Source organism: Orbicella franksi, chromosome 8, assembly GCF_964199315.1.
Source record: "Orbicella franksi chromosome 8, jaOrbFran1.1, whole genome shotgun sequence".
In the NCBI taxonomy this organism is placed as follows: Eukaryota; Metazoa; Cnidaria; class Anthozoa; order Scleractinia; family Merulinidae; genus Orbicella; species Orbicella franksi.
The window spans coordinates 22,499,148-22,571,236 of NC_138152.1; the positions used below are offsets into that span (position 1 = coordinate 22,499,148).

Here is a 72,089-nt window from a genome sequence, read left to right on the forward strand (position 1 = left end):
TAGGGGCTTGGAAAACAATCGGTTGCGAGACTTACCTGAGGATATTTTCCGCTACAATACCAGGCTGGGAGACCTGTGAGTAGATCTCTTCGTGTAACTCTAGATTACCGTAACTAAATTCCCAACTAGCCAATCAGAAGCTGTGTCTACTGTCTTGATATCCTGAGACATCAAGTCACTGACCTGATATGGCTACAATATCAGGTCATTAGGCAGAATTTGGGTACGGTAAATACCTAATCGTTCCTTTCTGGTACGCTTTGACGGCATATCAGGTTATTTTGGTCTCGCCATGGGTATTTCGGCTGGACTACCTCTTGCAAAAGTAGGAACCATGGTTCGGCCAAACTCACCTGGTATACCGCTGTTCGCAATTTAAGAAAATGAGTGAAAGAATAGTTTGGCAGGTAACAATTACGCCTGTTGAACGGCCACAGAACAAGGAACGGCGTGGAGTTCTGTATCCACTGCACTGGAAGATAAATTTAAACCTTTTTTTATGAACCACTAGATAGACGCGAGAATCCAAACTTTCTTTTCACTAGGGTGGACGTCAGCGACGTTTTCTTCCTTTTAAAGTTTCGGTCTTGATAATAAAAATACCACTCTTGTCTTCGAAGCAGTCTCCAATCGTTTTTCCAAGGTGTACTATCTATATATTTCTTTAATCTCTCGCATTCAATTTGGCGAAACTAAACTCTTTGGCTCTCTTAATTTTGTAATGTGTATTTTCTGTGAAGGTTGGACGTAAATTACGACGTAGAAAACTAGTAGAGCCCTACAATTCGAAGAAAAAAACTTGAATAAAGCAAGTGAAGACAAGAGAGAATCTACACTGCCTTCTTCGTTTCCAAAACCATTGAAATTACAAGCCTTTCCATAAACGTAGTCTAGTTCAGGGTCGCTGACGCCGTTTTGCTTGGAATACTCCATTTCGGCTGCTAAAATTAACAGCGCTTTTTAGTTAAGTTTTGGTACAAACAAAGTTTACCATGAGGATGTGCAGGTGTGAAACAGTAAATTTAAAGAAGAATTTTGTTTCAGTCGGGTGAGATCAACGTCCAGCGCTCTGATCTACTCTGATTGGTTAAGTGAGAGCAAAGTGTACAGAGCAAACTTAGTCATGCAAAGAAAACTTATGTGTGTAACAGAAACCGTAATGACACAACACTGTTCAATTGTCTTTCCTGTCAAAATTCGAAACATGTAAAGAACAGACGCAAAATATGCAATACTGATTGAGAAGCCCTTACGATTTCCTTCCATGCATACATTTCCTCTCAGGTCATGATTTGTTGTGGTTGAACTGGTCCTTTTAAGAGCTAAGAAAATTTCCTTTGGAATGTCACGGATAAACTCCAAATACCAAGGTCTCTGAATTCGCCGTCGAGCTGACAGCCTCCCGTAGATTAAATCCAACCATGTACAGGTCTCGTCTTTTAACTCTGCTCCTGTGTTGAGTGATGATGATTCACAGAAAATGGAAAAAGGATCTTTCTCTCGAGCACGTTGTTCGTAAAGACCTCTTAGTCTTTTTGCCTCTTGTTTAACAAAGAAATGCGAAGTTTTCCCCCAGGTCACTGCATTCTATGAAACAATTGACAGCTGACTCAATAGCTTCTCTGTTTTGTCGCTTACCTCGTCACTGGATTCTTGTAGCTCTTCTGTGTTAACACGAGTCATTTCTTCGAGAACATCTTCAAATGGCACAGAAGCCGCCGTTTTGAAATTTGTTTTCAATTTTTATGCGCGCGTCCGTTGATCCGAGATGCAATCACCCCGGCATTTTTGTTGGCGTGTGGGCCCAGGGTGATTGATTGGATACTGAATTTGACATTACATTCTTTGTACCTAATCAGCTGCATTTGATCTTGCAACTTTTATGCTCTCTTACAAGGACTTGTTATACCAACTGATCGCTAAAATTGAGTTTACTTGTTCAATTAGGTTGTCATATAGCGCACAACGAATCCGAAAATGTTAATTTTAGTGGCAGATCATATGAAGCAAAAGTGACCACATACCTTTCTTACGAAATACGCAGAAAAAGTGCAAAGTTGATTTGGACATCAAAGAATAGTATAAGAATTTGCAACAAGTTCGTCAAAATATCTCACACAAAGACAAATGTAAGCATAATAATGACAAAAACTTAGTTAAAATACCCTTTGAGGACATTGCTGATAGAGACGGACAAGACATATTTGATATGGACAAGTCATATATCCATTTATAATAAAGTTTCCATACAACGCGCGCTCTGATTGGCTGAAAGAGCGTGCTTTATCAGAGAACAGAGCACAGGTTGATGACGGTAACTTGGCTTTCAAATTTTTGCTTCGGAATTTTGACAAATTTGACCCAAATTAAACATCCCCTGTGATTCAGACATACGCAATGGAAACGAGCTATTTGTCTGTAGTAAATATGGCTCACAGAGACCATTCGGTTAGCAACAGTAGTGTTAAAACTGTACTAAAATAAGAAGTTTTGCTAGATTCCCGCCGACAAAACACGTAGCGAAATAAACAAATTCTCAACCTAAACAGTGCTTCGATAAAAGACATTATATTTGTTACGAAGGCAGAAATTATACTTAAGAAGTAAAACAACGACAGAAAACAACAACTAAACTGTCTCTATTTACGATGAGAAGCTTTATTTTTGTAAAAATGCTCAATTCCTCAAACAACACTTACATGTAGTGTAGTAATGCTCGTTCTCCGGTCATCGCAGCGAAGTGAACCGACGAGTGGTCAGTGCAAAGCTTGCTCTAATATTCTCTTCTGTGCTTGGAGTAGAACCAGTGGGAGCCGTTTAGTCTTTCTAACTCTTGCGCTAGTTCGGGCAATCTTGCTGCATGCGGCTACAAGCCGTAAATAACTGTAGCTCCGTTCAAATTCGACTCGGCATTTTGCATTTTCATCCGCAGGCTTTGAGCTCTCCGTTTCGTAATTTCCACTGGAAAGGTGCACGTTTTCATGGGCCACAATATGGCCGTATTCCTCTGGACTATAAACCTTCACCTGCCTTTAGATCCGTATTTAAAATTTAACTGAAAAGCGAACTTCGAAGGCATCGTTCTTCTCTCGAAAGGCGCTCAAACTACTCGAAACTGAAAGCTTAGCTGAAGGCCAGTTTGTGATTGACAGCTGTCGCTTCGTTAGCCAATCAAATTATTTGAACAATTCTAACAAGGATTCTGATTGGCTTATTTTAGCGTGCTTTATCAGAGAACAGTTCACGGCTGACGCCACTTTTGCTCGTTTGGAAAATAAAGTTTGGTTTGAAAAAATTCAGCCAAATTCGTGAGGAAATTATCGGATTCTTTATCATAAAACAAATAAAGAAGCCTCGACTGTGCTCTGTTCTGTTGTAAAGCACTTAGGAAGCGGTAGAGCACTCAAGAAGTAGGGAAAAACACTCGACTACGTCTCGTGTTTTCCCCTACACTTCTTTCGTGCTCTACCGCTTCCTAAGTGCTTTACAACAGAACAGAGCACAGTCGAGGCTTCTTTATTTGTTAAATAATTGACACATTAAACTGTTTCTTAATAGTTTCTTAGTAAGATCATCAATTTCGGCGATTGTCGCCTTTTAAAACGCTTGTTGTTTAAGATAAATTCGATGTTAAGTCAGCGCGGACACTTTGTGACTCTCTGCCCTAATCTCCTAAGTCTCAGGCTAAATATGAGTGATGTCACAAAGGAAAGAGATCCTGCAATTCCGGGATATCAGAATTTTCTAGATCGAGAAACAACATGGAAAGGATCTTGTAAGAGAGTTTTGTTTTCCCATTTTTATTTTTATTATTCTGGTTTTCTGTAAGGTTGTATCCTATATCAGGAAGGGAACCTCCTAGCACACACTCTTTAATTTCCCTTTTATCGTGCAATTGACACTGATTTTGATTATTTGTTGGTAGGCGCTTGGCCGACAATCAGTTGAAAGACTTACCTGAGGATATTTTCCGCTACAATACCGAGCTGCAAGACCTGTGAGTAGATCTCTTCGTGTAACTCTAGATTACCGTAACTAAATTCCCAACTAGCCAATCAGAAACTGTGTCTACAGTCTTGATATCCTGAGACATCAAGTCACTGACCTGATATGGCTACAATATCAGGTCATTTGGCCGAATTTGGGTACGGTAAATACCAAATCGTTCCTTTCTGGTACGCTTTGGCGGCATCTCAGGCTGGTTTTGTCTCGCCATGGGTATTTCGGCTGGACTACCTCTCGCAAAAGTAGGAACCATGGTTCGGCCAAACTCACCTGGTCTGCCGCTGCACGCAATTTAAGAAAGTAAGTAAAAGAATACTTTGGCAGGCAACAAGTCCGGCTGTTGAACGGCCACAGAGCAAGCAACGGCGTGGAGTTCTGTATCCACCGCACTCGAAGATAAATTTAAACCTTTTTTTATGAGCCACTAGATAGACGCGAGAATCCAAACTTTATTTTCAGAGAGAGCAAAGTGTACAGAGCAAACTTAGTCATGCAAAGAAAACTTATGTGTGTAACAGAAACCGTAATGACACAACACTGTTCAATTGTCTTTCCTGTCAAAATTCGAAACATGTAAAGAACAGACGGAAAATATGCAATACTGATTGAGAAGCCCTTACGATTTCCTTCCACGCATACATTTCCTCTCAGGTCACGATTTGTTGTGGTTGAACTGGTCCTTTTAAGAGCTAAGAAAATTTCCTTTGGAATGTCACGGATAAACTCCAAATACCAAGGTCTCTTAATTCGCCGTCGAGCTGACAGCCTCCCGTAGATTAAATCCAACCATGTACAGGTCTCGTCTTTTAACTCTGCTCCTGTGTTGAGTGATGATGATTCACAGAAAATGGAAAAAGAATCTTTCTCTCGAGCACGTTGTTCGTAAAGACCTCTTAGTCTTTTTGCCTCTTATTTAACAAAGAAATGCGAAGCTTTCCCCCAGGTCACTGCATTCTATGAAACAATTGACAGCTGACTCAATAGCTTCTCTGTTTTGTCGCTTACCTCGTCACTGGATTCTTGTAGCTCTTCTGTGTCAACACGAGTCATTTCTTCGAGAACATCTTCAAATGGCACAGAAGCCGCCGTTGTGAAATTTGTTTTCAATTTTTATGCGCGCGTCCGTTGATCCGAGATGCAATCACCCCGGCATTTCTGTTGGCGTGTGTGCCCAGGGTGATTGATTGGATACCGAAGTTGACATTACATTCTTTGTACCTAATCAGCTGCATTTTATTTTGCAACTTTTATGCTCTCTTACACCGACTTGTTATACCAACTGATCGCTAAAATTGAGTTTACTACACTAACTAGGTTATCATATAGGGTACAACGAATCCGAAAATGTTAATTTTAGTGGCAGGTCATATGAAGCAAAAGTGACCACATACCTTTCTTACGAAATGCGCAGAAAAAGTGCAAAGTTGATTTGGGCATCAAAGAGTAGTATAGGAATTTTTAACAAATTCGACACAAAATGTGACACAAACACATATGTACGCGTAATAATGACAAACACTTAGTTAAAATACCTTTTGAGGGCATTGCTGATGAAGACGGACAAGACATGGTTGATATGGACAAGTTATATATCCATATAATTGACACATTAATCTGTTTCTTAATAGTTTCTTAGTAAGATCATCAATTTCGGCGATTGTCCCTTTTTAAGAGCTCCTGCGTGGGAGCATTGAGAATCGTGCGACAGCGACTATTTTAGCACATTGCTCATATGTTGCATCAAGATACCGTTTGGTGAACTGTTTTCAAAAATCATAATTTTAAGTTTCAGCGCTTTTTTGTTTTCGAAAAAAATTCGAAAGTTTGAAAATGCGGTCAAAGTGCGTTTTCCGCCGAGTGGAATGCCCCAAATAACACGAAAAGACGAAGTGTTCGTAAAATCTTGAAATTCAATCAAGTACTGTTAAATTTTGCTCAGATATAGAATAGCTATTCCTCTTTACGGCTAAAGTTAAAAGATATGTCAAATGCTCTATTATTTTAAGTTTTCAAGCCATTCAAAAAACATTTCCGGCGACCGGTTAACGAGAGGCAAAATATTGGCTATTTTTCAATGGATAAAACCCTATCTGGTACCTAATTATTTCAGAATCCTACTCTACAGCTGAAAAGATTTGTCTTTAACTGTTCTTCTGCCAAATCTCAAGGTCGGACTCGAACTGGTTCCCTTTGAAAAAACCTGGAATCTACGAACAATGTTCAGCACATCTTTCAAAATATTTGTCTACATTTCGACGTAAAGAAAGACCGAAACCTCAATGTTCGCTGCTTTGTACATTTGAGTGACTGGATTATCGTTATTTCTGAGCAACTTACGAAATAAAACGCTAAAATATATATTTATCGTGTGATTATTACCTTGAGATTTCAAGATAAGTTGTTGTGGGAGACTATTTTAAAATGACATGGCGACTTGCTATGTAAATATTGCGGAAATGGTCGTCTTTTCTCGGATGTATTTTCAACTTTATGAATGCATTTGAGAACTGTACGGGTCCGCAAATAATCCCAGGACCGCAAATGATCCCCAAATTGGACCGCAAATGATCTCGGACCGGAAATGATCCCCGATAGGGACCGCAAATGATCCCGACTAAAAAATAGCGAATGGCATGGATGGTGGGATGGTGTGGATAGGCAATTGGCGTACGTGAATACGGTTGTTTTTATTAAAGCCATCTTACAATTAAAATCAAGAGAAAATGAGGCTTACAACTTGCTTTTTTTTCATATTTTCGACTTAATTTTGTTGCTAACTGCGATGTTATGAATATCACCACTCAACCATCAAAACGCGACTTGGATTGCATTTCTTTGCAATTCTCAGTAAAATTATGATCAGTGCAACATACGCTACATATCCTCCTTTGTTAAACACTGATATTTCGGTGTTATAGTTAAATCACATTTTATCAGCCACTAACGCCACTCGTCTAAAGTTTTAAACTAAAATCTAACCATAAAGCAACTATTAAGGAAGACGCTGTCACCTGAGTAGACCTACAAGCCTATCGCGTCATCACTCTGTGAAACACCTAGTGTATAGCACTGGAAATTTGAACAAATTTATTTTGTTATTTTTTCCTTGGTCGTATTTTGGCTTTAATTCCTCCGAAATGACTACTTGAGTATTCTAAGAAGCCAAAATTCCAAGCTATAGTTATGAAGTTCAGCTTCATGACCGAGCAAGGCCAAGGCTTGCTCTTAGTTTTGACAAGTTAGCTGTTTGATAGATGTTTGATAGTATCGCCACCGGGATTTCGAGAATGTTTACAAGTATGTGCTTTTCTAAGAATTCTAATTCAACAGGTCAGGCATAAGAGGCGGTATATTTATATCTGTTTACAATTAGCGTGCTTCGTTTGGAAACCAGAGCATTTTGAATTTCAGGGTTATGGAGGTTGCGTGACACAAGGCTACTATCGAGTTTGTTGAAAAATATGTACTTATCTCATGATTTTGAGCCTTGTTAGAGCATCAGGAGAAGTGCTTATGTAAATACTTGTTTGTTTAGTGCTGGTAATCAGTCGCCTTGAAACCCAAAGTAAGTTGTAGATGTTTACACTATATTCCGGCTGCCATATTGGTGTACCACGGATGAATACCAACGTGACGTTTTCTTACTGGGCTCTGTAAATTTCTGGGAAACATTTACTACGAATTTCTGAAGTTTGGGGAAACGCGCAGGCCTAAAACTTGGAGAAGTGTTATTTGGAGAAGTGTTATTATGGAGAATTTGTTATTTTTATTTTTTTTATTGCGTGACAGCGAGAACGATCTGAACCGTTCGAAGAACAAAACAGCAACTGTGGAATTTTTTTTTTTGTAAAATGATAAAACATGTGTTTTAGTTCATAATTTTTGTATATGTTCCCACCTTTCTCTGATATAAATCCATGCCATTCCTTATTTTTTGATCGGGATCATTTGCGGTCCAATATGAGGATCATTTGCGGTCCGGGATCATTTGTGGTTCAATTTGGGGATCATTTGCGGTCCGGGATCATTTGCGGACCCGTACAGAACTCTCCAAACAAGATTTGGTAAAAGATGACATCTCATCAGTGTCTAACAGCGCTTAGTTTACGCGCAATGGTGTAAACTTATTTGTTATTTCTCATTTTCCGACTGGACTGTAATTTGATCTAATTTCACCTTTTACCTACAACTTCCCGATCCCACGCAAACCACGCACAGTCATATACATATATTTCTAAAATAAACACAAAATAAGCACCAAAACCCGTTTTTCCATCTACTTGCTATCACTCCAGCTTTCAGCTAGCATTAAAGCATCCGTTGTAGGAACCAGATGTGTTTGAAATCTTCCCGAAAGGTCAGTTTATTTACAAAGTAACACAACAGCCAAGTCACGTGCACACCAAAGTGCGGTAAAATTATTGGCTACATTGAACTGGAAAACCAGGAACATATGAGACCAGTCCTGCTGTTGGCTTAGCTGTGCCATTTTGTGCCCCTAAGTGTTTGTATTTTTCACATGGCATTTTTCTGTAGCTACATTACGCTACAAGGTAGGTCCAGCGTTTGCGGACAATCGAGTGACTATCCAGCACACCATGAGTGCGTTAGCCTAAAGGACTGCACGAGAGATGTCAGCAGTCATTTGGCAAGCTTCAAACTAAGCGAGGATGAGGGTATTAATACAGAGATGAAGTTACTGTTGGCGAGAGCTGGTGAGTGGTGTCATTTATGCTATTTTTGAACCGGTAGTGCCCACATACAGATGAGATGTTTAGCTAAAAGTTGTCAATGTTTTAGGTGTGTTTAAAGGGGAAGAAGAGCACGAGTTGCTTAATATTTGTCCGCACCACAGAGCCGTTTGTGGTATCCGTTGGAGGACAGGAAAATCTGTCTGCACAGTCCCTGCAGAGATGGCCACCCACAAATCAGCGAAAGCTAAAGCTAAAGGAAGCTACCGAGTGAATAGCCACCAATCAGCAGTAATTTTCGAGGAAACCAAGATTCTCATTCCAGTTGGATCGCGTGAGTTGTTTTATTTTTATCAGTTGCATATAGCCTAAAATGTTTACCAGATCTCGTACAAGTAGTTATACAGATACATGTAACTGTTCCTATTTCGGAAACATGAGGGGTGAAACAGACTGGCCTGTGAAGTAATCGCAAAGGGAAATAAGGCAAGGTATCGCGCGAGAGAATGGAACAGTTATTTCTGTGGTCTTGAAGTCACTCTGATTTCGTAAGAGCTTTTTCGAGTTATTTTAATTGGCTGAGAAAATTCGCATTGTCCTCGAGCAGTATATTTTTCGGCAAGAAGTGAAAGGTTTATTGCTCCACTTTTTCAGCAATTTGCAAACAGTGTAAAGAGTTCGTGAGCAAACAGCTGTTGGAAAACAAGTCACTGCCGGACCAGAAGTCAGAAGCCTGTGGAACACCTTTGGCTGCGCCTGCGGCTGAACAAGCTGTACTACATGCTGAGTCATCTCAAGAACAATCCACGGTAAGAAGCTGACTAATTTTGCGCCGGGTGTTAATTTAATCATGCCAGCCCAAAACCCACCCCAACACCATCGCACACACTTCACAACATACACCCACATACCAAAAATAAAATAAATTCGCTTTTTAGTTACTATTGAAATTATTTTTACTTATAGCAGACATTGGTGGAAAAGGATCCCTCGGACAGGGATGTTTCATCTGAAGATCTGGCGGCACAATTATCAAGGCTTGCAATTGACGATGAGACTTTCCTTAGTCCAGATACAGATAGCATTGTTTCAAGCACGAGCGAGGAAACGCAAGCTGTGAATGCAACGTCGGTGGTGCCTCGAGAAAGGTTGAATGATTATTTACTCTCCGACGGTATCGCTCCGATAGTTCAACCCTGGTTTGAGTGGGAACAAGTCTCTGACAGAACCAAGCAACGATACGCCAAAAGAACGGCAGAGATCGTGTCCTCAGTCCTCCACACAATCAGCCCGAAAGACGCAGTTTCTCTTTGGCAGGCCACTGTCTCGTCTGCTGCCATGAAGAAGGCCCTTGGTCTAGAAGACTTATCGCAGCCGTCAAAAGACTACCTCGAGGCTTTGGCAGAGGCTTACGGCAAGGCAAATGGTTGGGACACGAGAAGACAGATTCTGTCCATCATGGCAGGTCTTGCCAGCTAAAAGGCCATCTCAGTGTTTATACCAGGCTTGTCGAGATATCACTACACCATAGCCAACCTTCATCGCCTGTAGTTTGGGTGCGGCGCTTGCATGACCTACCAACCATTAGTGAGAGTAAGAGTTGAGCGGCAGCAGTTGGACAATTTTCTGTCCTTCATTACGAGTCCTCATTTAGTCCAAGATCTGCCTTTTGGACAGAACATGCTGACGCTTTCCTCAGGAAAAACTATTGAAATACCGAACGTCATCCGTACGCTTATTCCACAGAGGATAGCGGGCCAGTACGAACAGTACTGCGATGAGACGGTATTCGAGCCCTTTAGCGAGCGCACCATGTTGCGGATACTAGCAGAGTGCAAAGCTTCAGTTCGCAAGTCTCTTCAATGGCTTGATTACTTTGCCGCAGAAGGTGCTCGCGCTTCTGAAGACCTTGAATCCTTAGTGCGCCAGCTTAGCGAACTCAGACTGGGAAAGGAATCAGATGCCATTGACACCCAATCCTTGAAGACTGCCAATTGTATCTTAAAGGCCATTTCAAGCTAATAGTTTTTTGAAAACTAACCTTAAAAAATTGTAGGACTGGGACAAAATCTGTCTCGCGGTGGATTGCTCAAAATTCACTTTGAATATGCCTTTTAAACATAGCTACTAATGTTTATTTCTTTTTCTAATTCATTCTACAGTAGTAATTCTGTAAAACGGCAGTAAAACGGTTATCTAGAAAAAGCAAAAATTAGTCCAAAGGCTCTCCCACCGAAAGATCAGGCTTTGATGAGGGAGAGGGGGATGGCGAGAGGAGTGGAGGGTGGGGGGTGGGAATGGCCAATTGATGGGAAAAGTGCCTTAGTCACCTTTTCCATTGATTTTTTAATGGTGTTTTATTTTAACCGCACACGATTTTTTTCCTTTATTCTCTTTGATCTAAGGCCAGCTGAATATGTACCTTATTAGTGTAGCGATCTTGGCAATACAGGTATGACGTGTAATGCATTTAAATGCATTCCTTGACAGGTTCACATTAGCACCAACTCTGAGGTAGCCAGTCACTGCAGTGTGTTTGCCCTTAGCGATTGTACCAACCCAGACCTTCGGCAACAATGCGATCACCGACACGAAGACGTATGCGAGCAGTGCGAAAACCTAAATTCTACGCTTGCCGCCATTTCAGAAGCCGTAGCTAATGCGCCGTTTCACACGGATGACGACAGAGACGAAGCTGTATATCTTACCAATCACGCCACGCTTGTCATCCAGTCATGGAAATGTCATTTGTTACGATTAGCACACCAAGACCAGGCTCGCCTGGATGTCATCGTTGCCCTCAACCAAGAAGCGGTTTTCATTGTAAACGACTGGGCAATGAAGTTCTTGCCGCAGAGGTACCGAGAGTCCCAAGCAGACTGGTGTTGCAAGCGTGGTATATCCTGGCACATATCAGTCGTATACCGACGGGTAGAAGGGGTCCTACAGTGGCAAGGGTTCATCCACGTCATCCAGTCATGTAGCCAGGGAAACTCTGCAGTCGTAGGCATCATGCACTACGTTCTGACCACACTTAAGCAGGAGCACCCGGAAATCAACACGGCCTTTTTTCGTCAGGATAACGCCGGGTGTTACCATTCTTCCCGCACAATCCTGGCGTGTCGACATATGGGAACACATTGCGGAATTCGGGTGGCACGCATTGATTTTAGCGATCCACAAGGGGGTAAAGGTGCGGCAGATCGATTGGCTGCGTCACGCAAATTCCATATCAGGGCATACATAAATGAAGGACACGACGTGTGTACTGCAAATGACATGACAATTGCATTGATTTCTCTTGGAGGATTAGAGGGAGTCCGAGTGGTTTCCATGGACACCATTGCCGAGACGCAAGACACGGCCCAGACAGTAGCAGGTATCACAAAGCTGAACAACTTTGAGTTTACTTGAACAGATACCGTTACTTGTTGGCGTGCATATGGTGTCGGTCCTGGTGATGTAATCAAACTGGATGTATCGTCTTTTAGGTCTTCTGGTGAGTAGTCAAATATTGTAGACATAATGTCACGATTTGCACTACGGACTGACAAACTCTCTTATTTTGCCGTTACTACGGTGTTCTTCACAATTCGACCTTAATTAGATACAATAACGAGTGCGGAAACCTCCCTGATTAATAGTGTTAGGTAGAGAGGGAACGAGGGATGGGTAATGCTTTTCAGTAGTACCTCTTCAACACCTGTTATTACCAATAACAATAACTGCATTGTTACTTGTTCCTAGATTGAAATATAACGTGGATGTGTGTCTCATCATGTTTCAGAACCTAGTCAGAGCGGACTAGTGGCAGCATTTTCCCGGGGAGACTTCAAACCTTTGGTCAACAAGTCGACCAAAGCGACAACTCCTGAAGCCACCGCGGAGGAAATGCAGAATATCAATCCAGAGGAGAGCAACAAAGTTGCTGGGGTTTATTCATGTCCCCAGGATGGGTGCGTGCGCATCTTTCAACAGGTATCGGCGCTTGGAAAGCACTTGTCCCTCGAGAAATGCACACGGTCCCCTGAGACATACTGTGATAGATCTAGCCAAAATGGGTTACAAGTCAGCCCTGGAGGAGGGCGTTGGCGTTTTACCAACCCTAAAAACCTCAACGCTTTCCCAGGATTACCCTATTACAGCTGCCAAGGAGGGATGGGCTCTAAGAGCTGTCAAAAAAAGCTTATCGGCTCAGCGATAAACAAAAGTCCTACCTTTTGGCTAAATTTCGTATCGGCCAAACAACAGGCCGAAAGCTCGATGCGGAGGTCGTTGCTCGTGAAATGCGCCGTGCTCGTGGTGCTGTCTGCGACTTTTCCAGTCATCAGAACTCCTTACAGCCTCGCAGATCGCTACTTACTTTTCACATCTTAATGCTGCCGCTCGCCAGCAAGACATGAATGAGTTAGATATCCAGGCATCAGAAGAGGAAACAAATTTCATTGGCGCCAGAGACTTGCCGGCCACATCAAGCCAGATCCAGCATCCCATTATGTATGACCAGTTCCATCTTTGCTCAATGGTGAAAGGTGATACCTTGAAGATGCTCAAGTTATCAATGCTGCAGCGTGTATGCGAGGGCCTGGGTCTAGATGTACCACAGCCTCTCGTGCGCAGGAGAGCTCCGTACATGGAACTACTAAAGGACATAACAAAACTGTTCTTGTCAACAGTGAACAAACCTTACGATCCAAGGACTGTACTGATGGCCTGTTTACAAGAAGGGAGGGTACCGTATCAATAGGGTTATCCTACCCCGAGTTAACAAGCAAAATCAAATTTTGATTTCAAGCTCTTAATCATCCAGACACCATTTTTTCCTTGATTTTAGAACGCGTTTGAAGGCAAGACTATAAACAATTCTGCTTAAGGATATTTTAGCGACAGTAGCAACAAACATATCGGAAACTTAAGCGCCAAACTAAATATAAACAATTTTGGTGATTAATTGTTGATCGTCAGTGTGTAGAACATATTTTGTTTCATGGAATTGAAATTACGTTGTTCAGATAGCTGAGTTGTACCTATCCGAGTCTTTACAAGGACAACATATAACCCAGGTGCAAGGGTAACATTCACGCTCAGCTAGGGTTTTGTCATCGTAGTGCATTCTGGCTGCCTCATAAGCACGCCGATACAAAACAACAAACTTTAGATTGCTAGAGAAGTCTTATTGTTAGGATAACTGTGGCATTAGGGTTACCCTTTCTTTTTGTTCACAGATCCCTACGACGCCGACCACTCCCCTCTCGCTTGTCGCCAAAAACAATGTGTGAAAAATGGGCAGCAAAAGTTTGGCCGCAATTTGTATTTTGCTTGTAAAATACTAAGAAAACCGTGACACCTGGAAATAAGCGAGGTTGTATTTGATTTTACAGTATTTGAGAATACTGCTAACTTAAGCTCACTTGTCTGCTAACTCGGCTTTTACATTGACAACAGATATAGTATCCCGCCTCCGCATGCGTGATTCAAAGGAGTGTTGCGTTACTCCGGGTCTCTCGCGTTTCAACAGCAAAACCACCGTTATAAAATGTCAGTTATCCTTGGTAATAAAGGTACTTGATTCGAGAAAAATATGGCTTGAGAGGCTGCATGCGGTGTTATTGGGGTAGGTTCGAGCTCTTGATATGTATTGCGTTCACTTTGGATCTGAATATAAGCTCCGCACGATGAGCCGAGTTGTTTTTAAGCATTAAGCGGGCGGAATTAATATTTGCTATAATATTGGGCGTAAAACTACAAGAGTCACAAGCGAAATTAACCTGTTCATCTCCTGAAAGTTGTCTTATAAAATCATAAATTATACGCTAATAAAGATCTAATGCTGTTGTTTTCGTTGCAACTTATTCAGGAACGTTTGCGGCAAGTATGTTTGTGTACTCTTGTCCCATGTGAAATCGACAGATTATCTCTTGACAACTGGTTTTCAAATTTTATCATTGTTTTAATTTTTTTCACTCGCAGGCTTTCAATGGTTTATAATGATTTATCTAACTTAAGGGATAGATTAGTCGTACTGTCAAGCCAGAAAATACAAGAGCTTATTTTTTTTTTTTTTGCTTAACCACTAAGTTCAGCGTCCATTTCGTGTTCAAATTATCTGGTCATCTGTGAGTTGTACATGACAAACAACTTCGTTTTGCACAGACGGAAGCGCGTTGAGTTCGAGCTTGAGATTTGGAAGGATAACAGCTAAAGAACAAAACGTTTAGCCTTTAGAGTTAAATTTCGAAAAAACAACATACCAGGAAGGGCTTTACCCACTCAAAATTAGCCAATATTTTACCTCCGGTTAAGCGGTCGTCGCACGCGTTTTTAGGATGGCTTGAAAATTCAGAATATTAAAGCATTTGACATATTTGTTACGTTACACTTAAAGAGGAATAGCTATTCTACACCTGAGTAGACTTTAACAGTAATTGATTAAATTTCAAGACTTAACGAATGCTTCGTCTTTCCGTGTTATTTGGGGCATTCCATTGGGCGGAAAACGCACTTTGACCTCATTTTCAAACTTTAGAATCTTTTTCGAAAATAAAAAAACGCTGAAACGTAAAATTATGATTTTTGAAAACAGTTCACCAAAGGGTATCTTGAGGCGAATTATGACCAATGTGTCAAAAAATTCGCTGTCGCAAGACTCTCAATGCTCTCAGGCAGGAGCTCTTAAAACGCTTGTTGTGTAAGATAAATTCCATGTTAAGTCAGCGCAGAAAAAGTGCAAAGTTGATTTGGACATCAAAGAATAGTATAAGAATTTGCAACAAATTCGTCAAAATATCTCACACAAAGACAAATGTAAGCCTAATAATGACAAAAACTTAGTTAAAATACCCTTTCAGGACATTGCTGATAGAGACGGACAAGACATGGTTGATATGGACAAGTTATATATCCATATAATTGACACATTAAACTGTTTCTTTATAGTTTCTTAGCAAGATCATCAATTTCGGCGATTGTCGCCTTTTAAAACGCTTGTTGTGTAAGATAAATTCGATGTTAAGTTATCGCGGACACTTTGTGACTCTCTGCCCTAATCTCCTTTGTCTCAGGCTAAATATGAGTGGTGTCCTAAATGAAAGAGATCCTGCAATTCCGGGATCTCAAAATTTTCTAGATCGAGAAACAACATGGAAAGGATCTTGTAAGCAAGTTTTGTTTTCCCATTTTTATTTTTATTACTCTTGTTTTCTGTAAGGTTGTATCCTATATCAGGAAGGGAACCTCCTAGCACACACTCTTTAATTTCCCTTTTATCGTGCAATTGACACTGATTGTGATTATTTGTTGGTAGGTACTTGCAAAACAATCAGTTGAAAGACTTACCTGAGGATATTTTCCGCTACAATACCAGGCTTTTGTACCTGTGAGTAGATCTCTTCGTGTAACTCTAGATTACCGTAACTAAATTCCCAACTAGCCAATCAGAAACTGTGTCTACTGTCTTGATATCCTGAGACATCAAGTCACTGACCTGATATGGCCACAATATCAGGTCATTAGGCCGAATTTGGGTACCGTAAATACCTAATCGTTCCTTTCTGGTACGCTTTGGCGGCATCTCAGGCTGGTTTTGTCTCGCCATGGGTATTTCGGCTGGACTACCTCTCGCAAAAGTACGAACCATGGTTCCGCCAAACTCACCTGGTATGCGGCTGAACGCAGTTTAAGGAAGTAAGTGAAAGAATAATTTGGCAGGTAGCAAGTCCGCCTGTTGAACGGCCACAGAACAAGCAACGGCGTGGAGTTCTGTAACCACTGCACTCGAAGATAAATTTAAACCCTTTTTATGAACCACTAGATAGACGCGAGAATCCAAACTTTATTTCCAAGGTCGAGGTCAGCGACGTGTTCTATCTTTTAAAGTTCCGGTCTTGATAATACAATTGCTGCTCTTGTCTTCCAAGCAGTCTCCAATCGTTTTCCCAAGGTGCACTTTATATATATATATATATATATATATATATAAAACGGTTATAAAATGCCTCAAGCCAACAAAGAATGCCACTGCGTCAGGAGGATCAATGAAGATTCACAGTCCAAGCCTCACCGCAAAAATGAATTTAAAAACGTTTGATAAAGCAAGGACGGACAACTTCTGACGGTAAAAAAAGTTAAAAAGTTAAAAATTTAATAGAAAAACGTTTCGGTCTTAGATCTTCATCAGTAGCAGAAGGTCTAAGACCGAAACGTTTTTCTATTAAATTTTTAACTTTTTCACTTTTTTTACCGTCAGAAGTTGTCCGTCCTTGCTTTATCAAACGTTTATATATATATATATATATATATATATATATATATATATATATATATATATATATATATATATATATGTTTTAATCTCTTGCTTTCAATTTGGCGAATCTAAACTCTTTGGCCCTCTTAATTCTTTAACGCGTATTTTCTGTGAAGGCTGGACATGAATTACGACGTAGAAAACTAGTACAGTCCTACAATACGAAGAAAAAAACTTGAACAAATCAAGTGAAGACAGGAGAGAATCTACACCGCTTTCTTCGTTTATACAACCATTGACATTACAAGCCTTTCGATAAACGTAGTCTAGTTCAGGGTCGCTGACGCCGTTTTGCTCCGAATAGTCAATTTCGGCTGCTAAAATCAACAGCGTTTTTTAGTTAAGTTTTGGTACAAACAAAGTTTACCATGAGGATATGCACGTGTAAAACAGTAAATTTAGGGAATAATTTTGCTTCAGTCGGGTGAGGTCAACGTCCTGCGCTCTGATCCACTCTGATTGGTTAAGTGAGAACAAAGTGTAGAGAGCAAACTTAGTCATGCAAAAAAAAAAACCCATGTGTGTTACAGAAACTGTAATGACACAACACTGTTTAATTGGCTTTCCTGTCAAAATTCGAAACATGTAAAGAACAGACGGAAAATATGCAATACTGATTAAGTAGCCCTTACGATTTCCTTTCATGCATACATTCCCCCTCAGGTCATGATTTGTTGTGGTTGAAAAGGTCCTTTTAAGAACTAAGAAAATGTCCTTTAGAATGTCACGGGTAGACTCCAAATACCACAGTCTCTTAATTCGCCGACGAGCTGACAGCCTCCTGTAGATTAAATCCAACCATGTACAGGCCTCGCCTTTCAACTCTGCTCCTGTGTTGAGTGATGATTCACGCAAAATGGAAAAAAAATATTTTCCTCAAGCGTGGCGTTCGTAAAGACCTCTTAAATATCTTTTTGCCTCTTGTTTAACAAAAAAAATGCGAAATTTACCTCCAGGTCAGTGCATTCTGTGAAACAATTGACAGGTGACTCAATAGCTTCATCTGTTTTTTCGCTTTTTTCGTCACTAGAGTCTTGTAGCTCTTCTCTGTCAATATGAGTCACTTCTTCGAGAACATGAAATGGCACAGAAGCCGCCATTTTGAAATTTGTTTTCAATATTGATGCGGGCGTCCGCTGATCCGAGATGCGATCACTCCGGCATTTCTGTTGGCGCGTGTGCCCAGGGTGATTGATTGGATACAGAATTTGTGACATTACGTTGTTTGTACCCAATCAGTGCGCTGCATCTGATCGTGCAACTTTATGCTCTCTTATACCGACTTGTTATACCATTTGATCGCTATAATTGAGTTTACTAGTTCAGCTAGGTTATTATATGGGGTACAACGAATCCGAAAATGTTAATTTTAGTGGCAGGTCATATGAAGCCAAAATGACCACATACATTTCTTACGAAATGCGCAAAAAAAAGTGCAAAATTGATCTGGACATCAAAGAGTAGTATAAGAATTTTGAGCAAATGCGTCGCAAAATCTCACAAAAGAAACGGCGGTCCACGGGAAAATACGCTTGGTCGCCAGAAGCGCCTTTTGCGGGTACGTTAGAGAGAGTTGGTATTTTTCGATGGATAAATCAGTGGGAGATATATTTTCACAACTCCTTAGGAATAAAATGGCACATGCAGACCACGGAAATTCAGTTCTAAGTGGTCAACAAAAACAACAAAACGTTCCGATGGGACGTGTTATTAAGGTCGTGACTGCTGTTATGGACTATGCACTGTGGCTTTTTTTCAAATGGAGTTTACAAGCGGATGGACTTGGACATTGATATTGGCAATGACAATGAGTGTTTTGTTTCCTCACACTGAAGAAAGAAAGCTTCCATTAGTGCACATCAACCTAAGGTGAAGAAAACATGATCAAAGGAAGATGACGCTTCCGTTTATGTTTTCCCTTGTTGGAAAACTGTCAGAAGAAATTATCCCTTTCGCTCAGTTCACTTCAGTGTACTTTGGTTGCTGGTTCAAAATCATTTTTTGTCCCTTGCATGGGAGATGTTTTGTCGTTGAATTGAAAATTGTTTGTGTCGTTGATCACTACCGCGCTCTGAGTTGCTCTGTTTTTCTGCGAATTCGATTAATCATTTCTGCCCGGGTTTCTCAATCTGTCACTGATCGCGCTCCGAGCTACAGGAGTTGTTTTATTGGTGTACCAGTATTCACAACTAGGTTCTGTCGCTTCTTTCCCAAGATCGCCATGCTTCTAGTTGTTTGGTCGCTGTGCCGACATTCAAATTTATTTCTCTCGCAAAGTGCTACACTCCAAGCGGCTCTAAGGTATTTGTTGTTGTATTCAAAATTATTTTTGACACTGATCGTCCCACTTCGAGCTGTTTTGTTGCTGGATTCCAAGTTATATCTGTCGCTGACCGCTTCTCTGCGAGCTATTTTGTCACTGTACCGCTATTCAACGTTATTTCTGTCGCTGATCACTTCAGTCCTTCCAAGCTATTGCTTTGTTGAGTTATTTTGTGGGCTAATCGCTACACTCCAAGTTGTTTTATGCGGGCTGTTAAGGTTCAAATAAACTTCTGTTGCATGGTTGAGAATTGCTTTGTTGTCGTATAGTATTCAAATTGATTTCTGTCGCTAATCGCTAGGCTTCGAGTTGCTTTGGTTTCTGGATTCAAAATATTTAATTTAGCTACCCTCCGAGCTGTTTTGCAGCTCGGCCAGAATTACTCCTGTCGCTGGGTTGAGGGCAATTTTGTCACTTGGGTTCAAAAATAGTTTTTCTTTCGTAGTTGCGTTGAGAAGTATTAGGAGATCGCTACAGATTGAAACAGTATTTTCTGCTATGTTACAATATCGAACAATATGAGACTTCTCTATATGTTTTTATACAATGAAAGCAAATAAATTCATTCTTGTTGTGATGGCTGTTTTCTTGATTCAAATTCTCAGAGGACTAACTTTGATATTTCTTATACCTAGTGTTGTTATTCCACTGAAAGAGGTTGTGGAATCTATCATTTTTCTTTAGGCACATCTACTGACAAAACGTATTTCCACGCAGACCACCCTTTCAAAATTCCCTGATCAACGGAGTGAAAGGTATTAGGCGGACGTCTGGGAAAATACACTTCTGTTTCCGTCTAAAACTAAAAATAACCTAGGTGGAATCGACATATCCCAACCAACGCCCTCAATGTCCCTCTCTTTCCTCTCATTTTCTGTTGGTTATATATGCTGTTGATAAAAACTTACGCAACAAATTAAAGAAAAAAAAATAGTTTTGGCTGTATTATCCCCGATTTTTGTTTTGTTTTGATTTCTTTTGCTCATGCCAAGCATATTTTTTTCCAGTAATCCGGTTTGCTATCAGAATCCTTAAGTCATTCCTTAAAACAATTGCAGGTTTCTACCAGATCTTCGAGTGGCTTCACGAAAGAGTCTTTTCGAAGAGCAGGCCCCTCGATTTCTATTCCAAAGAGAAAGCAACTTTCTTTTAGTTGCCCTACCTCAAATTTTGATTTAGCATGCCACGCTTTGCAGGGCCACAGAGGTCATGGCCATTGTATTCAACTGGATGCCGCCAGTCGACCACTGGGTACACCGCTACCTGCAGTTCCTGCAGCTGTGTTTCTGTTTCCCACGCTTAAAGGTCTTCCTCACTGATGGCTTTGGCTTCTTCAACAAGTAGTTCTCCAGGTGCTTTTTGCTGACGTTGCGTTGCTGCAAGTCTTGTCAAATGATTAGCTGTTTTCTTGGCTGTTCGCTATTCTTCTGCAGCAAAACAAAGCTTACCACTCTCGTCCCTTGCAACTCTCATTTCTTTAGACACCTTTGCTGAATCTTCTTTGTTTCCTTTAGCAGCAAATTAAACATACCTGTTGGTAACATTCTCAAGTAACTGAATCACATTGACAGCCTGCTGACCAAAAAGTTTTCAGTTTCTCAAATTATTAATTTAATGATCTTTTTCTTAAAGTAAATTTACAATTCCACGGCTCCTCAGATTTTTCTGAATAGTTGAGATCAATAGACCAATTTCGATATATTAAAATTCAGCCTAAGACAATAGACCTCAACTCGAGGCTCCGGGTAAGTTTGGGGGTTTTATTCCCAGAGCCTCGCGTTGAGATCTATTGTTTTAGGCTGAATTTTAATATATCGATATTTGGGTATTGTACTGATTCTCTGAGATCAATCAAACAATCCGGTGAAACGTTAGATGCCGTGATTTGTAAACTCACGTCCACTGCAGGTGAAAAGGAAGGAGAAACTGACCTCTACATGTACTTGGGAATAGACTTATGAAAAGAGCACAAGAGATGATAGTCTGCGTCTTAACTAGAGCTAAATTCAGAGAGGTTTTAATCAATAGAGACCTTTCTGATCGGTATCGCAAAGGTTAGATTTTTTTTCATCGTGCTAAATTCGGGAAGTAGGACGCATCTTTTTATTGACTGTGAAGATCACTATTTGATCTTTGAAGTACAACTTACCTGCTGCCACCCCTCTATTAAACTTTTCCAGCAGAAACCTCTTTCTGACCCTTTCTAGGTAATAAGATATGTATTGCTTGATTATTCGTGAAGGCACCATCGTTCTAATCACATTCGAAATAGTGATTTTCTCCCCAGAGTCTAGCTTTAGTTCTTTAGTGCCATAGGCAACGTCCTGTATAAAATTTATACGAAGTGATTTGTTTCATCCGGATCAAGTCGTGTTCGTTTTATGGGCGCGGACACCACTGGTTGTCCTTGTCCTTCTCCTGCAGCATGGTGACGGGCTTGATCGATCTGCCATTTGTAAAGACCTGGAACCATCTCTCTGAGCTCCTTCTTTGAAAAATGTTTCGCAAACATTGACAGAATTTACAATCGAGTTTGCCGACTTGCAGCTTGGTGATACACCCCCAGCAAAATCGGCAGTTGGTCTGTAGTCACTTCTTTTACAGGACATGACAGAGTTGTATCTAAAGAACGTTTCAGTGCTCCCAGTACTTTCTCTTCTTGATCTGGTGCAATGGTTGTTAATACCACAGTGAGAACTTGACCCGCTTTCCGTATGTAGTGGGCCTTTGGCATGCTTGATATTCTTTCCCAATTCGAATTTAGAGTCGAGGCTATCGGACTAACTCTTCCATCTGATATATGTGCCTCTGCTTCATTCAAGACTGCACATTTCTATTTTTGATGCGGTTCTTTATCTACCCAAAAGCTAATCTCTTCATCTTCTTCTTTAAGGTCAGAAACAGTACTGTTAAGTGTGCATTCAAACTTGGAAGAAGCGGAAGAAGCAGAATATGATAAATTAATGTTGTCTAAGTCAGTGGAGTTAGACAACAAGGTCTAACTTAACAGAGTTTAATCCACTGCATTCGTTTACTGGAGACTCTTTCTTCTTCAAATTAGATTTCAGATCTCAGAATTTTCTAGACTGAGAAAAAACATAGAAAGTATCCTGTAAGAGAGTTTTGTTTTCTCATTTTTATTCTTTATTGTTCTTGTTTTCTGTACCGTGGTATCCTATATCAGGAAGGGAACCTCCTAGCACATTTTCCTTTTATCATGCAATTGGCACTGATTGTGATTATTTGTTGGTAGGGACTTGGAAAACAACCAGTTGAAAGGCTTACCTGACGGTATCTTCCACAATAATACCAATCTGGGATACCTAAGAGTAGATCTCATCATCTTACTCTACATTACAATACACAAATTTCCAACTAGCCAATCAGAGGCCGTGTCTACTGTCCCGATATCCTGAGATATCAAGTCACTGGCCTGATATGGCTATGATATCATGCTCATTTGGGCCCATTTGGGTACCGTAAACATCTAATGACACCTTTTTGGAACGCTTTGACAGTATACCAGGCTCGTTTAGTCTCGCCATGGGTATTTCGGCTCAACTAAGTCTCGCCAAAATACGAACCATGGCTCGACCAAAATCACTTGGTATGCCACTTCTGTAAAAGGAGGAATAATTTTGCAGGGTAACAGGCCCGCTTTGTACGAATTGACGAGCTCGACTATCGAACGACCACAGAACAAGCAAGGACGTGGAGGTCTGTAGTCACTGCACTCGAGGATAAATTCAACCCTTTTTTGTAGATTACTAAATAGACGCGAGAATCCAAACTTTATTTCCGAGCTGAATGTCAGTGACGTTTTCATGCGTTTAAGCTTTCGATCTTCAAAAGACAAATGCCGCTCTCGTCTTCGAAGCAGTCTCCAATCGTGTTGCCAAGGTGTACTAATTTTTTCTAATCTGTCGCATTCGATTTTGTGAATCTTAACTGTTTGGTTCTCTACAATTCCGCAACGTGTATTTCTGTCAAGGCTAAACTTCAATTTTGACGTAGAAAACTAGTCGAGCCTACAATATGAAAACAAAAATTGCATAAGTCAAGTGAAAATAAGAGGCAATCTTTCACGCCTTCTCCGTCTATACAACGTGTGACGTCACAAGTTCCATAAACGTAGTTCAGGGTCTAATTTCGGCTGCTAAAACAGCGCTTTTTAGTTAAGTTTTGATTACCATGAGGATATGGACGCTTGAAACTATAAATTGGGCGAATAATATTGTTTCAGCCGGGTGAGGTCAACGTCCTGTGCTCTGATCCACTCCGACTGGTTAAGTAACAGCATGCGCAGGCAATTTTCCCTAGACATTCACCCAAGAGCGTAGCATCGCGTAACAGAGAAAGGGTGAAAACTGGACTAAATTTTTCATTGCCCAACCTTACTAATTTGATTTTCTGTTCCAAAATGCGTCTTGCCACATGTATGCATTAGGTCACAGCGCTGCTTTCCTTCATTTCCCAAGTCGACTTGTTTGAAGGAGCTTAGCTCGCGAATGTGTAGTGCAAGTGTTGTTCGTACAGACGGGTGAGCGCACGGTGGTATGGACACTCATATGTTAGTCAGAAGTTTCGAGCTCGATAGCTTACCGAATTATCTCACATTAGAGGCGCTGCCCGTGAGACTTCGGCGTGCATAATCTCTATTAACAGTTATGAAAAAAACAAACAATGAAACAAACAAACAAATAAACAACAATTGTTCGTATTTTAGGCTGTTTAGCTAGGACTAATTTGAATGTGATACCAATTTTTGATGCCAACTTTATCATTTGAGACACCAGCTCCTACTGAAATTTAAGATCGCAAGTGCCGACCGAGCTGATTTCGGTTTCGTAAACGATCGATGCCATTTTCAACAGTCCATGCCTTCATTGGTAGCCAAGTCCTTTAGAATGGACGATTCCATACCGGCTTTAGTTTAGGCCTTGACAAGTTAGAAACTGTGGTTATGATGATGGAGTAAAACGCACTCACCAAATGCTTAATTGTTTATATTCACACTGGGTTGCTTTCGGTTAGCTTTTATTTGATGTTGGGGCAACTCTATCATTAACATCTAAGAAAGTCACGTTTTATGACTTAATTTTCGCAGATTTGGCTCCGGGTTCGATACTAAGTGGTTACTTACAAATTTTTATTTTCCATCATGAGTAGAGAAAAATTCGTTGACAGTTAAAAAAATGTCTAAGGGTCGCCAAAACGGCAACGACCGTTTACGAAACGTGGAACTGCTTCGCCTTCGGCAAAGTAAACATTGGTGAATATCAACGACAACAAAATAACGGATTAAAACATAAAAACACAGACGCAATTGCTCGTTTGCATACACGTATGCGGGCGTAGTTTTAATAACATCGATTGTGAATCGATTTACTCAAAGAGTTCGACAATAAAACAAACAAGCAAAACACTACGCAAAATAAATTCAACCGGTACCTTTGTTATATCGTTGTTGACTTTATTTACAGTTGTCATCATCCTCTTAAAATGAGTAGCTGTAGTTTGAAGCAAAATAACTTTCCGTCAGATCTGACTTGCTGGCGATCAACGTAATCTCTGAGTTTACGATTCTTAAATCCGTTCAATAAGAGTTTTTTGAGAGGATTTTTCCTCGAAGGGCAGAACAGTCATTGTAAAAATTCTCCATCCTTTCAAATATCCTGGACTTGGAGGGATGCCTCCCCAACAAATGCAAAATTCATTCAGCAACTGTTCGCCGTGTTTGCTTGCCGTGAAGGCAAAGGTGGCGAGCTTAATATCCAGGCCTCAAAAATGTTATAATCACCGCTTGGCGCGGTGAATATAACGTCATATAAGGAATCGCTCAACCAAGCCGATTGCTGAAAACACATTTTTCAGCTTTGCAATTATACTAAATCACAATATCAGGGATTAAAAAAACTCTGAATTGTTCGCTGTTAGGGCTCTAGAGCTAAGACCGGTTTTTGAAGGCCTGAACGTGGTACCAGTTTGGAATGTCTACTCTTATCAATTTTACTTTGAAATAGCCAAAAAAATCGAGTATTTAGGTGCTTGCATGTACAAAATACTCTACATGTAGGTATTTCAAATCTCAAACGAGGAGGTATACCAAGACTCTGGTCTCTGGGTTTTTTATTTGTTAGAATTACCTCTCGCATGATCTCCCTCTAACTTCTACTTCTTCCACTTCTACTGCTGCTTCTGCTCAAGTACTTGACTGACAGATGCACACGTACTTAAATATCATATCGGTAGCTATGTCTGGGCCACATGGGATGACTGTACTTGGTGGATTAAACATCTTTTGTTGAACTAACCCAAACACTTTCACGCGACTTTCAACAGCGAACTATAAAATTCTTGAAACAAGCAATAGAAACTAAAGTTTGGAGACCAAGAAACCTAATCAGGATCTTTATGGGAGATTCAGGTCAAGGCCAGTAGACAAACCCAAACATCACTAGCGATGGGGTTTGGAGCTTAAGCGTTCTAGATAAATTTTGATATAAACAATCTGAAGTCATAAGACTCACTGTGTGGGGAGTCGTGCCTTAGAATCACAGGACTAACGAGGGAACTACAAAATAATAAACATTTGGCGATCACAAACCAAAATTCTGAATTCTATGAAAAAAATTATTGAACATCATAACACAAGCCTAAATATAGCCTTATCTTTAATACGCGCCTACCCGTGGGAGGGAGTGTGTGACGGAATTCAATGCTGAATCATATGGAAGGTGTGTATGGGAGAGACCTTATAGTTAATGTTCACCCACGTCATAAATATTTAATAATAGTTTTTGGCCTTGAAATAATTTGTAAATTAATGTATTTGTCTTTTATGTGTCATATTCCTTTTGTAGGTACTTGTCCTATAACCAATTGCAGAACTTATCGTCGGGGCTTTTTAATCATTGCGCTTGGTTAAAACATGTTTAAGTAGAACTTTTACGTAATCTATATGTTAGAAAATATAGAATTCCAGAAATTTGATTTTAAAATTGGTGTGACGATAGTTCTTCTAATAGGACACTGTCAACTCGTGCTTTTCGTGGCAAGAGATCATAGATTGATAATCACTTGATCGTGATTAAGTACCTTAACTGGGGTCCAAATGTTTGCAATAGAATGATTTCTTCCCACAGTAGGAGTCTTCTTAAGTGGCCACGATTGTCAGAGAAAACCGGGCAGCACCAAAAGATCCAGGTCGGCCGTTCAACTTCAACTTTTCACATTTACAGCTATCACAGCTATCCGAAAAGATTCACAGCCTTGACAGTTTCGGAGGTAGGCGTTCGTGTTTCTTCGAGATATCACCACATCAGTCATGATTTTGGCCTCACAAGCGGCCTAAAATAGCCCAAATTTCGGGCAACTATAGGTAAGCCTGGAAAATACTTTGTAAAAATTCCAGAATCTCTTATTGAATTATGATAATATATGTCTCCTTGTTGGTTGACTGCGACATATTTGAGGTCTTTCGATTAAATTTGACGGTTTTCAAGGGGTGTCAAATCTCGCTGCTGAATCAATAATGATCGAGCGTGACCCAAATTTAAGCCGTTTTCAGCGAGTCGTGTTTCAAAAATGCGGCAGTTAATCTCTAGAGAAAAATATTTTTGTGATAGTCTTTTACACTGTTATCAACATCCAGTTTAGTTAAAATTGGTGTCTGCAGGCAAATCGGAATAACTGGTCTCGCAAAGTCCAAAAAAAATCATTAGTCAAAAATATTTCCCGCCAAATGTTCAGCGATTCCGACTTTCTGCGATTTTTAGCCATGATTTAATATTAGATCTGCAAATAATAGTCATTTAGACTACAGAATAGAATATTTAAGCTGTGAAATCGATATTACCCTATGGCAATATTTCAAACTCAACAAATTCTTATCATTATCTAGGCTAAATTTTCCCTCCAAAACTCATCGCGCAGAATTCCTGCACATCAATTATTATTCATAATCAGCGAAGCGGTAAACTCAGGAATGCGAACCAGTGTTCAGTAGGTCAGAATGCAAGAAGGAAGGTTCCAAATTGGCCAAGTTGGGTTCACAAAAGTCGCTTGTCTGATTTCCTGTGTTCTAACACAGACTTCGGCAACGGAGTTTAGAAGAGAAATGATTAAACTGAAATTTGAGCCTAAACCAAGGGAGATTTAAAAAGTATAAAGGCTATGCTTTTGAAGTTGAAAAACAGCAGAACCGGAATTTTTTAGTGTGAAGGCCGTTTTCAACATCGATTTATTGAAAATTCAAACTGCCTTGCAATTTTCGTCATGTGGCAAATGGACGATGGATCTTTTCTTAAACAAAATTCGTTTTAAGTTTGCTAATTGTTGAAAGACAACCACTCTCCCGTTCAGTTTGAAAACTGCCTGGTCAAGTCACGTTTGAAAATGGCACGTTGCAGCTAAGCAAGCCATTGTATTTAGCTCAGCACAGAATAACAATAGCTGTCAAAACTAACAATGCCCATTCAAGACAACGATTCAGTTGTAAATTAGTTCCTCTTTGCAGGGAATTTAGAAACTGGTCTCCGGCAGAGTCATTAGTCCCTAAAACTATGCGAGAGATCGAGGAAAGTGAAAAGTAAGGATGGTGGTGACCCACTCATTGTGAAGCCCGTGGGTAAAAAGAGTAACTTATTCCAGTGTTTCTGCAGCGCATACAGAACACTTGAGATATGCCCGACACAGTTGCTGTTGCCGACGACCAAGGAATCCTGTTTGAATATTTGTATGCTCTTCGTCGAATGTTGAATAAGAAGGTATCCAAAGGCATTGCTGGCGTAAACCTCATCGCAGCCATCGAAACTGGTCTAACGGTTTCAGAAAGGGTACGTCTGGAGCAAAACGACGTCCGCAAAGCAGCAAGACAAAAACAACAACCAAGTCAAAAGTCCTTGTTAAGTGTACTTACCTCTGCCACCCCGTCTCAAAGACCAGTCTTGCCCAGTCGCCCGGATGCAACAATGCCGTCTACAAGCATGGTAAGAGCTGAATTTTTTTCCTGGTTCCAATGAAAATACAAACAAACACAGACCAGGGGCTCGCCATGGCCGCATTACTAGCAAGTGCAATATACACTCTATGGGTAGTCAGCTTCACGATCAGCAACTCTCAACAGCTATCCTTTACAGACGACACCAGATTTTACTGACCCGTCATTTCTACACTCAACAGTTCCCGGTTTTCAGTCGGAGCGGTCGTCATTACAACTAACAGGCAATGGAAACTCTACATTTCAGCCACCATGTACTGCAAGTCAACAAGTTCAGCAACCTCTAAGTGGTGTACCATGGCACACGCTTTGTGCTCGACCCAAAGCTGTCAGAAAGTGCTGTGGCTGTGGGGAAGATTCTGTGCAGAAATACAGAACTTAGCTAAATAACATTATTGTTAAGCATGTGGATCGTCGACGAAAAGGTCACGACAATCAAACCAGTCAGCTGATTTTCAACGCCGACTTCTATAATACATACTACCATCCAATATGTAGTCACGTAAAACGGAAAAATCCACTCTTTAACGGCATGGTCCACGTGGAATGGAGCGAGTACCTTACCATGTCAACCCAGCAGAAAGAAGTAGTTGATGTATATATGACCTTAACATTATCTTTAAAGGACCATAGGGCTGTGCTTTGGTAGAAGTCCATCGTAAGACCTCATTCAAAACTGGCACCAGCTAGTGAAATCAATAATTGATAAGTAATGGTAATCGGACTCCTACACAGCAGGAGTCCTACTTGTTTATCACGAGTAAGATTATATGATTACAGACTGAATTGGACGACACAAAGTCTTATTACCAATTAATGATCGATAAAAATAACAATTTCCGAGAAAAGAAGAATAGCCAAGTTATATATAGGAAAGGGAAAATTTGCATTAAAAGACTGACAAAGGAAGCGTAAATTCTCAATTTTGAAGAAAGCCCCAATTTAGGAGTCTGTTCACTGTTTCTATGGTGATTTAAACCAAGGTTGTGATTGGTTGATTTATACTACAACTTTCAATGTTATTGGTTTATTGAACTGTTCGATAACAAATTGTCCGATAACAGCTTGGCAAGTGAATTAGTGGAACATATGAGTTTTTTAAACCAATCACAATCTAGGAAATTGTAATTTTTATGATTATAAGTGATATCTGTTGATAAAAATCAGTGTCAGTTGATTAATAATGGATATCAATGACCGATGATTTTTATGCTTTAGTCCTAAAGGCTGTCAATAACCCCAACAGCAAACTACTACAGGCACAATAATTATTACCTTTTATCTCAGCTACAGACTAAGGGCACTTATCAGATCCACCATGATCAGCCACCGTTTCCTCAATGACCCTCTTAGCTTGATGGCTTACTATTGGCATCAACTTGCAAGCTAAAAGGTTCAATGACAAGGAGAAAATAGAACCTATACATGTAGCAAGCTTAGCCATAATTGTTTTGTAAACAATGCAATAATTGCACGAGAAACCTTTGGGTCTCAAATGGGAGTCTTTCCTATACAAGTCGCTTACAATTACATAAACCAGGTGTTATAACAATTTAGTTAGAGTTCTAGTCAGGTTTTTCCTTAGAGCAAGCCCTCACAACACTGACACTGACATTACATTATTACTGTGTCAGATACAAATTGTTCATGGGTAAGTGCAATGTTATGGCTGTCACAGAACCTCTCATCCAACTTGAGGCCTTCGAAAGCTTTATTCCCTTTCAGCGAGTTGTACATCTTTTTAAAGTCTTGCTGTAATAAACAAGGAAAACAGCGAGGCTCCTAAACTTCCTTCCCTGAACTGAGAATATTCAACAATATCATTTCATGAGCCCAAGTTGGATACGAGGTGATAAATAACAAACTAGGCACATAGCGCCAAGTTTGTTATAATCGCCTCTTATCTAACAAGGGTGAATGAAATAATAATTTATCGTCCGATTAAATTCTTCTATTACCCATTCGATATGAATATTTCAGTTTGATCTAGACAGGGTGATGGTATGAAAACACAGGAAAATCTGCTCACTTTTTCAAGTTAATGAAACATGTCAGGAAAGCGAATGAGACAGCATTTTCTTTCTAAACATTTTTTGCATATGAGTCAAACACAAGTATAATGGTTGGTAAGAGGAAGTGGGAGTTGGCCACTTAATAGGGGTTGGCCACATAATAGGGGTGCATCAGAAATTGCATCACGCTCAATTAGTAGAAATGTCAGTTTAATACAAGACCTGCTCTAGGTCAGTGGTCTTTTTAATTCTATTTCGGACTGTCAGTATCTGTCATTGCCTTTTCCAAAACAAAGACAAACTACATGTGTTAAATTTTGGTTTGCCGGTTAATAGGGGTAAAGACAATAGGAAACCCTCATCGGAAGAACTAATGGGTGGCTGCAGCCGCTTACAGGTAAAGATGGCCAGTCAATGGGGGTTTTCTTGGCAGTGTTACATAATCAGCTTATGTAGTTCTATTTATTCTGTCACCTTTTAGGCATAGTCGTAATGCAGAGTGTTTGAAAATTAGTATACATTGTCCCGCAAGCCCAAATATATGCAGAGACGCTTCTGGAACTTTCTGGGATTTACATAAGTATAAAAACTTGTAGGTTTAGCTCGGCATTTCATTCATTGTTAGTGTGTGTGTTCAAGCAATAAACTTTTGCCAACCGGAGTAGTTAACAGGCAGTATTTTTCTGACAACAATTTTTTGACTTTGACAAGACAAGTGACCGCTTAATTGAGGTTCGAATGCACAAAAGTATCATTATCCCCCACCTTTCCACAAAGAGTCATTACCAGGGCCCCTAGTTTTTTTTTTTTCCCTGACTACATTGTTTACAATGCTAACACGATGCTTTAATTTAAACGACGATTGAACGTTTTTTTCGACACCACACCTACGTAAAATGATTGAATGCGGAGAAAGAAAAGGATATAAATTAAACTTAGGGTTACCGAATGATTAGCGGAGCAGAGAAAATAAGCTTAACTTGTTGTCACGATTCACGGACATAAGACTTAACCTTGCTAACTTGCAGGCATTTTCTTTACGTTTTGCTTGTAACAAGTCATTTAAGATATACCGATATAATATACTTACACGGCACTGTTGCGGGATTTGGATATTCCTAGATCTTTTTCTGCGTCCCCTTTCAGCTCCTGATTTAGAGCTGACCACCATTTTGAAAGACAGTTCCTGAAGCATCATTCGCTGCTCGTATTCTTGCGCTTCCATTGCTTCTCAGGCGCATATTTTCAGTAATAACTTTTTCAAGCAGCACAATATACTAGTCGTCCATTTTGCAGACGGAATAGGTCAGGAGTCAGGACACGAAGTAAAAAATGAAACCCTCACACAGCGACACAATCAAACGCAACGGTTAACAGATCGAAAAGGACGCGCAAGTCGTGCAAATATCACGTTAGAGTCGAATAGCTGAATATAAATTCGCGGTCTGATTGACTTGTGCTTGAAGGGATATTGCTGAGTCGCGAGCAAAAACTGTTGCTATCGTGAAAACAAACATGTAACTCGTGCGCATGCCATGGAAATATCAACTTGGAAATGAACAAATTAAAAAAAAAAAGGTCTGCAAAGCGTACTTGTGTGGGCTTAGATTTACTCTTATTCCATTTAATTAAACGTCAGTATTCGGGAGTTAATGTCCTACAAGTGAATGGTCCATCGCTTAGAAAGATAAAGGTATAAATGTAAATAAATAATATAATTGTTTTAGTAGAATTCTTTCTAAAATTCACTTCAAATAACGATTTCCAGTTATTTTTTGACGTATTATTAAACTTTGCGCCTGAAAAAGATCGCTCAGATTGACTTGTCATTAAAATTGAAGTTGTGTGCGCGCGCATCAGTATTTTCAATAATTTCAATTTTTTTTTTTGAAGTTAAGAAACCGTAAATGTCCTTCGTTTAGACTTCTCAGGAATTTAAGAATGGCTGACTGTTAGGACCGAGAAACGCCCGTCAACCTCCCATTTGACAAATCGCTCATATTTTGCCTAAAGATACCCTTAGGTGACCTAATTCTAAAAATCATATTTAAAGGTTCCAGCGAATTTTTATTTTTCAGAAATTCGCGAAAATTTGAAAGCGCGGTCAAAGTGCGGTTTTTCGTGTAATGAAATGACCGAAATAAGGTGCGAGGACGAAGCGCTGCTTAAGTCTTAGAATAAACTCAATTGACTTCAAACTTCACACAAATGTGGAACAACCACTCTAATTTATTCCTCGCTTTAAACTAATCTCAGATATGTTGATATAGTGGTTTAACGAACCATTTTAAAAACAACTATGAAGCGTGTGAAAAATAACGGCAAATTATAGGTCATGTTTAACAGCATAAAAATGCATCTGGTACCTCACTTTCCGATTATTTTACTTTACAGCCTTAAAATATTATTATTAAAGATATACCATGCCAAGTTTCATGCTCGAACTCGCAGTATTTCCCTTTTTGAAAAACGAAAATCTATGTCAATGTGTTGGGTGCAAATAACACAATAATTATGCACGAACCAGAGACAAATCAATTTCAATGGCGAAAGTAAAAGGCTATCATTAATTAGAATCCCGTCAATTCACTGCTATCAGGAGAAACATAGTGTCCACTACATAAAAACTGTTTGCAGACGTTTTCGAACCATTGCGCGTTAACTTTGTTTAATTTCGTGTCCGCCGTCATGTCTAGTTTGTCATCGCGTGTATTTCCTTAATATCAACAACACGTAAATTGTTGTCATAACAAACGCAAGAGATTCCTGGAACCTTAATGTTTTCGATTCACCAAAACGCTTTAAGTTCGTTAAGACACAATAATGGGTCAACTTGGAATGCTTTTTAGCATCAAGGACGTTAAAGGACTGTAAATTAATCGAGTTGAAATATCTTGAAGCAAATCAAAATCGCGCCCTTATTCTAATTTGGTAAACAGCCGATCTCCGTTCAAGTTAGAGAAGTCGAGAGGTTAATCCGGCAATGTACTACCGGTACAACAACAAAATCAAACCGAGGTCATCAAAAGTGTAAGTTTAAAAGTGTAGTGGCAAGTTCCAAATAAATTTCGCCTATATAAATTGGAAACAAGATGTGAAACGGTCGGACCCGAAACAAATAAACAAAATAATAATACGACTAATTTAACCCGAAAATGTTACAGAAAACATACCTAAAAGCCGTCGATTACCCTCGATACCACTCCGCATTGCCTTAAAGAGCCCAAGCTTTCTGCTGTAAGAATCAGGGGCCTCGTGAATCTGTATTTATTATATCGGCAACCATGCTGCGTGGCTGATATTCGAGACTCAGTAAAAGTTGTCACACAACCGTACGAGCAGCCCAGTCACGCTTTCACTGCTCTTGCGCAAATGTTCAACAATTCGCAGTTTACATAAACCGACTACAAGTTTAAAGTTATGACAGTAGATTGAAATGCGCTTGTTAAAGCTGTCCTATCGAGGAACAATTATTTCTTGTTTTTGAATGGCTCTTAGTTGTAGCTACAGTCGGGGAGGGGGGAGAGGGTATTCCCGGAAATTTCGGATATCTGTATGCCGTGGAAGATTAAGTGGTCTCCAGCTCTTAACGCCAACACTGAAACACTAGATGATTCTCGAAGTATCACAGGGGTCACTAAGCTAAATAATTTTGAGTGTAGCTCCGATGAGTCAATTAACCGTTGGCGCGCATATTGCATTGACCGTGGACAGGTGGAAAAACAGTTAAACCGGAAAAGCCTGTTGCACATTGTAATTTAGCGTTGTCCAACACGCAGTCGGTCTGGTTGTAATGTTAATCGTATTTGAGAGAATCTCAAGTTTTCTTTCGACACATACTGGGGTGACATACTGCTAGATGGGCGTGGCCGGGAGCCAGGAGTCAAGTCAGTCAACTCGCCATGCTTAACCGAGAAGAGTGACTGCGACCTGAACATCAGTGCCATTATCAACGGGTATGACCGAGGAAGCGTCTGCTGAGGTTTCCATAGATTGTAACCATGCACGGTAGGGGTGTATTGATGTCTTCAAGGCCGCTGCATTCGTGTCTTTTATAGGCTGTCTACTTTAGAGAGGCACTTGTCGCTGGAGAAATGTACTCAGTCCCTGGAAAGCTATTTCCTTATGGACTTAGCCAAAATGTGGTACAAACCTTGCTTGGAGCAGGCGTTGGCGCTTAACTCAAAGCCACAATAGGTCATCAGGAAGCCCTCGTTGTTTCAAAAAAGGTTTGGGCTCTCAGGGCAGTCAGTGAGAAGCAGCAATCGTATCTTATGGCAAAATTCCGCTTTGGTCAAACGACAGGCCGAAAGGTTGACGCCGAACTGGTAGCGCGGGAATGCGCAGTGTCCGGGATCCTTATAATATTCGTCTTTTTCAGGTGCTAGTTTTTCTCTCACCTAAGTGCCGCAATGCGCCAAAGTGATCCTGATGAGATGCATGTTCAGGCATCTGAAGAGGATAGAAATTTTAGTCAGGCAAAGGAAGTTGTAGAAATACTCCAGCTCCAGCATCCTTTGGTACACGACCGGCAAGACTTCTGTGCCTTGGCGATGGAGGGTGACCTAAAGAACCTGAAACTGTGTATGCTACCGTGCGGGTGAGAAGACATGGGACTAGATATACCTCTCCCACTCGTGCGCGGAAAAGCTCCAAACTCAGCGCTTCTGAAGTATTTTATTAACAACTGCACTTGGCGGAAGTATTCTTAGGAACTGCCGGTGTTTGACTTCTTCGGTATTTAGCAAACACCTCTTACGGGGGGGGGGGGGGAAGGGGGGAGGATCGTTAAATTTGTGTAGAGAAGGGGAGGGAGTAGAGGAGGAAGACACTTAAGAGGAAAAACTAACCGCCGAATCGTCTCGACCTCGTTCCCAGGGTCTCTCATCTCACCACCCCCCTCGAGCGAGTTCAGCATCAGTTCATTAGAATAACACAGACGCCTATTAGGGTAAAGCGTAGGGACAATCTGCAGTCCTTCCACTAGTGGCTCCCTATCACTCTTCTCGGTTAAGCATAGCAAATTGACTGATTGACTCGTGGCTCCCGGCCACGCCCATCTAGCAGTATGTCACCCCAGTATGTGTCGAAAGAAAACTTGAGATTCTCTCAAATACGATTAACATTACAACCAGACCGACTGCGTGTTGGACAACGCTAAATTACAATGTGCAACAGGCTTTTCCGGTTTAACTGTTTTTCCACCTGTCCACGGTCAATGCAATATGCGCGCCAACGGTTAATTGACTCATCGGAGCTACACTCAAAATTATTTAGCTTAGTGACCCCTGTGATACTTCGAGAATCATCTAGTGTTTCAGTGTTGGCGTTAAGAGCTGGAGACCACTTAATCTTCCACGGCATACAGATATCCGAAATTTCCGGGAATACCCTCTCCCCCCTCCCCGACTGTAGCTACAACTAAGAGCCATTCAAAAACAAGAAATAATTGTTCCTCGATAGGACAGCTTTAACAAGCGCATTTCAATCTACTGTCATAACTTTAAACTTGTAGTCGGTTTATGTAAACTGCGAATTGTTGAACATTTGCGCAAGAGCAGTGAAAGCGTGACTGGGCTGCTCGTACGGTTGTGTGACAACTTTTACTGAGTCTCGAATATCAGCCACGCAGCATGGTTGCCGATATAATAAATACAGATTCACGAGGCCCCTGATTCTTACAGCAGAAAGCTTGGGCTCTTTAAGGCAATGCGGAGTGGTATCGAGGGTAATCGACGGCTTTTAGGTATGTTTTCTGTAACATTTTCGGGTTAAATTAGTCGTATTATTATTTTGTTTATTTGTTTCGGGTCCGACCGTTTCACATCTTGTTTCCAATTTATATAGGCGAAATTTATTTGGAACTTGCCACTACACTTTTAAACTTACACTTTTGATGACCTCGGTTTGATTTTGTTGTTGTACCGGTAGTACATTGCCGGATTAACCTCTCGACTTCTCTAACTTGAACGGAGATCGGCTGTTTACCAAATTAGAATAAGGGCGCGATTTTGATTTGCTTCAAGATATTTCAACTCGATTAATTTACAGTCCTTTAACGTCCTTGATGCTAAAAAGCATTCCAAGTTGACCCATTATTGTGTCTTAACGAACTTAAAGCGTTTTGGTGAATCGAAAACATTAAGGTTCCAGGAATCTCTTGCGTTTGTTATGACAACAATTCACGTGTTGTTGATATTAAGGAAATACACGCGATGACAAACTAGACATGACGGCGGACACGAAATTAAACAAAGTTAACGCGCAATGGTTCGAAAACGTCTGCAAACAGTTTTTATGTAGTGGACACTATGTTTCTCCTGATAGCAGTGAATTGACGGGATTCTAATTAATGATAGCCTTTTACTTTCGCCATTGAAATTGATTTGTCTCTGGTTCGTGCATAATTATTGTGTTATTTGCACCCAACACATTGACATAGATTTTCGTTTTTCAAAAAGGGAAATACTGCGAGTTCGAGCATGAAACTTGGCATGGTATATCTTTAATAATAATATTTTAAGGCTGTAAAGTAAAATAATCGGAAAGTGAGGTACCAGATGCATTTTTATGCTGTTAAACATGACCTATAATTTGCCGTTATTTTTCACACGCTTCATAGTTGTTTTTAAAATGGTTCGTTAAACCACTATATCAACATATCTGAGATTAGTTTAAAGCGAGGAATAAATTAGAGTGGTTGTTCCACATTTGTGTGAAGTTTGAAGTCAATTGAGTTTATTCTAAGACTTAAGCAGCGCTTCGTCCTCGCACCTTATTTCGGTCATTTCATTACACGAAAAACCGCACTTTGACCGCGCTTTCAAATTTTCGCGAATTTCTGAAAAATAAAAATTCGCTGGAACCTTTAAATATGATTTTTAGAATTAGGTCACCTAAGGGTATCTTTAGGCAAAATATGAGCGATTTGTCAAATGGGAGGTTGACGGGCGTTTCTCGATCCTAACAGTCAGCCATTCTTAATTATCCATTTGCATCGAAATTTTTCTCGAAAGCTTCGGAAAAACGGAAACAAAACGTCGTCATTTCCTAAGCGACCTCGAGCCACTGCACACTAATGGCTGATAGTGTTCAATGGCTCAGCCAATCAGATTACAGCATTTGCATTAGTATACTAGTAGTATTCTACTAATGATTATTAGGTATCAACATGGGTGAGGTGTTATTAATTTTATTGAAGACTGTTAACAGATATCAAATTAACTTGTACATGCACTGTCGAGAGGGTTTGCTGCAATACCTAAGCCAGTTACATAATAAAGTCAGCAACTGAGAATTCAACAGTTGGTCCCAAACAGACACCTTGTCAATGGTGTCGATAATTTCCATCAAAGTTCTGAATACATTTTGTCATGACTGCAGTGAAATGTTGTCACGTGAAATAAGAATAATCGATTTGAATACAGGATGTAGGTTCTTTTGTTGATTGCCAGCTTTAAGATGATGCAAAATGTGGTAAAATGTTACTGTAAATGCAGTAAAAATATATGCATATATATAAAAAACATATTGTTCAGACAGTTTGCATGCTTCTTTTGACACATGTAGATCCTTGAGATGTCAAAAGTATATGTTGATGATTGACTAGTAGTTTGCATAATAATTTCTGGATAGAAGAGTGCATCCATGTTTGTTTCTGGATTCAATATTCATGTTCAAGTGGCTGTTAGCATACAGTTATATAAAGAGTTCTGGAATAGAGCTTCCAACGACTCACGTAAAAAGTATACAGTACAGGTTTATCAGCTGGAACTTGCTAAAAAGTCAACTGCTACATGACAAACATCAAAATTATGTCTAAAAGAGTGTTCCACATTGGTCAGTGTGCTTCACTCTGGTTTAGTAGGTTCTTATGCTTCCATGACCTGGTACAGATGTGTCTCATTGTACGTGTTATAATTGTTTTGTCAAACCCAATACTACCACTTTGATCGGTTGGATCTGTTTTAAAATACAAAAAGATAATAACATATTTGTTATCATGCTATTCACATTGGCAAGTTAACTAATTAAATGTTATTTGAAGAACACAATGCAACTGTTATCAGCTTTTTTTAGGAGAATTTCTTGTACACACATTCATTCACTGTAATCACATTCCTGATCGTGTTGAACTTGTTGCATATCAGCTTAACAACCACTAATGAAGACATGTGCAGTAAATCTTTAATTTCATTTGGAAAGGAACATTCCATGTTTTTGAAATGGACAACTGCAAATATAATAGGTTTTTAACCGCTCCAATGCTAACCAAAGTGTATCTCCCAAATGAAAGGGGTATCCCATGCAAATTCTCGAAGTTAAATTAAAAATATGCCAAAGCTGTGCTCTGACGTCTTTTAAACTGTAACAAACAACAATATTGTAGTAACAATGATGTAATACATCAAGCATGAAAAACCGTGTTTAACCACATTTCCAAATATGGAGAAAAGTGTTTAAAATATAACACACAGCTGAGAATTTTTGACAAAATTTGAGGCGTTGGAAATGCGATGGAATATGGTCTTCGGTGTTTGACACACTACTAAACAAGTACACCTATCTTCTCAATTGAAAGTAAAACTAAGGAAAAAAGGGCGACTAAAATTACAACAACTATGCCAAATAAGATCAGATATCCAAACACCTTCACATTTATGATTTACATTGTTTTAACTTGATGAGTTATTGCTGAGTTTGAGAAAATTATTTGAAAATGCTTCTGCAAGTGAATTTTTAAGAGACATATATTGGGCATTGTTTTATGTCAAGAGTAAAAATAATGAACAATGCATTAAATTGCATTATACTGCATTGAATGTACATTCTGGCAAAAACTGAAACTATTCCCGGAATATTAGCTGACCTCATTGTAACAGTTAACGGAAAATACCCATCTTTGTGTACAGAATTAAGAGGCGCTCTCTGAAAGTATCAACTATGGCCATTTGGACCACCAAAAATCAAATTCCTCAAACTTTCTCCGATGAATGGTCTAGATAAGTGATTCACAAAAATATAACTTTCAGTTCAATTCGACTCGTATTTTAGCGCTGGAGCCACCATCTTGGTTTTGCCGCTCTCACGGCGCCATTTTAGGGGCCATTTTAACAATTTTCCATACAAAGAAAACGATATAAATTCGGGTAAAAACCCTTTATTCGAGACAAGCAAATGTTTCTTGTTACGTTGAGAGGCTGTTCTGGCAATTTGATCATCATCTGATTTTCTTACAGAATTTTAAATTTCTTCCCTTTCGGACTACTCATGAAGAGCCATAAAAAAGGCGCGATTTAAAGAGATTATCTGCTAGGCAAATATAATTTTTATGTCTTTCTTCCCAGGAAATTTGGTTTATTTTAATGGTGCAATATTGAAGGCACGTGTGTTGATTCTTGTGCAACAGTAATTGTTATGTAAAGCATACCACACGTGCGGGGGCCTGGACAAGGGGGTTTGTTTTCTTCATTGTATTGAACCCCCCGCTCGTGATGTCAGGACTCGTGGCCTGGTTACAAAGCATCGGTCATTCATTCATTCATTCTTGCTTCTCGCTGGATGACACGTTCGTTTTCAGGTCCCACCTCCCCCCCCCCCCCCTTGTCCTGTCCACTTTGTTTCGTTGTGTTATTTTTTAGCATAGTTTAGTAGGCGTTTTTGTGCCCTCACCTTTACTGGGGCTCAACACAATTTCTATAGCCAATTGTTTTTGTAATTAATTCAAAAAATTTGTATGATTAAATCGGCTTTGGGTCTTTGCCCTTAGCCATTTTACTCCATCTGGAATTGCCTGTCTTCATTTTAGTGCCCAGTAAACGAGCGCGGTTATGCAGCCCAATAGATTTTTAGTCCCTAGGCTGGGAAGGGAAGAAAGGCATAAAGAAAAATATCGCCAAAAGTACATCACTTGAGATCCCAAAGCAACCCTCCACTTAAAGAGCAATGTCTCACTTATAAAAATATGCAATAAAATTTTGGGGCAGTTAAAACTGTGAAATGTTAGAAGAAGAAGTTTAAGCTGTGCTTTTGTCAACAAAGACAGCCGTCCTAATTAGCATAATAACGTGAACACAACGATGACAGAGAAAATAATGATACATTCCACTTACCTCGCGACATGTCGACAACTGGACGTTCCACGATACCTCATGTTATATCATCGGTAGGTTTCTGCCACATTTTCGGTAATTAGTGTACGAAATCATTCTGAGACATCACAACGGTTAAGCAGATTTCAATTCTCCGAAGCCCGCGTCATAACATCTATCAATATTATCTGTCTTTCGTCTCATTAGGCGCCGTTTGCAATAAGTGTAACATACAATTTGCTGAGATCCTAATCGACCTAGTCCATGGGCCAGACCACTTTTCGGTACCAAACCTAAGGGCAAAACCTAAGTGTTATCAGCTTATACTACTGCATGAGTTGTTTTCAAACTTGTATGATAACCTTTCTGAATGAGTAGCTTTGTGTGAGATTTTTAACTTAAAATTTCACAAAAAAATGGCTTCAGCATGGAAACGAGGCTCAGAAGAAGATCCTTTAAATATATGGTCACGACCGTTTAGTCAGTACTTTAGATATTTGAAAAAAAGGAAAACATTTGTATTTCTCCTCGAAGTTGTTAGAAGTAGAAATTTGTGTCAGGATTACACGAAAAACTAAAAAACAACCAACGGTGTCATTCACATTGCATCATGGATAAATCCAAGATGGCGGTATTCTTGACTGGTGTGTAGGGCTAATTTGGCTAAAATTTTGGTTCCTTATAGAAACGAGAAATGTTCTCAGGGATAAATAAACAGTAAGCATCTAGGTAAACATTTAGAGAAATCAATTAACTAAATATTAAGCTGATAGTGTTGATTTTTGACAAGAAACTTACAGATCCTCGAAATAGGCGTTCGAGTATATATCATTCGTCACTTTATACGAAAGGTCTAGCAGTAGATGACATAATGAGAGATTTTGAAAAATATGGAGTTTGAAATGCATCAAAAGGAAAATGATATTAAATAATAGTTTTCCTTTGATATGAGGGTCATTTCATACGTTCCCAAAGATGATTTCATTCATATATAGTGCGCGCGGATGGTCTTTTGTGCTGCTTTTGTTGTTTAAATAAACAAACACCTGAATAAATAAATAATATATAGATTTCGCCAAGCCTAAAAGCGGAGTTCGTCAGTTATTTTTTGGAATGTTGTTACTGATGAAAATAATCCAACATGTACATGTATGTGAAGTAAACTGCGAGCGATTTTATAGTTTCAGCCCGAACTAGGATCACATCAGCAGATCGAGGTGTAAGATGGTGTAATGATGAAAACAGAGCCATGATTTCAAGCATTTCAGAGGAGCCACCAATAATGTTGATCACATAACAGAACTGTCTTCTGTGCTTTTTGGTGACATTTCCTGTTCTTTCTTATTGAGAAAGACATGACATTGTTATTAATCATTATATTCTTTCTTAGTTAACCATTGGGACTCCTGCACAAAAGAAGTTTATTTACACATTTTTGTTGTTGTGGGGTATGACTGAAATGCAGTGGCTACAATATATTCAGTCCCCAAATTTCTACCAAATGAAATCTCACAAAAATACCAAGGTAGTATACACATGTAAAAAGTTAAAAAGTTTTGTTTTCTAACTTGATGCCCAAAGACAGTTAGCTATCTTCATTTTTGTATGGCGTCTCCTCCTGCTAAAAGGGTTTGCACCATCTCTCAAAGTATAAATATAAGCAAAATCACTCTGGCATGAACAATAAATATGATATTTTGTTGCTGATCATGAATACTTGCATAGGCTTCTGATAATAATTTTACTATTCAATTCCAATGTGATTTGTTCTTTTTCTCGACTGAGATTGTGGACTACAGGAGCTGTTATTGGGTTCCATTAATTAATTTTGCTCATAATGATTAAATTATACCAAGAATTATAAGTACATGTAAGCTATAAGTAAGTTATATTATGTACGTGTATTTTGTCTGCACTACACAACCAAACGTACTCAAAGATTATGAGGCATAGGTACATTTGTCAGAAAAAGCCAGCATATCAAATATATGTTTCGATTGACACATCAATTAAAGATAATTTACAGCAAAATGGATAAACAATACATCAATATCCTGCATGCACCAAAGCTGGACATGGGGTTATAAGGCAATCATTTAAACAACTGATTGAAATAATTTATAAATTAGAGAACACTATTTGCACAACACTAGGGAACAAATTAACCTTATTGGACGTTGCGAATGGCAAGGCTGTCAGTAGAATGTCACAAATTTCTCAACTCTTTCTTTCTACAAAAATACTAATCCTGCAACTTTTCTTTAGACCCAGTTCTCCATTTCGTGTTGGCAAAATATTAATTTATGCCATGCCCAATGCCGGTTATCACAAAATTGATTTAAGAGCAACATAAACCAAGCACAATAAATATCATTTTTAAGCCAAAAAAGCAATTATTTAAATAAACCATGACATGATGAGTAAATTGTCTCTAAGAAAAACTGATTAATTTAACAGACACTTTAAATAATTAGTTAATACATGTATCATAGGTGTTTCTTAATAATGTAATACAGTTTATCTGTCACAATGTTGCAGCTACAGCTGTATGATATTACTACACACAGTATGGGTTGCAGAACTCAACTTCCAAGTCAGTTTGTTCAATGAACTTTGTGCAGAAATTATTATGGCATCAAGTTGTCTGTGAATATAGAGAAACCAAACAAAGCATTACAATCTTAAGTAATAAATTATTGAACTCTTTTACATGTATGTACAATGTATATTCCATTAATATTGGGGATCTCTCAAAAGCTGCATCTATGATGATTTAATTTGCTCCCAGTGCATTTTTTTATGGAACTTTTCACACATTAATATCTCTGTTATGACAGTGGTCTCTGTGTTCTATAACAATTAGTACACAAGAAAAATACACTCAGTAAGATATTGTTTACAATAAAAATCAATCCCTATAAGCAATCATAAGCACCTTGAATTTATATTTCTTTAGAAATATCTCACCTGGCCATGGTTGCTTTGAAAATCTTTGATGTTTTAATCCAGGTTGCCCATGTGTACACTGTTCGTATATTGACTGACAGGAACAGGGATGTAATCATACTGTATATAGCTGCTACTTGAACACCACTAAACATACAAAGACATATCAATTATAATTTATAACCAACAGATGACATTCCTTTCATTGATATACAGTGTACTCCATTGCTAGTTGTTTACTGAGTGTCTACAGTAGTGAATCAAATGCTAGGGGGATGGCACCAAAACTTTCACAGTGGCAGGCTCTGTCCTGAGATGCAAAGCAAACATATATAACTGTTATCAACTTGGCGACTTGCTTTTGAGCGCACATGCAATTTGCTTTAAACAAGAAACTGGAACATTGCAGTACAACAATGTGCATGCAGTCCCAATCAAAGGGACATCCAGGCTGTTTGGTTGTACATATAACTGAAAATCAGACTTTGTCAGGATAAATACTGATGTTCTTGCTGACTTAATCTGAGTGTGCAGTTCCAGAAGATATTCACACGCAATGTCTGAGAAATCATTAATTACAAAATATGTTTTAAGAAATATCTTACCTGGTAAGGCCAACTTTCAGAAAGTTTTGTAATCTAGACTGGCTGGCCAGTTCATACATTTGACAAGTTGACACCGGGCATGTTTGTAAATTTGTGCGCTTCAACATCACATCACAGTGTACATGTAGTAGCATTGGTCAACTGAAAACAGCATAATTTGGTTAATTAATTTACACTATACAATATTTGGTTATATATTGGTGTATATCGTTGCACACCAACAGATGACTATTAAAATTAATTTACAGAACATATTGGCAGCTAAATCATAACAAGTGAAAAATTGAGCATTAGCCATTTACATGTACACGTAACAGCCCTCACCTCAGAACTGTCATAGATATAATATATTTTCAAACTCGCTGAAATTTCAGATTATTCAATATTAACATGCACGTACATCTTTAACAGTGTGTTTGCTTTACATTCACTTTACACACAACCGGTATCCACCATAGGCAGACTTTTAAGTTTGCTTTTGAAAATAAATTGTGTCAACTAATGCATCTTTCATTACCTATTCTTGTGACGAAATGACACAAAATCCAAGTACAAGAAGTCATAAGCATAAAACTAACTTAATTACCTGGTAATGCTTACAGCACCTCTTACTGTCTGCATATGCCGTCCATAAACTGGTACTGCCTGGACAATACTCATTATTTTTCTGATCACATCTTTTAAAATGTCACTGTTATATAATTTGTCCTGAAAAGGCAAATGCACGAAATGTTATGCCTTTGGCACTCACCACATACCTTTACATGATGTACAATGTACACCAAGTCATGATCGACATTCACAATTCTTTTTACTTTCATTGTAACTTTTTTTGTAACTTTTTGCGGTGTCATTTTCCCACACTTGAAGACAGGACTTCCACATTAGGTGGTAATTCTCTATGAATTCACAGGGAGTGATAACAATTAAATGGTGACTAACTTTAGCAAAGGAGGCATTCAAATGTCAGATTTTAACGTTAACTTCCTTCGACGAGCAAAAAAGTAAAGCACAACAAAGAAAACAGTCAGTGACATTCGGTTAATAAGTTAGTCAATCAAAAAATTAGTGTGAAAAAGAGAGCAGAGAGAGAGAGAGTAGAGCGAGGAATGCACTCTGACCAACTAAATTTTGAATGTACATAAGTAAAAGTTATTTTTATTACCGAAAAATGGTCAGGGCAAGGACTTCTATGCCCTAAATTTTTTCTACGTATGTAAATGTCATTTTCACTGTTCAAGTTACCGAGTACAACTCTTAGCATTTTTTTAAATTAGTACTATCTCACTGTTATGGAACATTTCCATAAGTGTAAATACCACACTAGGGAATAACATCTCATTAGGAAAATAGGGGCCATGTACCCCCAACCAAAAGCAGTGGCACTAATAAAATGAAATAGCAAATCAAAATCGAAGTAGAGCTTTACTTGCCGACAGGGTTTACATGCATAATCGTCTACTCGACATTTCGACTACAAGCATTTCACCAAACCGAACTAACTGGACAACAACAAAATAAAACGAGGAAATCTACATTATAAACACAATATGCATATCATTACAGCTGAGTATCAAACAGCAAATCCCTTCTCAATGAAGGATGACTGAATGAAAGAAAGGATGAAGAAAATTCGTTTAAGCTTGCAGTGTTAAAGTTTAACAATTATTCACGCTTAAGCATAGATTTGAATATCACAGTGTGTATTTTTGCCGACGGGTTAATTTAGCTTTGCAGTCATTTTATCGGCGGTAGCTTTACCAGTCTTCAACCAAATTAACCTGGAAATTCCTCCCAAGCATTTCGTCAAACCGAATAAATTGAACTAACAAAACGAGGAAATACTTTGTAATCACAAGATGTAAATATTCACATAGGTAGGTCAAAAGTAAATTTAGCAAATCCTGTTCGCTCCGGCTTAACATGGTTTGTTGACCTATCTTGGTTTAAGAAATTTTTGTAGTCTAGGAAGCGGTTGTGCCAATTAACACAGAGCAAACTTCAAAACTCGCCCGGTAGTGTTTACAAATACAGATTTTTTTTTTAAACGTGACGACGAAACTCGAGACAAAACTTGATTTGTTTACAATATGCAACTTACAACCTCGATCCACAAAACCACTCAAGTGTTATTGTTATGAGCGAAATTAAACCTATGTAATTTACAAAATGTCTCACAGCATGGCTTCAAATAAGGAAGACTTTAAAAAAGGACTCCTTCTGAAAATAAGCTTATCTCGCCGAGGCAACTTCATAATTTCCATAGCAAACGCCACAACAAACGTCGCTTACCTCAAGTTGGCAATTCACTTCGGCCAGTGCAAATCTTCCAGGCAGAAACTTGCTGCAAAAGTTGTGAAGACTGAACGGAACTGATCTAATCTTTTCGATAGATCAACGAATCAACCACTTTTTTCCGCTGTGTTTTCTGTTTTGCACTAAGCACACAGTTCTCTAGTTCGTCACCTGATTTTAATCATGTGACTTTTCTTGCTCGGCTGCACAGCATCTCGACGCGCGAATTAATTGAGCAGTTCTACAGCCGTCGGGTATTTCGTCTCCTTTCTATAGTCCTCGTTACCTTTGTTTCACGGCATTGTTCCGTATTATTTCATCCCCTTTCTCTAGTCCTTGACTCGCTATAATTAACGGCAGTGTTCGGTACTGTTTCACCTCCTTCTCCAGCGCTGGCCAGCTCTCTTTCACGATCTTCTTCGCTACTTCTTTGCTACTTCTTTGCCTGTTAATTCTTGCTTTCTGTTTCTGTTTTATGCTTCAGAGCAACCCCATCTTAAAAACGTTAGATCAACCTCCGCTATTATTTGTTGACATGGCAAATAGAAATGAGTTTTCTTTTCTTTAAAAATCCCGCCAAAAAAAGATGGCATTCCTCGGTTCCCCCGTTTGCGCTACCGCGAGGCTCCTCTCCCCCTCCCCCAGAGTCTGTACGGACGGCGTTCGCTCGCTCGCTCGTACGGTGACGTCATAACCAAATTTTCTCGGCTTGGTGGGTTTACCAAAATTTCTAAGGAATGGGGCTCTGCTCGCGCGCCTTTGGCGCGCGGGAGCTCCGCTACAAACTTCAGCGCTTAAATTAAACCGGTTTAAAAATGGATTTTTAAAGCCTTTAAGTCTTAATATTGACGTAGAGCCTTGCATTACTGAATAGGTGGCACAAAAAGAGGAAATGTGACGCCTGAAGAACAAAAAATCGATCAAAAGCGGTCACGTCCAGTTGTGCATGTATTATTCACTGTACTGACGATGATACGTAACTAGTTAGACCAAAAGATGAGGAGTCCTAAAATACACTTGTAAGAGGCGCGCAGCTGCTGTTCGTAAAGACAAACACTTTAATATTGCTGAGACATGAGATGAAGAAGAAATCCCAAGATTTACTATCACAGAAAATGTCGTAGCGTGCCGTTTACCATGAAAAGGCTCTTGGAAACAATTTCAAAGCAGCAAGCTGAACTGACGACCAACAACCAAGGCAGCTAAGAGGACCTCGATCCAACAGTTCCCTAGCTACCACCAGCACAACTTACGAACATTCCTGCATATTCTGTGAAAAGAAGTATCTTAACGGAACAAGAAATCGGGAACCCTTGGAACAATGCGGAGATTTGCGTGCAGATCACTCAATTAGAAAATCAGCCATGGAAAAGACGGACAGCAGGATTCTCGCAATTGCGTTGCGTGAAATCGTAACAGCTGAAGCTTGTTACCACAGGACATGCTACACTAGGGCCGAGCCAAGTCCCACTGGGGCTTCCGATGGCTGTGATGAATCGCTGAGAAGACGAGTATGCTAATCTCAAGTCAGAAGCTTACCAGATGCTTACATCAGATGCTGACATCGGATGCTTACATCAGATGCTTACATCAGATGCTTACATCGGATACTTACATCAGATGCTTACATCAGATGATTACATCAGATCGGACTTTATTGCAAACGAAAAACTAGTCAGATTGACTGAAATGACAGAACTACTTATATCGTACGTATCTCACGTCTTTGGTTGTTGAAGAAATCAAGTTATCCACAAAGAAGCACACCAGACAGAATCTCCAGGAAGAATTTCCTCCTCTTTGAAAATTTGTTAGAAACCACCAGTGTCTTTATAGTTCCCGCCAATTTGACACACTTCATGCAGCCAAATGCATAAAAACTCTTCCTCTGGAAAAACAGGACAATGCAAGCCAGTCTTCTCGGAGCTCAGATATACACCGGGCTACTATTGACATTCGCGAAGCTATTCAAAGAACAGAAAACAAGATGTCATAGTCTCCACGCCCTTCAGATCTCACTAAGAGCGGAATGAATGTTCCCAAAGAGCAGGCTTTGTTCTGGTAAACATGTCTGACTGGAAAAAAAGAGTGGCCAGATAAAAACCGTCATGTGCAGAGGTTAATGAAATCCTTCGTCCAAGATCTGATGTTTAGAGTGAGCAGAGGAAAGATTAAGCCATCCAAACAGATCTCTCTTCCCTATGCTGTGAAGACCCTGACAGATAACGTTGAACGCATCCAAATACTTAATCGTTGCGGCCACGAAATCGCCTGTTCCCAGCTTGAAGAAATCAACACTGCACTGTGCACGTGCCTTAAGAAAATTACATCAACAAGTGAAATCCCATTGCCAGATAACATCCAGCCTCATGTTGACACTACTATGGCATGTGATAACATTGACCACCTATGAAAAACGTTATCGGGTGAAGGAACATCCCACAGAGTAAATGGAATAGCGGTGCAAGCGAGGCATTTCGGACCACAACTTCCCCCGGAACCATCAGCGCAGTTAGTTCAGACGAAAAACAGGAGTGTCGAGGCACTGGATGCAGAAAATCTTCCCATTTACAATGCAGAAGATGGTCGCGGTCCTCGATCTAGAAGATTTGTAGAAGTTACCCGCCAAAAAGCTCTTGAAAACGCAGGAAGAAAAAAACCTTTTAAGGGTCTTAGTGCGACTACATGCGGACGCATCCGAACACAAGGTGCAGCAGTGGAGAAAATTCCTTTTGAATCCAAAAAATAAAAAGGCCTTCACAGAGTTTGTGGTAAAGGGGTGGATACGGGATTAATACAGAACAAAGTTGACAGGCAAGGTCACTTTTCGTGCGAAAGTGACCGCTACGAGATTACCTCACAAGCTGCCAATATAGTTGAAGAGCTCAACTCCACACAGGAAGACGCTGATACCAGGCTCGTTCTACATGCAGCTCATGCAGCTAAATCGGGCCACAAGGCGGTGGTTGTGGCATCAGAATATACAGACGTATTCTTGCTTTGCCTGGCGTTTAATTGCATCCATGTATGTCAAGTGTGGAGCGCAGACAAGAACTAGATATGTCAGTATCTTTAGTGTGGTGGCAGCTTTAGGAGAGGAACTTTGCAAATGCCTCATTGGTATGCATGCTTTCACTGGTTGTGACACAGTGAGTGCCTTCGCTGGAAGGGAAAAGATAACAGCCCTACGACTTGTCAAGCAACAGACATCTTACGAAGAAATGTTTAAGCAGCTGGGGATGGAATGGGTTCTATCAGATATGCTTTTTCAGAGCCTTTAAGAGTTTACATGTAAGCTCTACTGCTCTCAACCAGGAACTGATAACATTAATGAGCTGAGGTACAGGTTATTCTACGCCAATAAGGGTAACATCGACTCCACCCAATTACCACATTGTGTTGACTGCTTGTTCAAGCATGCGCCTCACGCAAACTTCCAAGCAGCCATTTGGAAACGAAGTCTGCAAAGCTGCTAAGGGACACGACGCCCATTGGTTTTGGCTGGCGCGAAGACGGTGATCACTTTGCCATTGACTGGATGAGCGGTGACCCAACCCCTACAGCCGTGGTAGAACTACCGTGTTGCTCGTGTACAAGGTCATGTCAACTTCCTACCTGCAGTTGCCTGGCAAATGGTTTGAAGTGCACGGATGTGTGCAAGCTATTAGACTGACAACAGATGTGAAGATTCTATAGAGGAGTTTGTCTCAGATGACAGCGAAGAAGACGAAGAAATCTAATTCTAACTATCAATGTAACACATGTAAAAGCAGTTTCTTATATCCTGAATAATTATTCATATTTAACATTTGGTAAGTTTAGCCATGGAAACCATTCAGGAACAATTTCTTTAAGTTAAAAATAAGTTGTTTACATAAGCTCTGAAAACGTTTGAGATTTTCGATAACTAAAAACCAGTGTATGTAAGATGACTCTATTTGCATTTGCTTGTATTCGACCGTAGTAATCACATTTGTACCAGTTCTATCTGTTCAGCCAAACTGAGTCGTTTGCAATTGATCACGTGACAAGCCTGGTATAGCTACTCATTTCACATGGTTATCATATACCAAACTAAGCAAGAGGAGTCAATGTAGTTTAGAACGAGCGTTCGAAAGTAACCAATACAATTTACACGAGCACTTTCTTTTTTTTTCACATTTTCCGTCTTCATGTATTGTTCATATTTATAATTTGACAAGAGTTGCCATGGAAACTATTCAGGGATAATACCTATAAGTCACATATAAGTTATTGGAATTAGGTCTGAAAACTGCGTTTGAAGTTTGCAATAACCAAAAATCAATGTATGTAACATTTTCAGGATTGCATTTAACTGTTATTAGGCATCTTTTTACCAATTCTGCTTATTTAGCCAAACCAAGTGACGTCACTTAATCACGTGATAATCCTAGTAAAGCTACTCATTTGGCATGGTTATCATACACCAAAATAACCGAGAGGAATCAATGTTGTTAAAAATAAGTGTTAGAATTTGTCCCTCGTTTTGGTACCAAATGGCGTTTTTCAGGGTCCTGGCCCATGGATTAACCCAGAAGTCTGTTAGCAGCCTTTAAAATCGTCCTCTTAATCGAGGATTCTCATCAGGAACTCGTTTAAGTTCAGTTCTGTTTTGCTCTGTTGTGCACCCGCCATTTTTCCACAGATTGCGTTACCTTTGCCAAGTGCACATTCCAACGGGTAGGGGTAGGGTGGGTAGGAAGTGAAATGTAACCTTAACCGTCTTTAAAGCCATTTTACGCATTTCCGTGGCTAAACTAGTAATTGGCTTTCCAAGAATGATTTAAACATGAGCTTCTGCTTGGAAATTTGGGGCATTTTCTAGGTTATTTTTTGCAGGATGCATTGTATTAAAAAAAGAAAATAAAAAACGGTAGAAAATATCAGTTTCTTGATCAGGTGTACCAGCTCATTACTGAGGCCCTATTGGGGGTTTTCAGGATACTGGATATTTGGGTAAAAAAATAATAGGGTGCACGAAATTTAGGGAAAAAATTAATGGGGAAGAGCATGTTTAGATCAGATAAAGCAGGACAATTGTATCTTTCGTTGCCGGAAGTGCCATCAGATTTTGCGAAAGGCAACAGACTGACGAATAGTGCGCAGAAAGTAATGGTAAGCGGCGTTTTATTGAAACTCCCTACATTTTCTTAGCCGTTTCACTTTTGCATCAGAAAATAAAATGTTCAGAAAATTACTGAAGGGCAGTTAAGGACGGCGCCTTCTTTTTTGTGGGCACACGGTCTGTACATCACGTAAAGCACGGTTTAAACGCCAGGCGCGCGCTTGGGGTGGACTTGTCGTAATTAACTACCCTACGAAGCGCGCGACTTAAAAAAAAAAAACCTATTGTGGCGGAAACAAACTTCGCACTAAAATTACGAGCCTGTTCTACGGCCGGGATTATCAGAAAAGCAGCAAATCGCTAAGCACTAATTGTGGACGGCTTCCAGCTGAAAAACTAGCTTTTATCGTATCCGTAAAAAAATAATACTGATTTCAAACTGCAGATGGCATAATGCGCGCGCAAAACAACTGCGAGAGACTTCAATGTTTGACTTACTTGGGAGGTAACAGGAAAAATGACGTAACGGACACCGACGTTTTCGGAAAGGATGAAACCGAAGTTTTTGAAAGGATGAAACAACTCATTTAACTTTTGAATGTGGGTGATTACAGATACATTTTATGTTTACTTGTGAAAATGGAAGTGGCAAGCGTATTCAACAAGTGATTAGTTTTTGTCTGTGAGGAAAAGCTATGTAGAGCGTATTTTGGCTGAGCCAGAGGAGTGCTGCCCAAGGGACGCTAAAAGGGTTGTTGCGACGATTTTGTTATTAAAAACATGCCAAAAATGATTTTTATTTTACCACTTACCACGTAGTGTTAAGACGTTTATTAATGTGTTTAGTATTCTGCATGTAAAGGCGAACTCTAGGAAAATCTGTGAAAAAATATCTTTACCTTTTTTTTTTTCAGAAAAATGCTACCCTTAGCAGTTTTCGTCGAGATTCAAGGCTAATTATCTCGGAAAAATGAATGACTACCCCCACTTTTCTTCGTGGGTTCTAATAACCCTTGCTAAGATTTACTTTTTCCACGTTTTCCTAATCTAGAGGAAATGCGTTTATATTAAGTAGGCACCGTTCGTTATCAGCCTGAGACACCCCACAGCCGCTAATGTCGTTCAGTTCTGTGATGGAGCACAGCTGCATGTCTGCACAAGACTAGTTTTCAACTCTATGTAGGGCGCTTTAAAATACTTGCATATATCAAGCGAAGCACTGATGTTGACGCTTAACTTTTTAAAGACATCATAGATGCGTTAAGGCACACAAGTTGAATGAATCATAAGTAACTGGATGAGTTAACTGACACTTGTCAAAAATATCTACAGCTTGATTCTCAGCGGCTATTGTGTCTTCTTGGAGGACCTTCTCCTGTCTATTTCTGAGCTTTGAAGCCATTCTGGAGAAGGAGGATTGAACGTGGGGAGGAGTCAGGAACTCAGTCTAATATCTGGCCTCATCTTTTGAGTGTCTAATCTCTTGTGCTACAGTAACTGCTTCGACTTAATGGTAGTCTCTTGACCCGAGAAAAACTATTCTTCAAGGTAGTTTTTTTGTTTTTCAATGGAATGAGTGGCCTTGCTCGTCACTGTCAGGGCTCAGCCTTTAGGCTTAATCTCTTTGACAAGGGCTGGAAGAATACAATTTGCCAGGACAGGGTGAACACCACGATTGTCTCTATAGCATATTTTGGCCTTGTCAAATAGGTTTTCTCTTTCAGGAACAAGTCAACATAAACCGAACTGTAAATTGTTCTTCAGTAATTTTCAGAGCACTTCCTTATCTGATGCAAACGTGCAACGGCGTAGAAGAAGGAGTTTGATAAAACGACGCTTACCGTTACTTCCTGTGCACTATTCGTCAGTCTGTTGCCTTTCGCAAAATCTGATGGCACTTCCGGCAACGAAAGATATGTGTCCCGCTTTATCTGATCTAAACATGCTCTTCCCCATTAACTTTTTCCCTAAATTTCGTGCACCCTATTATTTTTTTACCCAAATATCCAGTATCCTGAAAACTCCCAATAGGGCCTCAGTGATGAACTGGTACACCTGATCAAGAAACTGATATTGTCTATCGTTTTTTATTTTCTTTTTTTAATACAATGCATCCTGCAAAAAATAACCTAGAAAATGCCTCAAATTTCTAAGCAGAAGCTCATGTTCAAATCATTCTTGGAAAGCCAATTACTAGTTTAGCCAGCAGTTTACTCCTATTTCGAAAATGTCCTGTAACTTTTTACTGCAATTGAATATGCCAAAACGCAGACACGTTTTTTAAGCGCTTTGGGCCCTGAAGCCGAGGAAAAAATTACATTGGCGAAAAACGAAATTCGCTTTGACTTGTAGCTTTCGAAAGGTGATTCGGTCGCTCTCATTTAGTGGCCGTGAAAAATTCGACAATTCATTTTGTTTCACAATTCTTGGTTTAGTTTGATAGCCAGCTCTATAAGCTTTAATTTGATATAGGGGTTTAGGTATCTAAAGCTTAAACTGCACGCGCTACATCGCTCGCACGCGAGACACCCCTGAAGGTATACTGTAACCTTAAGACGGATTCCGCTTAAAGTTCGAGCAATAAGTGCAAAATTAATTACTTAAAATCTTTTCATAACAAGGTAGCTATTGAAATACTATTTAGAACAATTCACCTTAGTTAGTTAATTTCTCTAGGTGACTCAGTGATTAAATTCTCAAGCGTTCTCGAGAAAGTTAAAGCCAAACCTCGCAAGAATGCTTAAAGCATATATAAAAATACTGTAGTTATAGTCAGGCATAGTAATAAAATCTTAAAAGTTGTTGTCACTGACTGAAAAATCTTAAAATCGACGTTTCGGCTAAAATACTATAACCTTATTCAGTGATGAAATGAATGTTAACGGCGTCTAAATGTAAACGAGGTGTTTATAAGAATGTGAGGAACTCGCTAGGGAATAATCTAAATTTCCTTTTTCTTCTGATCAACACTGCGAAAAAAATATCGTTGTAGCTGTTTTCCTTAATTTTGAATGAATCTTCAAAGTTTGTCAAATTGCCGTTTTCCACGTTCACGACCGAGGAATAGCGGAGAATTGGACGAGTTGGTTTCTGAGGTCATTTCGGGAGTAACAATATTTTGTTTCTGAGAAGAATATATGCGAACATGCGATAGTGTGTATCAAAATAGTTGCGGAATGCAAAAAAAAAATGTATTGTTGGAGAGTGTAGCAATACAGGATGCGTAGGATAGAGTATTCCTCTTCAATACCTCTATCTCGATGAAACTCGACCAGAAATGAGACAAAGACCAAAGAAGTGGGCTGATCTGCGCGAAGCTAAGGCCGGGAAGCCATCGAGGATTTCTTCGATCTCAGGTTCGCCGCCGATATATAAGCCATGAAAACCTTTAGGATTTTACAGTAGGGTACTGTAAAAACCTAAAGATTTTCATGGCCTGTATATTCGTCTCTATCTCTAGTGGAAAGCTTGACATTGTCATGGTTCTGCATAAGACAAGAATTTGGATTAAGCTGGAAGCGATCTGACTATTCCGACTATTCGGACTATTCCGAGAGCAAACGATCCCCTGCGTCCCGGACGAAGCTATAGATGAGGAAATTATAAGGTAGATTAAACGCGTCGCGTTTTTTGTACTCGAAATAGAGAATTTTCGAAACGAAAAGTAAACGAGACCTACGTCCTATAACGAAGCGATTGAGATTGTTGACGCTTTGTACTGATGAACTAGCTATGTATTTGTAGATTTTAATAAAAACACGCGCACGCCGGAGGTCGTAATTTGGCAGTGTTTCTCAATGGCCGTTCCGAATAGAGAATTGTTTTGTTTTTTGAGCTTCGTCTTTGAGGAACGAAGTATATCTAAATTACAAACTTAGAATGGACCAAGCATGTAGAAATATATGAGGAAAGTGAAACAAACGATTAAGGTTCGACTCTATAGCTACCGACGGAGATTGAAAGAAGAATGCGCTTGTCAGTCAACCGAAACGCAAACTAATAAGTCGAGAGTTCCCAGGTTATTAGCGTACGTAAAATGGACATTTTATTCAAAATAGCACTTAGTAGAAATGTATTTATTTACGTTATACTATACTGAACCTCTTTTCAAGATCTTGTCGAAGGATTTTCCATGATTTACTAGTACGAAATATGCAAATTTGTCATCAGGTCACAGTTTTTCACTATACCGACCGACCCTAAGCCTGCAAATAACATGTTTATTTTTTTTCCCTGCAGTAATTTGGTTTCACAGATTACAAATGGGTTTGTTTGTTTGTTTGTTTGTTCAAAAGCTAGACCGAGCACAACCGCGTGATTAGCCGATCAAATTCGAGGATTTAGGAATCCGGCCTGTTCAGATGCTTGACAAAAAATAACAACTTATATTTCGGAGGAAATTAATGTTTGAATCGAAAAATGTTTTGCTTCTTCTTCTTCTTCTTCTTCTTCTTCTTCTTCTTCTTTACAATCCGAAATCTGCACGATCCGAATAGTCAAATTACCAACTCTTCGTGTTCACTGATATCTTTATAACTCTTTAAGAGCTTTAAGTTAGACGTTTTCAACCATTATTATACATTTTAATCACCATCTGTCTTCTCATTGGCCAAAAGCCTACAGTTGATTATGGGAAACAGCGCGACCTACAGATTATTCACTAATCTGCTAACAAATTAGTGAATTATCTGTAGGTTGCGCGCGCAATGCATAATTTCCGAGGGAACTGTCAAGTTCACGGACAGCGAAGTAAGAACATGGCTAGTCGAAATTAAACCGTGTTCGGTGCGATAATGCGATTGTAGTTATTTTCTTTAAAACAATGTGAAACAATTATTAGATTCGGTTTTTGTGATATCCGGAATAACCAAGGTCGATCTCGGTTACTGATAACACTTACCTCGACCTTGATTATTGCGGATGTCACAAAAACCTCGCCCAATAATTGTTTATTATTTGCACCTTTATAACCCGAATGGACCGGCAAATTGTCCTGGTCCTGATCATAGCCTAAATTACAATGCGGCGCTTTCGACTGGCGAGCCGAACTTCGAAATGGAAAAAATATATATACATCGTAGCCGTCCAAATCGTAGCTAGACTCCGAACTGTAATGCCAGATTATACAGTTCTTTCGCTTAAAAATCTTGTCCAGTTTCGATAAAATATGATTCACAAATAACCCCAAAATGTTTCCACGTCACTAGTAGCCCGACACAGATCCCACTTTGCGCGGTCGTGAACATAGAAATTACATATTCAAACGCCCGTAGAAACGCAGGGATTTTATCAATGGACATAATGTTTCGCAGAAGTAATCAGAGAAACGTAAACTAGAATATTTTAATAAAGGAATAAAACTTTCGGGGTTAGTGGCACTTTAAGATAAAAGAGGCGCTGTATATTAAGTGGGAAATTCTAACTCTAAACCGATAGCTGAGGCACTTAGATTTGTCTCTTTCTTTTTAATTCTTTTTCATTTTTTGTTTATTTTACTTTTTTTTATTCTGTATCACTACCGTTGGCGCGCGCGCAGCGTTTGTTCCCAGGGTATTCCCACATTCAAATTGTTAACGTAAATTTTATGGCGTAATTCTATAACGCAATCAGTATACAGTGAAAATTCAAATGTACAACCGTCGAGCATTTGCAACTGAGGATTGCATAGAAATGTCGAAAAAGGTTCTGTAAAATGAAAAAATGTTGTTTCCTTTTTAATAATTCCTGTTCCATAATTCTTAAGTAAGGCCCTGTGTACAATGAGGTAGGTTAACCCTAGTGCTAGGGTTACCCTAGTGAGAGGGTCACCCTAGTGAGAGGGTTACCCTAGTAAGAGGGTTACCCTAGTGAGAGGGTTACCCTAGTAAGAGGGTCACCCTAGTGAGAGGATTACCCTATTGAGAGGGTTACCCTAGTGAGAGGATTACCCTAGTGAGAGGGTTACCCTAGTAGGAGGGTAATCCTAGTAAGAGGGTTATCCTAGTAAGAGGATTACCCTAGTAAGAGGGTTACCTTAGCACTCCCACATTTTCCTTTTGTCTTTGTAGACGTGTTTACAATGCAGCTAGGGTTACCCTGCCACTAGGGTAAGCCTAGTTGAGCATAGGGTCACTCTGGAACCAGGGTTATCCTACCTGCCCTTTAAACGCTCTGTTAGGGACAACTCGCCTATCTAGGGCAAAACATATATGATAAAATAAAATATATGTATTAAAATATATATCAAAATATATATGATAAATCACCGGTAGAACAAACGAATTGCGATTTTAAAAAAAATGCATATTCATTCACAATTTGCCTTAGTTTCGCTTTTGATAGGAAAAGTTCGAATAATGACATTTTGAGACGAAATTTTTGAAATAATGTTTGTCGCTACTGTCGCTAGAATATTCGATTACAGAATTGTTGACAGTTTTGCTATCAAATACATCCCCACATCCCCACATCCTCAGGAAAATTGCTGTCTAAGATTTTAAGTTAGTTGAGAAATCGAAATGACTTAAGTAGAACTGATAAACTACGTAATACAAGTGTAAATAGGTTTGGTAATAAAATTAATATCGGTTGTGTCTTAAATTAAGCGTGACCGGCTAGAGTTATCCCGGGTAGTAGGGTAACCCTGCCTTGCCTGTAAACGCGGGTTATATTTGATCTTCTTGCTTGGGTAAACCTGACACTAGGATTACACTACCTGCTTGTAAACAGGGCATAAAATCACCAATTTCGGCGATTATTATTGTTGCTTTAATAATGCTTGTTGGGAAACACAAGTTGGAAATTAAATAAGCATGAGCCCTTCGTGCCCTCCTCCCCTTTTGTTGTAGGCTAATAGGTTAAGTAATAATAAAAAAAAGTAGTCAAAAAATTAAAGCGATCCCATAAATTGGGGGAAAAAAAGCTACCCTAAAAAACAAAACAACGAAAAGTGTTCGATAAAAGAGAATATTCATTCTAATTAAAGAACGAGTACTAATTGAAAAAACTCATTATGCGACTACGAAATAAACCTTTTTTGTGATTGGCTGAGAGCACGAAAATTAATCGTAAATTTTTAATTTGCACTACAATGCAATTTTGAGAGAATTTTCAAATATCACTTGAAGTGCAAATCCTCAATTGCACTGGCATTCATACGATAACCTATACTAATTAAAGAGCGAGTACTAATTAAAGAGTGAGAGATACTTAGAGATTCCAATATAGCGCATATCAACATTTATTTCCTCATTTTCGAGAATTTCCAAGAATACTTTCTTCAACTCTCGTTTGAAGGGTGTCCTCATTCAGAATTGTTAGCGATGCGGACAGGTTCTTCTTCCCTTTTTCTTTTCTACATTTTTTCCCTTTAAAGAACCCTACTTGCCGCTACTGCGGCTACCGTTATTGACCTAAAGGGGCGGGGGGATGACATTTATATTTTTTCTCGAGATTTGAGGAAAACAAAGTCAAGCAGTTTTCAGAGGAACCATCCATCGACTTGTTTATTCTTAAGTTAAGCAAAGTAAAAAACTGAAAACTGCGCTTTTCCTTCTGCACCATAAAATTTAGCAATCAGGGCCTGACTGTCAAGATCTAAGGAGAGAGCGAGGTGCACTCGGTTATAGTGGAATTATGTCACAAATGCTCCATTTGAAAGAGTCGAAGCTACTATAAGCTACCAAAATATTTTTGCTAAACTCTGGTGTTGATTTTGCTTTTGTTTTTCCGATTTTTTTTTCTTTCTCATTGCTGTTGCCGTTTTTTCGATCTGCAGAGATCTTTCCTACAACGAAATTGAATACTTGACGCAGAATTTCTGCAAAGCGTCGAGTATTTTGTAAGTATCTTTACCTAAGAGGAGCTTTTATAGCATAACTGAAGTAGACTATGTGCTTTGATTTGCTATTCGCGCTGTCCCTTACTAAGCGAGTAATAAGGAAACAATTGTTAACTACAAGTATGTTAAAAGATGACCCATAGAATGACTATTTTCGTCGATTTCTAGGAGTTTGCAGCATAACTCGATAGACATCATTTCAAATAAGACGTTTACCACTTATGCTCAATATCTGTATGTATTTCAAAGCAATATATAAGTATCAAATGTATTTTTATTATGTTATTATTATTTTTTTTTTTTTTTTTTTTTTTTTCATGTTCAAAATTTTTTACTAATAAAGGTCTAAAATAACCAATTTACAGTGACAGGAAAAAAAAGTAGGGTTTTATATGCTTTTCAATTAGAATTACCCACAAAAAAAAAAAAGATTCTATATGTGAAGAATATCTTAGAAACTTCTGCATAAGCACCAATTCCTCTGCCCTGTCTTGTTGCTGTTAAATACATAGCCTTATTGCTCGGCATAGAGCGTTTTTCAAACGCAGCCTTGAATAAGGAGAACAATATATTAAGATCACATGCTAAGAGGGCAATTTTCCTTCGAACACGGTGAACGAGTGAAATCCTCTGAGAAACCCCGCCATCTTTAATTGCTTAATCTTTTTAGAGGAAAAATTGTCAAAGTTTTAGAATAGACCATCAACTCTCATTCCATCAAGCGTAATCAAAAAAGAATTAAGTTACATTTTAAATTTACAGTAACATTTTTGCTGGTACGAAACATCGTTGCTGAAAAAGTATTTTTTTATTCTACTGAATTTTGTATAATCGCACATCTGTGAGCGTTCTGCGGAAGTAAAGAAGTGCTTGAATAAATTAAGGTTCTTGATAACTGCAGAAGAAAATAAAACTCCATCCTAACTCCGGATGAAACTAATAGTAAATTATATACACAGTCCCCTTATCTTCTCCTTTCGTAATCTCATTTTCTTAACCTTTAGATTTGTGTTTGGAAACGGATTGAAAAATATTCCTTACCGAGCCTTCTATAATGTGTATACGGACCGAGTTAGCCATGAAGGACAGATCATGTAAGTGATGAGAAGTAAACTAGTTGAATTTACAAAGTAAACGGCACCGTGCTAACTATTACTGGCACAAGATTGCGAAAAAACGGCATCGAATGATTATATTCTTTGTCGCTTGGTGTAATTTGGCTTTCCTTTCATCGGTCGAGAGCCCACGACGTGACCTGCAACTGATAAGTGCCTGCTGAAAAAAAGATGCATAAGTAACAATGTTTCTTCTTATTATTATTATTATTATTATTATTATTATTATTATTATTATCATTATTATTATTATTAATTTGACAAATAGCTGAACAGCGTTGGCATACAATATCCAGCACACCAACTGAACATTTAGCTACTCGTTGTCCTAGTTTCCTATCTTATATCCTTCCTGTTATTGTTCCAGAATGTTGTCGGATAATCCAATAGAGACAATCGAACCAGAAGCATTCAGGCGTGGCGCCCCTCATCTACTAATGTAGGTTATTTCTTAATGCACTTATATCAGTATTATATCCAAGATGACTAGACCACTTGGTTCGACATGAAGTGGTAAAAACCGAATCAGTGAGCCATCAATCCAGAACTGTTTTAATGACATGCTGGTCATGCAGGTTCATGAGGCTTTCATGAGATGCATCTCATGTTGGTAAATTCTACGTGAATCAGTACACTTAATATTTGTTCTATATTCTCGAACCTTAATTAAAAAGTTTACATTTAGATAATTTAGTTAAACAAGGGTCCAAACAACAAGTATTGCAACACGAAAAAACAAGGTTTTAAACAAAAAAGACCATTAGTTGATAGCCTTTACGAGAAGATTTTGCAATCTTTCAGTGCTTTATAAACGATTTTGTATTTTACATTGCAAATATTGTTTGCGCTCTGTGTCCCTTTATTTTGACAGATATTTGCTACGGACGAAGCTGAAAATACTGAACCTTGAATCAATGATCGGCCTTAGTGGCCTAGATTCTCAACTGTAATGTACCCAATATTTATTTACAGGAGGAGGCTTTTGTGTAACGTTTTGTACCTAAAAACTACATATATGGGAATAAAACCTAGAGTATTTAAGGCAGTTTTTAAAGAAATCCCTCCAACTCAAGTCCATAACATGGACAGATGACGTCATATGACTTTTATAAACAAAAGGTGGCTCAAAACAGCTTCCAGCACTTTCCAAGGTTTAGATTTTGACAGGTCATTATTCGCACTCTATACAGCATGATCCGACCAGAGACAAAAAGAAAGGCACCAGCCAAGCTAAGTCAGCCTGTTCTCAAGTTTGTGGACGAAGCAAGCCTACACGCTACTGCGCACGAACAGTCTTGAAATTTTTCACCAGCAAAGGTACTAACCTATGCAGCACTGGACGACCAGTCGCCTGCTATTTTTAATACAGATTCCCTGCTGACACAGCAGGAGTGGAAGGCCAAGAAGTGAGCCTGGAAATAAGTACGATTACAGGCGTTAACAGTGTTCGCACACGGAGAGTCAACGGACTGCGCATCCAGGATATTGACAATCTGCACAAGTTTGTTAAGGTTCTATTCGCATATTCTCAAGAGAAAATAACAGCCAGTCAAGAAGACATAGCAACACCAGAAATAGCTGTGTCTTGGAAACATTTAGAAGAGATGGCACATCGCGTCCATAATCAGTCTGATGTAGAGATGGGCTTGCTAATTGGCCTTAATATTCCATCTGCAATCCAGCCTCATCTACGGCAAAGAAAGTGAGCGTTGGACTGAAGAGGAAATGTTCGGCTGGACAGTCATTGGTCCTGTGTGTCTAGACAACAAAGAAGACATTACAAGGCAGCAAAAAAGCCTTCAGAACCACTGCAATGTCCCAACAAGCAACAATGTCAAAGAGGAACAAGCAGCAGTGCCAAAGACGACTCTGTAAAGTCTCCTTTGCAACAAGACACTATCTCAAAGATATAACTTCAAAGTCAAAGGCATGATGCAGTTGCACTACGTATACAGTGAGCTTCACCACGCCCAAAACAATCCAGGCACCGAATAGGGTGAGCCAGTGGAGGACAAACGTTTCCGAAGCATTCTCATTACCAACCTTCACAGGAATGAAAAAGGAAACTGGGAGATGCCGCTACCTTTCAAACCGATGACGTAATTTTGCCGAACAACCTTAAGCAATGTATGAAAAGGCTACTTAGCATAAAAAGGAAGCTCCTTAAAAATGGCAAGACACTAAAATATGACATTGCACTGAGTTAATCCGGAAGATCTTCAACAAGAATCATGCCAGACTCGTCCCACCAGAGGAACAGAGGACTAACGCTGGAAAGCTGACTGGTACCTCCCACATTTTGACATCTATCACCTTAAGAAACCAGACCAGATACGTATAGTGTTCAACTGCAGTGCCATTTCACAAGATCAGTCTCTCAAGAAACACCTCTTACAAGGACCCAATATGATGAATGGTCTAATTGGTGTACTCTCGCGATTTCGAAAAGAGCACACAGCAGTAACATGTGACATCGAACAGATATCTCATGGTTTTCATGTCAATCCAGAGCACAGATACTTTCTGTCTGAGATTTCTGTGGTTTAAAGACAACAATCTGAATAGCCAAATTTGTGAATATCACATGAATGTCTATCTGTTTGGAGCTGTCTGGCTGTTTGTCTATCCCCAATTTTGGCCTCAATCAATTGCTGAAACTGGCCAAGGGCAGTTTTGTTAAGAAGCTGCAAACTTTATGAAGAACGACTTCTATGTAGACGATAGATTAAAAGTCTTTTGCTACATCTTAAAGTGCTATTGATGTCACCAGAAACAGGCAACTGATGTGTGCATCCGTCAATTTGAGCTTACCCAATTTTGCTAGTAACAGTAAAATTGTGGTGGAAGCCATGCCCATTGAAGATCGTTCCAAAGACTTGAAGGATTTGGATCTTCGTCATGATGTATTACCTGTCCAGAACCTCGCAGCAAGGATGGCATGTTCCAGAACCGCCAGAGTGCCCACAACAGAAATGAAAAACTGAAGCAGACCAGCTCACTCTTTATACTTGACCCATTTCTCGAAGAAAGGGAATTGCTCAGAGTAGAAGGCCGCCTCCAGAAAGCCGCCTTAGCATATGAAATAAAAAACACACCGTTATTATGCCCAAGAGGAGTCACGGAACTGCGCTTCTGATCAGACAGTATCACAGTCAAGAACAAGGTCATCAAGGCTGTGGTATAACGCACAACGCCCTTAGACAAGCTGGTTATTGGATTATAAACGGACGCTCCTCTGTTTCCCACCAGCTTCGAAAGTGCAATATGGTACATTAAAGAAGGTCGAGAAGAACTCAAACGTTGGAGACTAATTTTCACCTTTCTTTGTTCCCGAGTTACACTCTTTAGGGACCTTAAATCCAATGAAGACGGATGCATTTACTACACGTATCGTGCTCAGAAGATTCATCAACCAAAGAGGCAAAGTCTGCGAAATGAGATGCGATCAGGGGACGAACTTCGTAGGAGGGAAAACTGAGCTCAATGCTGCCTTGAGATAAGTAAACACCGATTTTGTGAAGAACTTTCTCCTAACCCAAGATTGTGACCTGATCGAACTCAGGTTGAACGTGCCATCCACATCCCATAGAAAAATTATCAGATCCAGAGGCGCCTGAATCAGTCACGCCAAGTCACCTGCTTACTCTTGAAGCGAAAGTAGTTTTACTCCCTCCGGGTAACTTTTCGCGATCAGACCTTTACTCAAGAAGAAGATGGCGCAGAATTCAGTACCTCAAAAACCATTTTCAGCGCCGAATTCAACAAGAGTATTGTCTACTACAACAGAAACGTCAGAAATGGAATAATGTTAGCTCCGACAGTCAAGTTGGTGATATTGTCCTCATTCGTGACGAATCCTGTCCTAAAAACCCGTGGCCACTTGCCAGAGTAACCGAAGTCTGTCTCAGAGAAGACGGACTTGTTCGGAAGGTCCTCATCCTCGTCATCCAGTCTGTGAAAAAGAAGTTCTTTGAAAGACCCATCCACAAAGTTTGATCCTGACTTACCGCCCAAATGAAGATAAAAGCGACAACTGATTCAGACACTGATAAAAGAATCATTACTACCGGAGTGCGACCACGTCGGGAAGCCTAAACTAATTCTTCATATAGGAAAGATTAACATTAATCAAACTCTGATGTTTTGATATTTGTTTATTAATTAACACGTGTAAGGGAAGCCATGTAACGTCTTCTCAGTCGTTTAGATTGCTTATTATATGGCTTTGACTTGTGGCCGATATAACGCGCGCTCTAATTGGTTAAGAGCGAGATCTGAGCGGTCATTATGCAGCCGTAATGCCCACGGGGCGATTACGGATTATGCAAATTAGGAAGAGCCCGGTTCTGAAAATTCAAGCGCATTGAAGCGATGAAAGCTGATTAAAATCAATACGAGAATGTAAGTAGATAAAAGTTTAGAGATATTTCTTTAATAAAATTTATATAGATGACTTACCAGCCGGTAACCTTGGCGGGCACTAGTGAAAAACAATCAAAGTCTGCCTAGTCTTAAGTAAAGCTAACATTGCTAAGTGAAAAACACCATCAGCAGATCTGTCATGCATCTTGAACAGAACACCACGAAGAAACTTATAAGTTATCATCTTAGTCACAGCAATTACCGAAGTATTGAACTCCGTCAAAGTTCTCATGAAATAGATTCCCTCGCTTTGACACAAGCAAGTGAAAATCAGCTTCCAGGATCATCAGATGTAAACAATCGGGCGGTTTCTGTCGGTATCAGTGTTTCTGATAACTGCAGACGTTCACAAGGCTTATAAAGTTCATCTATAAATCCCAGAATGAAGAAGGTGAAGATATGTTGTCGAAAGCGAATGCGAAGATCGAGTTAAGCTTATTTTGAGCAGTGCATTCTGAAGCATTAGTATTTTCTTTCACCGAAAGACGGTTGGTTTGGACAATTTTGAAGCACTCGCTGTCTTTTCTATATGCGTTGACGTTTCGCCACAAACGTCGGAAAAACTCCCTCATCAACTTGTGGTACCACGATACTAAAATACATTTTTAAGGCTGTGACAGTAACTTTTCCCGTAAAGAAATGAGTGTTTTTAACGGAATACGTAATACAGTGGTGAGGTTCACTGACTGTGTAGTTTTGCCTTGGGTTTGAGACGATGAATGAATCGGTAAACGCGCGCATCGCTGGATGTAAATTGACGACTTCCGCTCGAATGATTTTTTTTCTTTATTGATGAGCCATATAATAAACAACTTAATAAGCTCGACCGTTCGGTCGTTATGGGAAAATCTCACTCTCGGTTATTAAGTAGTTAGTAATGCATCCCGTTATACCTTAGTTTTAGATACGGGACACTGAGTTAGAGCTCCTTGTGGTAAGGAGAATGTTTCGAAACGCTCTTTTTTTGAAAGGTTTTTGTAGCTTCGTTACCAGTTTAGTTTCACCTGAAGTCCTTTTCAAGTATGTTTCTTTACAGTCTTTGGCAGTCCTGAAACCGGGACATTTGGTGAGATATCTTGTTATCTTCGATTTGTAAACCGTAAGTCGTCATAACATTGTTGCTGAATAAACGCATTGGATTGTTAAACCTATTACTCGTAAAGCTGCGTTACAGCATCCCGTCTCACACGGATGGCGTCCTCCACAGCATTTGACCGTCACCTAACGTAAATATTTGATATTGAGCATCCATGTTATGGTCAATTGACACCTGTCAAAACAAGATATCCGCTGACCAGTTTCACGTAACCATATCGTAATCTCGAATTCAGAGCCCATTGACATACTGCTATTCGATTAATCTGCAGGCTCAAGTTTCCCTCCTCCCCTTCCCCCAAACAGTACTGGCAGCCCAGCAGGGATAAAGAATACTATGAAAATTAACATGCAAAAAAAGGATATTAAACAAGAATCACAAAAAAATAAAACAAAACATGGTCTGTATATTTCTATAATATCTGTAACTTGTGTAACTAGTACTGCTTTTATAGCGAAACCTTCATGGCTAATACCTGTTTTAAACAAACAAAAAATGCATAATAAACTCAACGCGATGCAAAACACTTTTATCTCCCTTCATTGTCATGAAAGCGATGCTTAGTCTGTTCTTGCTTTCTTCCTTTTTTGCAGGCTGATGGAGAATCGAACTGCTAGAATATTAAAGTTCGAGAAACTATGTACAATATACCTGTTAGTATCCGGAAATAACCTTTTTGTCGTAAATTTTGTTGTGAAGATTTAAGTAAACATTTTATCTGTATTTAAATTGTATTCAGTTTGCTACAAGCATCGAAGCGAAAAATTCTGAGTCCACAGCGGTAATCGATGTCATGACCATGCGCATCAGATGTTCTTTTCGGAATAACTTTACAATCTTTCAGTTCAATATTTTTTTGTTGATTAACGGTGCTTTCCAGAAACCCGGCGGCGGCGTGTGGATACTGCAAAATTAAGGGAACCCCAGGTGTGAAAGTTACAAGCCAGTTCCCAGTCCCCTATTAGCTTTTCAACAGCGGCAAGATTGTCACGAAGAGAACAACAATCGTGATGAAAAAAAAAAATTGATTTAGAGTGATTAAATTAGCACAAAAAAGCCTAGCCTGCGTAGCAGGTGTTAAATGGGGAAAGAGGGGACTGGGAGAAAGGAAGAACGCCTGCTATAACAAGCCTCTTGAGATTATTTCTGCGTTCCCTGGCGAACGCAAAATTCCCACTGGATAATACTCACTGAGTATTATTAACAGCAAATGTTTACAGAAATGAAAAATAGTTCGTTAAGGCTTAAAAATTAGAATTTGCCCTACTGTTTCATATACGTAGGCCTTAGTAAAAGTACAAATGCTATGTAGTTTTTTCATCAGATGTCTTGGTATTTCAAAGTAAAACGACATCGATTACACGTCCAGACATTAATCTAAGGTGTTGTAACTGGGCCGAAAATCGACCATTTTCCATCGGTTCGCAAGTGACAACTATAAAGCGCAGAAACGTTGTAATACCACCAACTTAATGCAGAACTATTACTTGTCCAAAAGAGCACAATTTCAAGAATATTGGATTAATCTAATTAGTTGACGGTAAACAAATCCAAAGTGTTCTACAACGATGAGTTAGTCAGTCGGTGAAAAGAATTGTTATTTTGATCATGATCATGTGCCGTGTCTTAGAATTAGAAAAGATTTTAAATTTTAATCATACTACTAAGATAGGTCTCTCAGTATATGTAAAGTTTAGTTTGAGCAAATGATTAGGAACCCGTCAAAAAATTATTCAAATCATACACAAAAGCATTAAAAACACGCGAGCAGTCGAATGCATGATCAAAAGTACTACCATTGTTTTTGTCATTAGATCACTTCAATTCAAAATATTGCGAGATTATCAGGGTCACTTAAGCATAAAACAACATAAATATGTCCAACTAAGCTCGGATATCGTGTCTTGACTGTCAAACAATATTCTTTACCCGAAATTTCAACGGTGTTCCATTAGGTTTGCATAACCTGTACGCATTGGTCTGGTGAATTTGAATCCCAAAAATCGCTCAGTATTACCCAGTTCCTATGCAGATGTTCTTGCGTTTTCCGTTGTGTTGTTCGGTCTAATCGTTCAACCTGCTTTCAGGCAGAAATCCCCAGTAATTGGCAATAACAAGTAAGCCGCCATCTTCGATCGCTCCGCGTGTTTTGTCCAGCATAAGTCTTCGCACACAGGATAGGGGTGGGGTTGGGATTATTGCCGAAAGAAAAAGCGTTAGAATTTTTCCAATATCTCGATGTTAGTTCCAACGCAGGGTCTCCGTTCTTAGGCAACGCGATAAAATGCTATACACTAACCAGATCTTTCTGGCTTAAAATTCAAACAAAGAAAAGTGACGATCTGTTAAAAGCTCTGAAATCCCGACCCTCATCTCTATGTAAAAAAATGTTGTAACGCACGATCAGCACATCTTGACAGGCGTCTTCAAAACGGCAAGCCGAAAGTCACATATTGAATAACGCTTTAGCAGTTACTACTTGGCTGAAAAAGCGACAAAAATAACACAGGTAGATGACACATACAATAATGCATATATGGTAATTGGCAGTAATTGTTTTTCTCCTAAGTCGGATATGAGCGTTGACGAGAACGCCGCTGAAAATATGCAGGGAAAGAATTAGTTTGCGAGATTCAGGATATTAGAAAGAAGATGAACATGTTATTGTTATTATTATGTTTATGTTATTTATAGCTTGGTAATGCTGACGTTTCGAACTGAAGAAATATGCCAGTGCAGCGATAATGGTTTGGTCACGCACTTGATAGCCGCTGGCGTGATTTTGTGTCTTTTGTGAACTACATTGAATAATTTTTTGACGAGTGCCTAATCATTTGCCCAAACTAAACTTGACATTTAATGAAAGACCTATCTTAGTATAGTTGGATTCTAAAATTTTTTGGAATTCCGAGATATGGCACATGATCAAAAATGACAATTCTTTAACCGACTGACTAGCTAAACGTTGGAAAACACTTTGGTTTTGTTTATCGCCAAATCATTAAGGAATAGTTCTGCAATAAGCTGGTTGTGTTACAAATTTTCCTCGCTCAACAGTCGAGATCGGAAATACGAATGGAATGAAAATGGGTGATTTTGAGTCCTGTTGGAGCTCGCGAAATTGATTCTGAAGGTTAGATCGAAAATGACGTTTTTCTCGGAGAGACAAAACTGTTTCAAGGAAAAAACTCAACCTCTTTGCACTCTTGCTAGAGGACATGCAGCTATATGCAAAGACGAGAGAATTTGAGTTTTCTAGCCTTGCTGAATAAATTTGATTTTTTTGTGTGTGGACATTTCCTCTTAATTGTCAGTTGCACAATCTCATCAAAAACAGCTAACAATAATCGCGGACGAAAATGCCTTAGCAAGGGCTTTGCGAGATGTAAATCTCTTCAGTGCAGCCTGAGAAAATTTACGTAAAAACCCACGCAAGGGTCGGTCGTGACAGCTCTTCTAGCCAGAAGAGCTGTTTCTAGCACTTTTGCCTGCAGAATACGAGGAAACTCTAATTTATCAAATGCTTCTTGCTAAGAACTGAACGGAAAAAGCGTCAAACCTCGTTTTTGCGCCTTTAAAAAGTATCTTTGAAAGACCTGTTGAGGGTAATGGAATCAATGGGGTTTCTTACTGTCGATTGCACCAATTTTGCCGTGTTATTCGCCAATGCGAATTTAAAATACTGGCTATCTTCCACTGCCTCGCAGTTCGTAGCCAAAGCAGTTATAGCATTGCTTTAAGGCAATTCCTCTGAAATGAAAGTGACAATAGAGTTTTGTTCAAACTTTGTCCACTGAATATTTATCATATTATAGGAACCTAAAAGAAACCTAGCCTGAACACGCAATCGGATTCCATCGGCGCCAAACTATTTGTTTAAACAAATATGTTAATGAACAGTCACACCTCTCACCGCATATATAACACTGTTGAACCGTTATTTTCTTGTCACTTGATAATGATGTCATGACGACATCGAAACGTTGTGTAAAATTTCTATCGCTCATTTTTATTTTGAAATGTTTATCGAAATTTAATCTCCTTCGAATATTATAACTTCAATTTTGAAATAAAAAACCGGGGTGCCCATGCTCATTAAGGATCAGTGAGGCATTGAAAATGCCCCATTTTGGCATTATTTAAGTCTTATTATAAGAACGCATTCCCAGTAATTGTAAAATCTTTGTGAACCCAGACTCATAAGAACACGCATTAAACTACAGTCAATACATTGTGTCGAACACAAATAAACATTTTAAGTTTGATTCAGGCAGAAAGCTAAATCCTTGATTAAAAATTTGAACCAAATTTCTTGACGTGGTTACCGACTGCAAAATAGAAAAGACCACAGTGCGTCTGCTATTTTTCTCATTTATTCAATTTTCAGCAATAGAAATTAGATCAGTCTTTTCTCACACAAAGCTTATGATTAGTTGATTACAATGACTGGAAAAAAAATTGGTTTGCCCGTGCTCGTTGGTGAGCTGGAGCCATTTTTCAACTGACAGAGCTCAATATCAAGGCAAATCCGTCATGTTTTCAATATGCGCGTGCACGAGCGCGCGCTAATGATGCCATAAATTATGCGCAATAAGGATGCGCAATGCAAATGTGAGGAATGGCCTTACAGCCGTCTTAATAACACACCCTAATTCTGCTGCCTTGTTGCATGCCAAGCTCCCAAACTTGACTATAAATTAGAATTCACTGATCATTTTCCGCTTGGACTCTCCCCATGACTAGAGTATCGTTCATGTCTTACCTTAAGCCCCTCTCTTACAGGCAAATGTTTATCCATCCTCTTTTTGAAATATTTCGGGGCCGTTGATATTCTTAAGGGCGGAATCTTGAATATAAAAAGGCGAAAGACCACAATGACGATAGCTAGCTTGGCACTTTCTGGCTTCAGGACTATCTGGTTAAACCCTGGCTAAGCATTGAGCTTGGAGAATACCCATTCCTCTGTGAGACCTCCTAATAATTCTTTGACAGTTGGTTAGTAATAGCCAAACGGACCAAACGGGCTGCTTGGTTAAGCTTTGCGTGGTCAGCGGATATCGTGCCCCGCCATCAGCCTCGGCACTATCACAATCGACGAACACAATTCTTCTCGTCTGCTGATCCAAGAGCGTCACATTGTAGCCTTCATTCAAACTCCACTTGCAGATTTTTCAGAAGTGGCTATTATACTTTCCTTGGAGTGGTCAGGCAAAAGTGTATGGATCTTTCTTCAGATGTTTTTGTGCCCGCCCTTTAGATTGTCTATAATGAGCGGCTGGTTTATAATGTCTTCCTTTACCTCAGACAACAGGAGAAGGCATGCGGTGGACTACTTTGACACTGCGTCCCTGGGATCTTATGAATAAGGCCAAGACTTTTGTTGGCCGGTATTCCGAGAAACAACTTGGATGCCCCTCCAACTACGTGTACTCATTATTCGACTTCTGTTTCATCTAGGCTAAGGTTCATGGGTGCACATCCAAGAATCGCCTAACAACATCTCCTGCCCGACAAATTATCTGTCCGATTCTGACAGCTTTTCATATAACACCTTGTAGATGGATTTGGGAGTCATGGATACTTGAGCTCCTGTGTCAATGCAGCACGTCAGCTCCTGGCCTTCTATTTTGAGCTTGAAATTACATCCTTGGTTGGATGGAACGGTTTGAGAATGGAAGCTGGTTCTGCTACGAATGTGTTGAAAGAAGTGGATGTGGTAGCCCCTCAAACAAACGGGGGACAAAAGTTATGCTTAGTTTCGAGAACTTGGTTCACCATATGCATGTTATCAGGTGACACTTTTGGCGTGCAAATTTTCAGGTGCAGTTCCAGATATGATGAAGAAATGCCCCATATCATTGCACTTGTTAAAAACGTCCCAAAAGCTTACGAAGATCATCTGAACTCTTTCCAAGATTTTTGAGTGTCACCTGAATAATTTCGAAGATTTCCGAATGGAGCAGATGATTTCCGAAGAGTTCCGAAGATCCTCCGATTATTTCAATCATTATTTTTCCACCATTATTGGAATGTTCACTAAAACGTTTAGAAATGTCATAAGATTTGTGGATGGGCACCAAGGGGACTGTCTGCTTCCTCGGTAATCATTTAATATATAGGCAATGGCTGAAGTAGTCTATTTTTAGTGCGAAGTCCGTAGGACGGAGGACTATTGGGGTTAAAATATTGGGAAAGGAAATCAAAGCGAAATCCTAGTTCCTGATCGAAAACGTGGCCTTTACATGTCAGTATTTTCGTCTGATGGGCACAATATGAC

At 39.4% G+C, this 72,089-nt stretch overlaps 3 protein-coding genes across 7 annotated transcripts; 2 read left to right on the top strand and 1 right to left on the bottom strand.

The window, feature by feature from the left end:
- The first annotated feature begins 10,265 nt into the window (after positions 1 to 10,265).
- On the top strand, positions 10,266 to 10,743 carry LOC145494251 (uncharacterized). The gene has a single exon (XM_081473701.1). The coding sequence runs from the start codon at positions 10,266 to 10,268 to the stop codon at positions 10,716 to 10,718; it is 453 nt and encodes a 150-aa protein (XP_081329827.1). The 3' UTR covers positions 10,719 to 10,743.
- A 369-nt stretch (positions 10,744 to 11,112) lies between these two features.
- On the top strand, positions 11,113 to 12,208 carry LOC145494252 (uncharacterized). The gene is made up of 2 exons (XM_081473702.1): positions 11,113 to 11,148; positions 11,187 to 12,208. The coding sequence occupies exons 1-2, from the start codon at positions 11,113 to 11,115 to the stop codon at positions 12,108 to 12,110; spliced, it is 960 nt and encodes a 319-aa protein (XP_081329828.1). The 3' UTR covers positions 12,111 to 12,208.
- A 27,765-nt stretch (positions 12,209 to 39,973) lies between these two features.
- Positions 39,974 to 47,712, bottom strand: LOC145495461 (uncharacterized). 5 transcript variants are annotated; one of them, XM_081475085.1, is made up of 6 exons: positions 46,272 to 47,071; positions 44,718 to 44,878; positions 44,566 to 44,687; positions 43,980 to 44,120; positions 43,396 to 43,521; positions 39,976 to 43,072 (listed from the first exon to the last, which is right to left on the bottom strand). In XM_081475085.1, exons 4-6 carry the CDS (start codon positions 44,111 to 44,113, stop codon positions 42,967 to 42,969), a joined length of 366 nt encoding a protein of 121 aa, XP_081331211.1. In that variant the 5' UTR covers positions 44,114 to 44,120; positions 44,566 to 44,687; positions 44,718 to 44,878; positions 46,272 to 47,071; the 3' UTR covers positions 39,976 to 42,966. The 5 variants fall into 5 exon arrangements, with proteins under 5 accessions (XP_081331215.1, XP_081331214.1, XP_081331213.1 ...); XM_081475088.1 differs by lacking the exon at positions 43,980 to 44,120 and having other exon boundaries at positions 39,975 to 43,072; positions 46,272 to 47,139; XM_081475086.1 differs by lacking the exon at positions 44,718 to 44,878 and having other exon boundaries at positions 44,566 to 44,656.
- Positions 47,713 to 72,089: the final 24,377 nt, after the last annotated feature.

What these genes read in the sequence shown, in the direction of transcription:
- LOC145494251 (XM_081473701.1), top strand. Translation starts at nt 10,266, where the DNA reads ATGACCTACCAACCATTAGTGAGAGTAAGAGTTGAGCGGCAGCAGTTG.
- LOC145494252 (XM_081473702.1), top strand. Translation starts at nt 11,113, where the DNA reads ATGTACCTTATTAGTGTAGCGATCTTGGCAATACAG. An exon ending in TAGCGATCTTGGCAATACAG is followed by an intron (nt 11,149 to 11,186) that starts GTATGACGTGTA and finishes ATTCCTTGACAG; the next exon opens with GTTCACATTAGCACCAACTC.
- LOC145495461 (XM_081475086.1), bottom strand. Translation starts at nt 44,113, where the DNA reads ATGCTACTACATGTACACTGTGATGTGATGTTGAAGCGCACAAATTTA. An exon ending in CTGAAAGTTGGCCTTACCAG is followed by an intron (nt 43,522 to 43,979) that starts GTAAGATATTTC and finishes TTGTATGTTTAG; the next exon opens with TGGTGTTCAAGTAGCAGCTA. An exon ending in TTCAAAGCAACCATGGCCAG is followed by an intron (nt 43,073 to 43,395) that starts GTGAGATATTTC and finishes CTATATTCACAG; the next exon opens with ACAACTTGATGCCATAATAA.